Raw genomic sequence first — 66,608 nt, 5'->3', positions numbered from 1 at the left:
TATTATTTTCATTGGTCGCCACGTTTGTTTTCATGCGCACGTGCATTCAATTTTTGCGCGTTCATACATTAATTCTGTATACTTACAATTCCATAGCTAGCCATAACATATGCTGACCCAACGAGTCAAGGGTAGTCTAGTACTTATATTTTCATATTAAGAGATCTTTTCCCGGTAAAGACTTTTTTTACATAGGCATCACCACTTATCAAGGCCAAGGGGCCACTCGAGGATAAGGGTTAAAGAGTGTACCGTAGAAATTGGACAATATAGTAATCGTTAGAAATGGAAATTCGGTAAATTTGTTAACTTATATGGAACGGCTCATAATAAACTTGTTTACGTTAGACTTGAAGACAACCATATTGTACGCAGCTGGAAAGCAGGAAAACGGAAGACAATTCCATACGCGTGCAGTTCTACGAAAGAAGCTTTGCTCATGGAATCTACGTTTAGGTTTAGGCACATATAAAGAGTAGGGGAAATTAGTGATAGCGTTTTCTGCTAGACGGGTGATTCTTGTGAAAGTTTGGCGAGGGGGGCATAGATTGGAGCTCAGCCGAGCACTTGCCATGAAAATAACGATAAAGCAGATACAACCTCGCAACATCTCTTCTGTGAGAAAGAGGTTGCAGGGAAGAGAAAAGGACATCCCCTACGAGGATACGAAGTCTATTTTGAACTCTATCAAGGCAGGATAAGTCCTTTCTAGCAGCTCCTGCCCAAATGTGGCAACAGACTCCATCCTTGGACGTACCTGGCTCTTATATAGATAGAGAATAGCATCAGCAGTGAGATACTTGATCGATAGAAAGATCCCACCATTTTTCCAGCCGCCTTGGCAACGAATTTAATGTATTCATTCCATTTAAGATCAGGAGTAATGGTCAAGCCCAGAAGCTTGTCAAAACTTGAGGCCTCCCCAAGACGAGAGCCATTCATTTCAATTGATGCCAGATGGGGATCAGAACGTTAATGTTGTAAAGATAAAAACTTGGTTTTAGATGCATTAAAAGTAACAAGCCACCTCTTTCCCCATTGATCCACTTGCTCAAGATCAGAGGAGAGAGAATTGGAGAGAACTTGGTCGTTTACGGTGTTAGATGTGCTACCATAAATGGTAGTGTCATCAGCATAAATGTCTACGAATGATGTAAGAATATGATTTGAAAGATCATTAATGTAGACCAGGAAGAGAGTTGGACCCAGGATGGACCCCTGAGGGACACCAGCATTAATACCGAGAGCTTCTGATTTCTGCCCATCAACCGCTACTCTTATGAACCTATCAGAGAGAAATGATTTAATAATTGAGAAGACATTTACAGCTATACCGTAGCTGGAGATCTTGTGAAGTAAACCTTTATGCCATACTCTATCAAAGGCCTTTGATATGTCAAGAGCACTTGCCCTAGAAAGGTAGCCCCCATCGAGAGATTCGCTAATCCTGTGAGATATAACTGTAAGCACATCTGTTGTAGATCTAGCAGAACGGAAACCATATTGCGTGTCACTAAGAAGGTTATTTTTGCTGAGATGGTTGATTACTTCTCTATTTAACACAGATTCCAGCAACTTACTCATGATGCACAGGAGACTTATTGGCCTGTACTGAGGGAGATGAGCGATCACCTTAATTTTTAAATACAGGGCATACTGATGAGATTTTCCAGAGTGATGGGAAGCAGTTCTCCTTAAGACAATATTTAGACAGTTTTATAAGGATGGACGCTAGTTCTTGTTGAAGTCTTTTGAGTACTATAATTTGAATACCGTCAGGACCAGTTGCTTTACTGGAATCAAGATTTTTTATTAGCTTGGTAACATCACGTACAGATATTTGTATATCACATAGCATGTTTTCTGATACAGGAGGAAATATTGGAGGTTGGCGGCCTTGGTCGCAAAGGGTAGAGTTAGCTGCAAAGTTCTTGACAAAGAGTTTGGCTTTTTCTGATGCTGACGAGATTACCTCAGATCCATTGATGATAGTTGGAATAGAGCACACGCTTCGATATTTCATACAAGACATTTGATTTAAGATAAATAAATAAATAAATAATAGTTACCTTATTTATTGTCTATCAAATGTTTAAACAAAGAATATAAAATAGATTTTTTCATTATTCCATGGAGTTTCAAAACTTAAAAATAGAGAATTGCTAGTTTGCATAAATTTGATAACTTTGAAAATTGCATGTCAGAGAATTTCTACCTATTAAAAGGAAAAAATTGTTCTTGTCGGTAATGTCGCAAAAGTTTCAAAGTTAAGTAGAAAAACAATGTTCAAAGAAGTGGTTTGAGAATAGTAGAAAGAAAATCAGCAACGAAGGAAAATTAACCATTAGCTTATGTGGACTCGTGAATTCGGATATTACCGCAATTATTCACATCGCTATTTACGGATTTCTGACTTGTGAATCAACCAATACATTGCTCACAGATTTTGTCATTTGACTCGTGTTTTCGAATCTAACTTCGACACTTAATTCTTTACCTTTATTTCTTTTAGATTTTCCTTTGAAAAGAACAGCCTAATTTTTTAAAACTCTGTGTGATAAAGACTTTTATATTATTTTTCTAAATATAAATATTTGACGAATTAATAAATAATGTAAATTCTACTTTCATAATTTCAATTTGCCTCATATATATATATATATGTATATATATATATATATATATATATACATATATCCATATATATATACATATATATATGTATATATGTATATATATTATTTTATGTATCTATTTTTAGTATTTGCTTCGACAGTCCTCGATACGTAAGTAGGGCCAGGTAAGTAGGTTTGAAATATATATGGCAATTAAACAACAGGAAATATATAAAAACACGTAGCAACCTCAATTCCATCCTGAAAAATCCTCACATTGAAAATTCTGTGTAGCTTAATTTTCTCATATATTTTCAAAACTAACAATATATATATATATATATATATATATATATATATATATATATATATATATATATATATATATAAACGTCTGTATATCAGTCGTCCTGTCTGTCTATCTGTTTGTCTGCCTGTCTCCATATTTTCAAACTCTATCTTCTCCGAAACTACAGAGCGACACTAGGGGCTCAAATGATTGGATTTTTAACGGGCTGTTCTTTTATGGGTCTTTAGCCGGTTAAAATAGTTTTTAAGGGGTCAAAATGGGTCAAAATTGAAAAAATCGTTATGCATTTTGTACATTCATCTTAGTTCATTTTTTAATTTTTAATTTTTAATCGGTTTGTATGCGTGCCACGTGGTACAGTGGTAACGTCACCAGCTTTGATGGCATCTAAATAATTTTTTTTTACTTTTGAAATCACGACACTTTAATAATATACATGGAATCTAAACAAATTACAATATATAATATTTTAAGCGTATTTTATACCCGGGCAAATCCGGGCACTCCCCACCCCCGCTACTGTACCTATTTACAATGCCTCCCCACTGGACAGAGTTAGACACAAGGGTCGTTTTTTAACGTGGAGAAAAGGTACAAAAATAAAAAGTGTCTCAGTCGTGAAGGATTTCTCCTCCACTGAAAGAGAACGAGAAATGGAAGTGCCGCATCTGAAGAACAGATACTACACTTTGATCTTGGCCGCTAGTGTATATCTATACTCCTATAAATTCGTTTCTCTTTTGTGTGTATTTGTATTCATTTTAAAACCCCTCCTTTTTTTAACCATATTTTCATAGCCCAGTCATTGGCGGCAGAGGTAAAGTAAATCCTGAGCTGAACGTTTTGGTTTCGATTCTCGGTGGTGGTGCATGAGTCTTTTTTTTATACGTTTTAAATCATTACTATATATTGCATCCAATATATCTATTTCTCTCTCTCTCTCTCTCTCTCTCTCTCTATATATATATATATATATATATATATATATATATATATATATATATATATATATATATATATATATATAAGTGAAAATGTCTGTCTGTCTTTTCTCTTTGGTAGTTAAGGAAGAAACGCATTACTTTACATATTCATACTTTTTAATATATACATATGCACATAACGTCATGAACAGTACATAGGGCCGGGCGAAACTGCTAGTATATATATATATATATATATATATATATATATATATATATATATATATATATATATATATATATATAAAGAAAAATTGATGACGAAAATAAAATTAAAATAAATTAGAATAATTATTAATTCATCAAAAATTCAAACAAGGAATTATTATGAGATAAAACATTTAACCTATGGATTTTCAAAGATATTCTAATTTATTCAAATTTTATTTTCATGGTACAATTTTTTATTGTTTTGTTATTGCTCTGTCTCATATATTGAACTTTCTATTATTTCAATAGGTTCTAAGATAAAGATATTTATCTTTGTAATTTTACTAATACACACGCGCTCGCTCGCGCGTGTGTGTGTGCGTGCGTGCGCGTGTACATATAATTATAATCAAATAATAATTATTTGTAATAATAATTATTCATTTATACCTACAGACACTCGTGCTTACGCAATTATCAATGTAGGATAACAATTCCTGCCGGTCAGTAGATTCGAACCCAACCACGAAGTAACCTTTTGCTGCATTGGCTGAACCTCTAATTCAGGGTCACCAATCAATTGACACAGGAAGGAACCTTATTAAGAACTATTCAACGTCGAATTCAAGCGAATACAATATTACCACTGATGTTATACTGTTACTGTTGATGCTATAATTAGTACTCTTCTTCTTCTTCTTCTTCTTCTTCTTATTGACGACGACGACGACTTCATTACATCCATTAGCTTAGTTATTAGTATAGCAACTATCTTTTATAATTTTCTTCCTTGGAAGACTGTAACTTTGGGCATGGGGCAGCCAAACCAGCTGCCAACATTGCCCTGCTTTTTATTGAAACCAACCGAGAGCTCTTTTTAATATACTCGCTGTTCCCTTAAGTGAAATTCTCTGGATCTCTTTTGCACGTGGTTCACCAGGAATATTAGTTAGGTAGAACTTCAGGTTCTTCTTCATAAGCCCTGTGGCCCCTATAATAACTTGTATGACTGATATCTCCCTAAGATTCCAGTTTCTTTTCTTTTTTTTAATGACCACCATTGTGAATATTATAATTATTCTTACAATTGTCATAATCTTTATCGTTATTATTGTTATCAAAATCATAATTATTTCCATTATTATGACTATCTAAATATTTGGTGGAATCGGTGCAGGTGTGGTGTCTGTCTTATAATGTATGAATCTGAAACCCTGATAAAAAAAAATGTGTAAGATGTTGATGCTCTTAGTGACCTTGGTGAACGGTGCTGCTGATGAGACCAACTGAAATAGGCGCACACAAAAAATAAAAACATAATAAACATCGTCTGAACTCCAATCCCTGGTCCCCCCTCGCCAATCTTTCACGAAAAACACCCGTCTAGCTGAATCCACTGTGAAAAATTTCCCCACTCTATATCTGTGCCTAAATCAAAACGCGGATTTCATGAACAAAGCTTCTTTCTTAGAACTGCACGCCTGTGGAACTCTGTTCCGTCTGCCTGCTTCCCTCCGGACTACAACTTGGATGTCTTCAAGTCTAATGTTAACAAATTCCTAATGAACCGCCCCCTTAAGTAAACACTTCATCAAATCTCCTCACTAACGTAATGTACTTGCAATAACCCTTATCCCTGAGTGGCTTCCGGGCCTTGATAAGTGGTGATCACTGTGTAAAAGAACAAAAAAAAACAAAAAAAAACATAGGATTGACTGAGGATCAACGAATGTCCCACGCTTCCAATGTGTTTATTGTCATCATAATCCGTGAAATAGCCCACTTTTCAATCAAATCGATTGATTGCCTGTTCTAATTGCCACCACGCAGTGACAGTCTACAATACCGTATAGTCAACATTGCACTGTATAGAACTTTCTGTTGATTTTAAAAAATGGCGCAAATTAAAGTTTAACATGCAAAAGTAAATCATAGTTCAACTGAACACGCATTTGACTTATCAAAGAGCTGATGATTTCATGAAATTACTTTTACATAATTAATTGAATTAAAGTTAAACATACAATAGTAAAATATCATAAATATACATTTTAAATGCGCTCTTCTCTTATAAAAGAAATTTACAGTTGATTTTATAGGCTGGACCTTTCTGCTTGTGTGGTGATAAAACTTATCAAATGCACTTGCGATATTTGGTTGTATAAAAGTGTTAACATTGGTCGAAATCGGACTTCTTTTTTAAATCAGATTGTTCCGATTATCGAGTTTCGATACTTATCAGACGCACTCCGATACAAAACTAACTTAAGAACACTCTCAGACACATAAAGTACTTCTGTGTTAAATTTCAGAAAAATTGCCTAGTTCATAGGGAACGAATTCGCACGCACACACACACACACACACACACACACACACACACACACACACACACACACATACACAAAGTTCTTTTTATATAATAGATAGATAGATAGATAGATAGATAGATAGATAGATAGATATAGTCGTTACATATCTGTAGTCTCCATGTATCTACCTGATTTAAAAATGAACTTTTAGCCAGTCTCAAACTCTAATCTCTGTTGCCGGTGAAGAATAAAATAAAATATCACCTATCTGCTCCTCTGACTATATTTTTAGTGTACTCAATCATGCCCCTCCCTCCCTCCCCCTCTCTCTCTCTCTCACACTCTCTCTCTCGCTCGCTCTCTCTCAAGAACACACATACACACAAACAAATAGCTTCATTCATGGATTAACATAATCGTTTTGTCACATGAAATAAACAAAGCCGTTCATCTAATCTCTACGAGTTCCTTGAAGAGATTAAGACGCATATCTGTTACTTCTAAACGAGCTAGGGCTAATAGAAGCTTTAAGGGATCTGCAAAAAAAATGTTTCTATTTATTTTGTTTTATTTACTAGAACTAATAATATATATATATATATATATATATATATATATATATATATATATATATATATATATATATATATATAGGGTGTCCATAAAGTCCGTGTGCATTTTTAAAAATTATGAATTTATTTGCATTTTTATTACAATATTTTTTTTTTTATTGCAAATACAAATAAACCTAAAATTATTTTATTAATGCACACGGACATTTTGTCCACCTTGTATATATGGGTTCAACAGATGATAAAATATATAATAATAATAATAATAATAATAATAATAATAATAATAATAATAATAATAATCACAACAAATATAACAAAACCAACATACAATAATAATAATAATAATAATAACAATAACAACAACAACAATAATAATAATAACAACAACAACAATAATAATAATGATAACAATAACAATAATAATAACAATAATAATAACAACAACAACAATAATAATAATGACAATAATAATAATAATAACAGCAACAATAATAAAAATAATAATAACAACAACAATAATAATAACAATAACAATAATAATAATAATTATTATTATTATTATTATTATTATTATTATTATTATTATTATTATTATTATTATTTGGGACATTGATGTACAAACAAATAAACTCATCCAAGCAAGAAGACTGGCCTTCATAATAATTTTCAAGCTTGGAAGAAATTGCCAAATTGTAGATTTTTTTGTCACAAACAAAATAAATATACGAAACTTACCGGAAAACTGAGAGGAAATTAAAGGAATAAATTATAAGATGGTCAGCATCATGAATTTTGGAATATAACTTTTTGTCATTTATTCTCTATATTGCTCTGTAATTACATTGAGCTTCTTATATAAGGATTTGTATATATTATAAGAAATATATATTTCTACATTATATATACATATAGTGTGTGTGTGTGTGTGTGTGTGTGTGCGTGTGTGTGTGTATTTAGGCAGCATGTTTTCATTCAGACAAGTATTGTCGAATAGCACGAAGTGTTTTTGCTTAATCGTCTTTTCTGTAATTTTTGAATTTTTCGAATTGTCGTTCTCATTTCTCAGTCGAATCTTTGCAAGAAAATTCCATAGTGGTCTTCGTCCATCGGTTTCTTTTTCTTATGGTATTTTTTTTTTTTTTCACGAGACGCTCCACTAGTTCAAGAAATTTAAATATAATTTTAACTGAAGCATATAAAAGCATCCAGATTTTAAATGAAACAGTAATCAAAACTGCCGAAAGACGACTGTTGAAACTCAGTTGAAAGTACTTGCAAAAAAAAATGGACGAAGACGACTATGGAACTTTCTTGCACAGATTCAATCGAGAAATAAGAACGAAAATTCGAAAAATTGAAAAATTACAAAAAACCTCATTACGCAAAAACACTCCGTGCTATTCAAAAATATGTGCCTGAAAAAAAAAGTATATATATATATATAAAGCTGAACGTCTGTGTGTGTGTCTGGTCACGAATAGGCTCCTATATGGTTGACTATTATAGAAAACTGATCACATATAATGATAGAAGATGTATCGAGACACAGGAATGGGTATGTTTAATCTGGCATAATGATGATTCATTAAAATTGTGGGGTCTGCGTACGCGCCTGGTCCACAAAGTATGGATATAAAAAATTTAAAAATTAAAAAAACACATTTACAAGTGTTTTTGATATAGATGTACATAATAATACTTGGATAAGTATGTTTTAACTTAAATAGGGATGGTATAATAAAATTGTAGTGTCTGAGTTCGCGCCTGGCCTCCATAGAATGGAAATAGGCACAAACTTTAATAAAGACTTCTCATATCTATCTGCGTAAGTATACTTTGATAATTATATTTCAGTTTGAAGAAATATGGTATAATAAAAGTATGGGGTGTTCGTTCACGCCTGACCTCCATAGAATGGAAATATGTCACAAAGTTTAACAAGGGTTTTTAATATAGATCCACAGAATATTGTGATAAGTGTTTCAGTGTGAACAGGTATGGTATAATAAATTATGGGGGTTAACTATTTTGCTTTGGTTTTGATACCCCCAAATTCGAAGCTATCTCTTTAGAACCCTTTCTTTTCATAACCTATCATACTTTCATAAATCAGAGTCCATTTTCTGTAGGCTGTTTTTTGAACTCAGTCAACGACGGGTACTTTTGCTAGTATATATATATATATATATATATATATATATATATATATATATATATATATATATATATATATATATAAATATTAAGAGGGGATTAATTTGTGGCCACGAAGAAGGAGAGGTTAGACAAAAGGATTTGCCCCTTTTTTAATGCTTCGTAATCTGAACTTCAATATTGGCTCATAGAATGTTACAAATTATTCGCAGCAGTTTACCTCCATAGTGAACTGTTCACATCATTTGTCAAGCGTTTCTAGTTATTTCTAGTTTAAGTTCAGTTTTAAAAGATGCCTCGAGACTCAAGTCTCTAAAGCACTTCTACAACTTAAAGATCAAAATTTTCGAACCGGTTGAGACATGGAAGGAGTAATAGAGAAACAATACTCCCAAAGGAGGGAACATCATTGAAGACCAAATTTTACGCCTCGCGGGTTTTGCAACAAATAGTAGGAAGCAGTGGGTAGCCGCAAATCGGATCAGAACAAGACACTGCAGGACTGCAGTAAACAAACACTATACTATCCCATTCATTACTGTACACACACACAATGACCCTTATCCCCGAGTGGCTTCTGGCCTTGATAAGTGGTGACCTCCATGTAAAAAAAAAAGGTGTTGACAAATAGACTCCCCAATCTGCCCAAAGTGCAAGAAAACTCTCCATGACATAAACTACCTAATTATATCCTGTCCAGCCACCCCACTGGAAGGAGGCTATGCGACGGCCCATCTATCTGAAGACAATTTCTCAGACTGACTAAAAAATAGCGGTAGAAACGTCTAACCCATACGATAATAATAATAGTTAGGTGTCTTCTAAGTACGGGAGTTACTTCTAGACTAATTGATCGATTATTATGAATTTTGAAACACACTGGTAGGTGAATTAAAAAAAAAAAAAGAAAAAGAAGATCTGATAACTCAACGTTTCGCCCACTGTTTTGTGTTTTTTTTTTTTTTCAAGAGTGAAGCCAAAAGCTAAAAGTGCTGTATGATCAAGTTTTTTTCTTCGCTCTAGAAAATTACTGCGAAAGCCAAACAGTGGGCGAAATATTAAGTTATTAGGTTTTCCTTTTTTATTTTAAATTCATAACGTCGAATTTATTTTGTCTTTCTATTATTACATAGCTATGACCGTAATTTGGGTATATTTAATTTAATAGATATTTTCATGCAAAGAGAGCAAATAAGCTCTAGAAGATCTTCGTGAAAATTCAGATCCATTTTGTGAAATTTTCATAATAGGCATTAGACACTAAGTTATCTATCTATATATCTATAAAAATGAACGTGTCTGTGTGTCTGTCTGTGTGTCTGTCTGTGTGTCTGTGTATCTGTCTGTCTGTGTACATTTCCCTACGCAATAACTTTGTCAATTTTAAGTCTACAGACTCGAAATTTGATATACAGGGTAATGAGATTTGGGAAAATCTTTGTTATCGGTTTCGGCCAGAAATTTCGCTGGTAAGGGGTCAAAGTTCAACGATTTGACCTTTGAGAACTCTACCAAACTCCTCCGACAATTTTGGGTTTACACACTTGAAATTTTATATATTGGTTCCTTGGACATGGATCTAACTTAATAACTTGATTTGAGCTCAAAACAATAAATGTTAAGGTGGTCAATAATAGGCGTCAGAGTTAAAAAAAATTAAAAAAATCGACCGCTGCGGTCTCTACCAAATTACTAAGACAATTTCTGGTCTAAACATTTGAAATTTTACATAAAGGGTATTCAGAGATAGAGCAAGCTTTTTAATAGGTTTTGGTCGAAAATTTTTAGTTACTAATATATAAATGTATGTATGTATGTATGTATGTATATTTGCATGTCTGCCTAAAACTTTCGGTCAGAAGCTAGATCCACAACGTCCCTCCAGGTGTGTTCCTGTTGCAATCAAATCTCTCGGTTATCTGGTTTCAGTTCATTTTGATCTTTCTCTTTTTTCCATCAGGATTCCATTGAAATACTTGGTTGACAATTATCTCTGGGACAAATCTTGTGACGTAACACACGTTTACACACAGAGACCCAATCCAACATATTGTAGCAGAGTACGTCGCAGAGAAGATAGGACAAATAATAACTTGACTCTTCCTATTGTAACAAGCAACATTCATTTCCGGGTACTTTCCCGAATAAACCGTGATCGTGCCGCTTCTCTCTGTCCTCTCGAATGTGGTCTTGAACGTGCTCTTTTTATAGCTTTTTTCTTCGCGCACGGCTCGGCATTTGTATACACGCGTCCATACTCTGTTACAATCTTAGAGTATTCTAAGCCAGCCTAGACATTCTTTGTGTGTGTGTGTGTGTGTGTGTGTGTGTGTGTGTGTGTAACGGCACTAATCCTATTTGGGTTTAACTGGCTTCCCCCAAAGGAGGAAGTTCCATGGGAGTATTAAATTCACAAGCGATCCCCAGTCGCATGTATATCCTCGTCAGGGGAGATGACGACGTTAGGTTTTTGCAACTCTTGAAGGAAGGTGTCGACGTCCTCCTACGTACAGCGCCTGGAATTCCCAAATTGGTCACCCACTTTAGTAATGACCGGGCTCAGCGTTGCTTAACTTGGGTGATCTGACGGAAACCGGTGTGTCAACGTGATTATGCCGTATATACGTTGTTTACAGATTATAAACGACATTATCTGTTTGTTAGTGCGGTCTTTGACTTTATTCGTAATTAGATCACTCAAATATGATCCCTATAATTTTTCCAAAGTACTTGGAATCAAACGCATATATATATATATATATATATATATATATATATATATATATATATATATATATATATATATATATATATATATATATATCTTAGCTGATTTTGAGATGCCAAGTTTCACTTTCATATATAGATTGACTTCCTATCTGAAAAATCAAATATTTACATTTTTCATTGAATTTGATTCATGGTAATTAGACACAAATTAATCAAGCATGCAACGTTTACAATTAACAAAAAAAAAACTTGTTAAAACGAACAAAACGTTAAACAAAGCGAAGCGCATGAGAAGCACGTGCGTTTTTCAACAAACGCATACTAGTGCACGTGATGGTTTCACCGGTGAGTAATCAAGAAAAAATTTAATTAAATAAAAGCTTTTTGTTTGTTTGTTTGTTTTTTTGTTTGTTTGTTTGTTTAATTGTTTGTTACTTTGTTTGTTTGTTTTACAAACGCATGTCGTCTGACCTTCTTTCTTGATCGTCGAGACTTGTTGGCGGTTTTAAAGGCTTTATTGGGGATATAGATTCATTCACAAGGAGAGAGACCAAGATTAACTTATTATAAAAGAAATTCTACGATTAGTTCTGTCTTATATAACTTTCTTCCTTAATCAAAAATTGGTCGATAAAAGATGAACGAACTGTCTCCAGGAGATTCATTTATATCCTACATTATGTGGGCACGTCTTGTCTCTCGGCTTCCCCTACGCAAACTGCTTAAAATTATGTGTAGAACACGCGCCGTATTATTTATCTAACAAACCGACACTTGCTTCTAGCGTGTTCCGTCTAGGTAGTTGACATCTGAACCTCCGCATCAACCACACGAAGTGCACTGGGTTCGTTTCCGTTTGTCGTCAGGCCGTCTTGACATGTACTTAATGTAACACTTCTGAAATTCATACTAGTAGATATAATCCCTACATACCTCTACGCACTAACATGGAATTTACTTAACGCATTATTATATAGATATTACTCATTTTGACGACCGACTGTTCGTATAGGAATCTTAAAGAATCTCTCCAATACAGTAGTTGGTTTCGTTTTTCTGTTTTATGGCATATGTACGCAAAAGAAACACACACACATATGTACGTTCGTAAGAGGAAACGTTATGTGTTAATCTTGGGACGATTAATCGGAATCGAAATCGGAAATCACAAAGAAAGAGAGAAGGCAATGCCTGGAAGGTGGACCTCCTAGACCTGCACAGAACTTTACACCCACCACAAAATCAACAGGGATCGGATCATTACAGGAAAGGTCTATTCTGCTGATTTGGACCCAAGATAAAAATCCCTAGCCGAACTTCAAGTTAAGCCATCTAACTCCAATCCTCTAATTAATAATTACAATATACTTAGAATCTGGTGTTCTTCAATTTTACCTCCTTATATTTAATTCGAATTGATACTGTTGATGCATACTCTTACCGATTACAAAGCGATTCTTTTAATATTTTTCGTAGCAATAGAAAATGAAACAAGCACGAATTTATTTACTTATTAGCAGTTGTTTATTTACAACATAAGACTAAGGGTCACGGAATGGGTTATAAATCTCAAACCCCAGATTTTACATTAATTCTCAGTCAAATTTATTTCTTTTTTTGACACATCACTGTAAACATCCCTTTGTAAACTTTTTCGCACATATTCGCCAAACTCTCAGGGAGCTCACACTTGATATAAAAAGATTTAAAATTTGAAAGAAGTAATTTGCCATCAAGTGTGACTCTGCAATTCTTGCAGCTATGTACCTAGGAAAACAGAGCTATTCAACCTGTCATATTGATATGGGACAACAAGGAGAAACAAGCAAACGTGTTGGCGTTAGTGTCCCCAATTATGCGGAGTTAAACAGAGCTAAGGGGGAAAAGATAACTAAATACCAAGGCCTTGTCTACGATAAAAAGAAACTGGAATCTTTGGAAGATTTTCATTATTCCAGTAATTATAGGAGAAACTGGATTCATGAAAGAAAAAGTACATTAAAAATTACCTGGCAAATATACTCGGTGAACTAAATGCGAGATATGTTTTTTTTTGTTTTTTTTTTGGTACAAAGGCATCACCACTTATCAAAGCCAAGAGGCCACTCAAAGATAGGGTTTAAAGAGTGTACATAGACAATTGGACAATAAAGTAATCCTTAGTAAGTTTGTTAACTTATATGGAACGGCTCATCAAGAACTTGTTTACGTTAGACTTGAAGACAACCATATTGTATTCAGCTGGAAAGCAGGAAAGCGGAAGACAATTCGATAGGCGTGCAGTTCTAAGAAAGAAGCATTGTTCAATATTCTAATAATATTGCAATTATAAATTAGAGGATTGGAGTTAGATGGCTTAACTTGAAGTTCGGCTAGGCATTTATATCCTGGGTCCCCAAAAATCAGCAAAATAGACCTTTCCTGTAATGTTCAAACAGTTACACTGAAAGGGACTATTATATCCTTTAAAATATCTCTCGGTAGGAATGTATGAGACAGTGGGTGAATGTCTGGCATCCGGTAAGATATCCTATCTCTAGCTTGAATAAAATTATAAAAAAATTGAAAAGAAAAAGATATAAAAGTACATAATTTTACAAACAGGCATACCTTCGAGACCAAAGCAAATCACACACCGATAAAACCACACAAATGCGAAAATCTCTATCGATCCTACATATAGAGAAAACATACGTAGACACGTGCTACGATTAATTCTGTCTGATTTTATTTTCGTACTTAATTAAAAATTGGTTGACAAACGGACGTGCCCTTTGTACATAAGAAAATCGATGAGGCTAAAAGATAGAAGGATTCAGGAGTATGGAAGTAATTGATTATGTCTGCAAGAAATATTGTAAATGTGGACGCTTCGATAATTATAGTTGTTTAAAGTAAACGACTCAAATATATATATATATATATATATATATATATATATATATATATATATATATATATATATATATATATATAATTAAATAATAAGGCACTAGTGTTTCATGGTTACGCAATCATCAGTCTAGGGTAACAATACCTTTCGGTCATGCGATTTGAACGAAGCCACGAAGCCACATTTTGCTTTATTTGCTAAGCCCCTAACAATTACCACGGGAACGAAGGGAATTAACTATTAAACGCCGAATTCGGGCGAGTACAATGACAATCTAGAGTGTCCGCACGAGCGGAAGTCGTGGTAGACACTAGTTGACCGTCTTATTCCGCATACAGGGGCTTGATAATTATAATTGAATAATTAAGTAGCAATTATAATTCGAGTTGAATATGAGGAGGTAACGTTGTGGAACACCAGATTCTAAGAATATTGTCATTATAAATTAGAGGATTGGAGTTAGATGGCTTGGCATTTTTATTCTGGGTTCACAAAAATCAGCAGATTAGACCATTCCTGTAATGATCCGATCTCTGTTGATTTTGTGGTGGGTATAAAGTTCTGTGCAGTTTTAGGAGGTCCACTCTCCCAGGCTTTGCCTTCTCTCTTTGAGAAAATGGTTAGTTTATTGCTAATCGCCTTACAGGGGAATGCGGACGGGACTGCCCCAGGCACTTTCTTGGGGGCGCTTACTTCTCAATCCTTCTTTTCGACCTGGTGCCTAAGTTCTTACAATGAGAAAGAACTAAGCAATATGCTACGAGTGATAATTGTCGGTTATATTTAAACTTGTTTTATTTGTACACGACGAAATAGTTCCAGAACTGCGATGAAAAACAGTGGAGTGTTTTTTTTGGGGGGTGGGGTTACATGTAGGTAATCACTTATCAAGGCCCAGAAGCCACTCGGGATAAGGGTTATTGTGTGTACAGTAATCAATGGGATATTATCGTAGTAATAGTTAGTATTGGAGATTTGATAAAGTGTCATTACTTAAGGGGCGGTTCATCAGGAATTTGTTTGTGTTGGACTTGAAGACATCCAAGTTGAAGTCGGGAGGGAAACCGGCAAGCAGCAGAGTTCCACGGGCGTGCAGTTCTAAGAAAGAAGCTTTGTTCATGGAATCTATGTTTTGATTTAGGCACGGATAAAGAGTGGGGAAAATTATTGACAGTGGTTTCAGCTAGTCGGGTGTTTATCGTGAAAGATTGGCGAGGGGGGGGGCAGAGAATGGCGCTCATGTATATAATATAAGAATTGTTAAGATTTTAGTTTCGCCGAGTATCAAAAGAACTCGAATCAGATTTATGAGATGAAATTTATTTAACGTCAAACCATTCAATTTGATATGCTTTTTTCTGTTTTCTGAATTTAAGAACAATAGAAAGATGATCTTCGGTTTATTTTCTATTCCGCGTAACTTTCGTTTCCTTTGTCTTTTAGTCCTCACATTCCATGGTCCACATTCTACTCTCGCAATTACTAAGAAAGATTTCTTAGCTGTCTACCTGAATTCAAATATATACTATCACTTCTATTAATTATACTATTGTACTAGATTTCAGTACACAATTCACTAAGAGAGGGGTGTTTTATCTGTTCTGTTCTCATGAAGGCCGCCTTCTCGGCATTATTCTTCCCTTTTCGGGGGTAATGTAGTATCTATTCTGTTGTCATGCGAACGTTTCCAAAAGCGTTATCTTTGGGCGAGCGTAGTGTAATATATTTCTGTTTGTCAAAATACCATCATCCCAAGATTTACCTCTATTATTTTAAGGGTCTGCAGTGTCTTTAATAATATTTCATAACAAAAATAAATAAATAGATAAATACATCTATAAAAAATAAGGGCAATCACTTCACACACACACACACACACACACACACACACACACACACACACACACATATATATATATATATATATATATATATATATATATATATCGAGCCGTTACCAAGAACATGGGGCTACTACCATCACCCTCGCACGCAGAATTCCACCATGCGGTCAAGAAAAAGAAAAAAAGAAGAAAAACAGCCTCTACATTGATGTTTAGCATCGAAATATATCTGATATAAGCAAATAATTTTGTTTATATATTTAAAAAAAAATGCGTTGTTTTCAGTTTTCAAAACGCATTCATTTATATACGCAATTATTTTTAATTTTCAACTAACACAACGCTTCAAAAGCAGGTAAAGAAGAAGAAAAAAAAAACTTCTTTCCTAATTTCAATTTTGCGCGGCTGGCGCGACACCCTGCTGATGACTGATTTTATTTTTATTTAAATATCGCATCGAAATATATCTGATATAAGCAAATAAATTTGTTTATATATTAAAAAAAAATGCGTTGTTTTCAGCTTTCAAAACGTATTCATTTATATACGTAATTATATATATATATATATATATATATATATATATATATATATGTGTGTGTGTGTTTGTGTGTGTGTGTGTGTGAAAAAGAGCTTATGGCTCTTTAAAAAACCGCTAAGGTAGCGGAAAAAATAAATAACATGTATTGTATTTATTCTATATATTATATATTTGTATATTTTGGCAGAAAGTCATTATTCAAGCACGTCTGATTGAATACGACAGAGTTAGTCTTTTTTCAGATTTTTTTTTATCTTTTCAATTCGCCGAGCAGTCTTTATTTCAGCTGGCATGTTGTATATTATGGCGCTCAAAAGTTGTTGTTCAGCCATATTCTTCTCGATCGCTTTCTATTGGTGCCTCCGATCGTCGCCAAGAGCGATTGTTGTTGTTATCGTTTTCTTTTTATTTGAGGCTTGGTGTATTTATAGTTATTTCTTTTATTATTGATTATAAAGGTGAGTGAAGACTGGGTAGGGGTGAATGTTTCACACTCCCATATTTTTATCATCGAAATCAATTTTCAATCAAATCGATTGATTGCCTGCTCTTGTTGGGGACCCACCGAGATGCACCTGAAGGAAGCTTCACATGACTTTTGCAGTGGCTAAGTTCACAATATATTTTAGGCTACATTGCACTGTATAGAATCTACTGTTGATGTTTTTGTAATTATTTTATATATAATAGCTTGAATTAATTTTTTAAATGCGGAAGTAAAATATCATGCTTCCACTGAAGCATTCCTTTAGAACGAGCCCCTATCATATCAAAGAACCTACTGTTGATTTTATATGGCATTACTGGTTGCACAGTGATAGTGACTCGAATTTAAGTTTTAAATAAAAATGTCAAGTATCACTGTGAAATTATGCTTTAAACAGAAACATTCATTTCGAACGCGACCCGGTCATATCAAAGAATCTACTGTTCATTTCATATGTTACTGATACTTATCGAAGACATTCCGACACGAAACATATCTAAGAATACTGCCAAGCACATAAATTACCTTCGTGTTAAATTTCATAAAAACGACTCAGTCGTTTTCGAGTTCATAAGGAACGAACTCACAGACACACAGATACACAGAGTTCCTTTTACATAGGAGTAGAGATAGAGATAGTTATTATATATATATTTATATATATATATATATATATATATATATATATATATATATATATATATATGTGTGTGTGTATATGTATAAATATACATATATATATGTATAAATATACATATATATATATGTAAAAATATACATACATATACATATATATACATATATATACGTATGCATATATGTATAAATATACATGTATATATGTATAAATATACATATATATGTATAAATTTACATACATATACATATATATATACATATATATATAGACGTATAGATATATGTATAAATATACATATGTACATATATATATACATATATATAGGTATATATATGTATATATATATGTACATATATATAGGTATATATATGTATAAATATGGATATATATACATATATATAGGTATATATATGTATAAATATACATATATATACATATATACATATATATGTATATATATACATATATATGTATATATATATATGTACATATATATAGGTATATATATATATGTATAAATATATATATACATATATATACATATATATATATGTACATATATATATATATATATGTACATATATATACATATATATAGGTATATATATGTATATATATATGTACATATATATAGGTATATATATGTATAAATATAGATATATATATACGTATATATATATGTATAAATATACATATATATATCTATATATATATATATATATATATATATATATATATATATATATATATATATATACAGTGCCCTGCAAAAGTTTACAATACACATTTGAAACTGTCAGTTTTTTGTATTTCTAGCTTCCAAATGGCAATGAAACTTTTTATAAACATAGAAAATGTATTGAAACTAAGATAGGAACAGTGGGAAAAATAAAAAATAACAATTTAACACAACGTACAGAGTAAACTCAATAATTAGCAACGCAAAAGTTTACAACACATATCAAATTCATTAGATTTCTCACTAATTTTATGACGGTTTATCATGGTAAAATGATTAGAAGCTTCTAGAATGCAATAGTGCTGTGAGACCGGATCTCACCCTATAATGGACTCGTCCAGATCCTATATAATCAGCTCCTAAGGTTGGTACGATGGGTTGAGATCTCAACGGATATTGTAACTCGGGGAGCGAGATCTTACTGATACCTGCAACTACTATTCTCTTTATCTTTCTCTATATTTCCTTAATACGCTTGTAAACCACCTACGACGTGTTTTCCCTTGTCGTTCTTGTTGACCCAACTGAGCCCCACAGCAAATAGACATCGAAGTAAGCAATTAGTAAAAGTATTGCGTCATTCTTTATCTAATGAACGTATTGTAAGAAACCACATCATGGGAAAGAATAAACAGATTGGTCAAGAGCTCAGGAAACGAATTGTAAATCTTCATCAAAGTGGATTGGGATATAAAACAATATCCAAACAGTTGATGGTTCCATTGAATTCTGTTGGAACAATAATTCGGCACTGGAAGTCTCACAAATCAATCCTTCCTTTGGTCAGATCAGGTCGTCCTCGAAAAATAACCAAACGTGCTAAAAGGTTATTAACAAGGAAGGTTATGAATTCGCCTAGAATTACTCTTGGAAAGATGCAGAAGGACGTAAAAACCAGTAAAATTAAAGTTAGTAAGGACAGAATCAGTAGAACCCTTCACCTGAAAGACATCTTCTCTAGATCAGCAAGGAAAACTCTCCTTCTTAAACCAAAGCATGTTCGTGCTAGACTTGATTTTGCAATGAGTATGCAAGCAAACCTCTAGAGTTCTCTCATAACGTGCCTTGATCAGATGAGACCAAAATTGACTTGTTTGGCACTCCAAAAACACTGAAAGTTTGGGAAAAAAGGTACTGAATACCAGTAAAAAACAACATTCCAACAGTAAAATTTTGAGGAGGATCTATTATGATCTGGGGTTGTTTTAATGCAGGAGGTTAGAAAAATTGGAAATAATAAAAAAAAAAAAAGTAAAATGAATGGAGCATTTTATAGGAGTATCTTGGAGAAAAACGTTAAAGAAAGTGTGAAGTTGCTCAAATTGAAATCAGACTTGATCTTTCAACAAGCTAACGATCCAAAACACACTGCGAAACTCACACAAAATTGGTTTAATTCAAATAAAGAGAATGTTTTAAAGTGGCCTAGTCAATCTCTCGATCTCAACCCTATAGAGAATTTATGGTGAGAATTGAAATTACGGGTCCATAGAAGAGAATCTTCACATCTTCGAGAATTGGAGAATATTTGTGCGGAAGAATGGAATAAAATAACACAAGACACATGTAAGAAGTTCGTAGGAGATTACTCAAAACGTCTGCATGCTGTAATCAACAATAATGGTTATGCTACAAAATACTAGATACTATTTTCTAAATGTGTTATAAACTTTTATGGTGCTAATTATTGAGTTTTCTTTTCGCGTTGTGTTAAATTGTAATTTTTTATTTTTCCCACTGTTCCTTTCTTAGTTTCAATACATTTTCTATGTTTATAAAAAGTTTCATTACCATTTGGAAGCTACGTAAAAATACAAAGACTGACAGTTTCAAATGTGTATTGTAAACTTTTGCGGAGCACTGTATATATTTACACACACACTCACACACACACACACACACACACACACACACATATATATATAGTAATTTATAAAATATATATGGCGATTAAGCTACACTGAATATTCTATGCATAAGCCTGACGAATCCTACAGTGGATGAAACGCAGAATATTCAGTGTAGCTTAATCGCCATATATATTTTATAAATTACTAACTAGCTCTACCTACGTATTGAGCACTTTTGAAGTAAATACTTAAAGTTTACGCATAAATCTATACTTTCGTATATTAAATTTGTGTGAGTAAATGAAGAAGTTATATATATATATATATATATATATATATATATATATATATATATATATATATATATATATATATATATACTAGCATATTAATGGTAGTGATTATAATATCACCTTTATAGAGGCCATGCTGGCTGCACTTCTCTACGTGACAGAAAAGACAAAGGTATAAAGAAAAAAAGGTTTTTAAAAAACATACAATGGAGAAAGAGAAAGGGGATAAAAGAAAAAGTTGCTGATATGATATATGGGTATGTGTGGTGTGGAGGCTGTGCAAGGTTAGTCGGTGTGAGGGGCGATTGGACAGGTTTTATGTCAACAACAGTCGACAAAATGAGTACTTAATTTTAACAGTGAAACAATAACAGGATTTTTTTTTTTTTTTTTTTTTTGAAGAGTTGCTATTTTTTCTTTTTTATTTTTATTGTTGCATGCTTGATAAGCAGCCGCTAGTTGTAAGCAGTTGTTGAGTCAGGACAGCCAACGTTTGGATTTCGCGTTATATGACAAGCTGATATAAGTAATTGGCTAAAAGAGAAAGAGTGAGTGATAGAAAGAGAAAGAGAAAGAGAAAGATAGAAAGAGAAAAGGATAAGTAGAAAGAGAGAGGAGGTACAAAAAGAAAGGGGTAGAAAGGGAAATAGAAGACCAGAGAGGTAAACACACACACACACACACACACACACACACACACACACACACACATATATATATATATATATATATATATATATATATATATATATATATATTTAAACAAAAAACGGATATTCATAAGATGAGTTCATAAAATCTCTGTGTTTAGTGCTTAGAATATGATTTCGAATTTAAGCTTGACAGACCAAACTCAAGTGTACATTACTGACAGACCGACGAATGGACAGACCTTTTTTATAGAGATGTTCTGACAAATCTACACAAAGAATAGATACAGCTCGACTTATGCAAGCTGGTTCGAATTCAGAAAACGATGAATGACCAACAGGTCAAATAAGACGCAATACATCTAACACACTTAACGAATTATGCTCGAATATTTAATTTCGTGCGAGAATGTGCATGTTAAAGTTAGAGATAGAACAATAAATACGAACACCCCGAAATAGATAGATAGATAGATAGATAGATAGATAGATAGCAGACAGTTCCATAAATTTAGTAATGAAAACCTACAATTCTGTATACTTTTAATGGCAACCGGTTCGCACCAAACCTGACCATCAAAAAATACGATAGAAAATAGCGTAATCTTATAAACTAACGGATAACAATGGAAGATACGAAATGCGACCATGTTTGGTCTTTGGACACTCCGGAATGGATAAACTTTTTTAATAATGATATATTTTTGGATTACAAAGAGTTCGTATCAAGAAAGGTGAGCAGAAGATTACCTTTTTTTATTATTAATATTAAATGCATGTTTATATTTTAACGGTTCTCACATTTGTTTTTAAGTAGAGGTTTGATAGACAAGTCGGTAGAGTAATGGATGCCAACCACAAGACTATTCAGCGTGCGTAGATGCAACGATATTTGAAACCAGAACCTCTATTGTTAGTATCCGTTTCTCTAATAACTGAGCTTTTGAAACTTTTCCTTAAAATGGAAGAAATTATTTTAATAAAAATATTTATTTCTTTGCATGCTGCACTTTTTTTTTTTCATTTAAGCAAACATTGTTAAAAATAATAAACCTCTATTGCGTGACTATACGTTTTATTTTTTGTTTATTTTTTTTTAATTTTTAATGATTTTTTAAGAAAATGTTTTATTTTTAAATTGAAAGAAAATAATTATGTTCCATATGTATAACGAATGCTTATGTTTTTTTTTTTTTTTTTTTTACAATCTTTAGTTGAATATATATTAGAAAAGTGTGACGAGTAAGGTTAGATGTTTAGCTCGGGTTGGACTCTTTGGGTAAGGAAAAGTGAGTTTTCAAAACCAGTTATATATATATATATATATATATATATATATATATATATATATATATATATATATGTATGTATGTATATGTATATATATATATATATATATATATATATATATATATATATATATAAACTTGTAATTCAATGAATTTCAAAAAAACTCTCATTGAAATGAAATGAATTGGTTGAGTTTCATATCAAAGAATTTTTATTATTCTAAGCAAGACAAAGAATGCTGTAGAAAATTAATTTCCTTAACCTATAGGGTTTCGATGTCTACCATCTCATCAGAGGAGAGAAAATATTAGCAAATAGTTATAAGGGTATGCACCCTATTTGCTATATATAAACATATATATATATATATATATATATATATATATATACATATATATATATAAATATATAAATATTAATATATATATATATATTAATATATATATTAATATATATATATATTAAATATATATATATTAAATATATATATATATAAATATATATATATATTAAATATATATATATTAAATATATATATATATTAAATATATATATATATATATATATATATATTTAATATATATATATATTAGTGTTGGGACGATTCATCAGAATCGGAATCTGTAATCGGAAATATCGGAGCTTTTTGAAGTATCGAAATCGGTAATACATATTTATCGATTTTAAACTTCCAGTTAGACTAAAATCTCTAGATCGTCCCCTCACAAGTGTGTTTTTTACGTCTGAGAAAATATATGCACATTTAAGATGTGTTTTTATAGTAATCAGGACAAAATAACACTTTTATAGTTAAATATTTAGAGATTTATAAAGAATCAGAATCGAAGTCGGTAATTGTATCGGAATCGGGAAAAATGTTGGAATCGTCCCATTACTAATATATATATATAAAAAAGGCAAAACACAAAATCGAAAATTTGTCCTTTTCTTCTCATTATACCTAATCTTTACCCCTCTCTTTATCTCTCATACACATGCTCTCTCTCTCTCTCTCTCTCTCTCTCTCTCTCTCTCTCTCTCTTTGTGTATATCTGTATATCTCTCTCATATATCTTTCAGTTACAGTATAGGTTAAAGAGAAAATGTTTACTTGGTGATAACTTCCGGTTTTAAAATCGAAGATTGACAAACGATGTATACAAAAAAGCAGTTTATCATTGTATTTTAGATAGAATTTGTCTTGTTTTTTTTGGGGGGGGATTAATGGGTTATTTTTTACCATTTGTTTTTTTTAACTTATTAAATACATAAGAAAATCAAACTGATTTTTATATTTGGAAAAAAAATTATCACAAATAATCAAATCATATTTTTTATAATTAGAATGTTAATTTTGCAAATAATCACATCAGACTTTTTGGGTGGCATTTTATCTTTTAGGCGATTACGTGTGATTTTACGACCTTGCCACTCGGACTTAGGGCTTGTGGCAAAAGAAATTTAGTTATAACTCTCTTAACGAGATGTTTACAAACTAGCGAAATTAAAAATTCTGCCAAATTTTAAGCGGTATAAAACTATGAACTGGTGATTATTATAAGCACTGCTTTCAGTTTCCGATTTCAAAAGTGGAAGCATTCGCCAAGTAGACTTTTAAACAAATAGCTTTACTAATTGTGGTGTTATTCCCTGTTGTTATCTTTGCTTTTATTTTTTTTTTTATATATAAAATTCGACTATCAATAAAGAAAGAAAGAAAGAAAGAAAGAAAGAAAGAAAGTGGGGGCAACAGTAATAAACCAATATTAAATAAGAAACGGGGTAAAACACAATACAATAAAAAATAAATAAACTCTTAGTGTGTAAAATTAGTCAAAGTAAAAATATATGAATATGATTTTTATATTTTTTTACGTACACAATTAACGCCTAATTCATCGATCATAATACTAGACGTAAAGAGGGAGAATGTGAGCTATATTTAATTTAAGTTCAGGCAAAGTGGGCAACGAATGGTGGAAGCCTTTCACGGAATTGCAGAAGTCTCTGATTTTTTTTATGATTTTTGTAATAGGTAAAGGGTGTTTTTAGAAGCGGCGAACATTAAATTAAAATAAATCGCAGAAAAATATTTTTATAGACAAATATGTAATTTATAGTAAAGATTAATTGTTGCCATTTATAATTAAAATACATTTTCGAGCATATGGCCTGGAAGCTCGTACACATATGGCGTAATCTAAAAGTCCAATTTTCACAAATTCTACGCCTTAAATTCTACTGTATTACGGTAATAACGCGTTAAAAGTTGTCTATTAAGTGGTTTATTGCGTCTGGTTTATCAGCGTATATATTGGAACTTACATAATCTCAAAGAAAATAATCTAATGAGGTTAAATCGCACGAACAAGATGGTCAGTTGACAGGTCCATTTCGTGAAAATTATTCGTTTATCAAATATTTATCTCGGTAAATTGATCGTATCATTTGCAATTTGCAAACGCTGCTTGGGTGTCAGTCTCTTCGTGATGTATTGCCAAATCAAGCTGGACTCAAAATAGCCGATAGTTGCCGAATCTGCAAGAAAATAGATTTACTAATTTAAAGTTCGCCGCCTCTTAAAAAGCGCTCGATATTATACATCAATTAATATATATTCTCCAATTTCCATTTCATTTCTTTTGGAATATTTCAAAATGGTTTTAGTGGGCCTCCGATTTGGAAATTCAAATTTTTCAGATTTGAATTAAATTTGATTTACTAGTGATTCGCTGGGTATCAGTTTCTTCTTAACTGTCCTTAAGCTTAACCCTTAAATTTTAGACTTTTTCTAGAATCAAAATGACGTAATAAACTTTATTCAAAACATAAATAAGGGTTCTATTAAGTTAAGAAAGTTCTTGCAGAATTTTTTATTTTAATTTCAAATGATGTATTTTCAAATAAGTTTTCGTTGTAATACCTTTACTTTAATATCATTTTAAAGCGCGTTTATTCGCTCTATCTAATCGTTTAAATTACAAACGTTTTAAAACAATTATGTCTTCTTTTCGGAACGTTGAATACGAGACGGGAAAAAGCAAATTCACACAATTTTATTTCAATTTAAGCGAGGCAGAAAGAGCTCGCGATATCAACGAAGCGTTTGGCACAGGAATCACTACTAAACGTACAGCACAATGGTGGTTTAAGAAATTTCGTGGCGGCGAGTCTTGAAGATGATGAGCGTACTGGTTTGCCATCAGATGTTGACAACGATCAATTAAAAGCCTTAGTCGTAGCTAATCCACGCATTCGAGAACTTGCTTCTGAATTAAACGTAACGTATACGACGACTTCCAACCATTTAAAATAGATTAGAAAAACGAAAAAAGACTTGATAAATGGGTGTCTTACGAATTGAACGACAACCAAAAGAAACGCCGTTATGAAGTGCCATTTTCCCTTCTTTTACACAACAAGAACGGCCCGTTTTTCGCCCGGGTTGTGACTTACAATGGAAAGTGGGTTCTTTATGACATTCAGCAACGCTCAGCTCAGTGGTTAGACGCCGACAAAGCTCCACGACATTTCCCAAAGCCAGAGTTGCACCAAAAGAAGGTTATGCTTACTGTTTGGTGGTCTGCGACAGGTCTCGTCCATTAGCTTTTTATGCAGGCGAAACCATTATGGTGGATAAGTACTGTCAACAAATGGCCAAAACGCGAAACTTCGACAACAACACCCAGAATTAATAAACAGAAAAGACCTGATCCCCCTCCATGAAAATGGTAAACCAACCCTGCAGAAGTTGAACGAATTGGGCTACGAAATTCTTGCCTTATCCGCCATAATTTCCAAACATTTCACCTACTGACTACCACTTTTTCAAGTATCTCGACAACTTTATGTGTCAGAAATACTTAAAAAACCTAAAGGATATAAAAAAAATAAATAAAAGAAACGCCTTCAGCGACTTCATCGCCATCAGAAAACAAGATTTTTACGTTACTGACATGACTTGTTTTGCGTTGGCAAAAATGTATCCATTCTGATGTTTCTTATTTCGATCAATAATTTTTTTTTTATTTCAGCCTAGATGTATTAATCTGAATTTCAAAGTTAAAAGCTGCAAGAATTTTCTTTACAACTTGATAGTTTTAATAGTACTATATCTTGATTTTATTCTTCGTATTGAGATATGAAAGTGGCGCAAAATTGTTTTGTTCGGGAAATTAATTTTACTCATCTTCGAACTATTAATTGTCTACTATTATATATATATATGTGTGTGTGTGTGTGTGTGTGTGTGTGTGTGTGTGTGTGTGTGTGTGTGTGTGTGTGTGTGTGTGTGTTGGGACAGTTAATCGGAATTGGGAATAAAAAAATACGGAACTTTTGGGTTATTATTTGTTTATTTTTGTTTTAAAACTTAATTTTCTGAGGCTCGTATTAATGATCAAATGAAAAATATTTATTGATTTTAAACTACCAGTAAAACTAAAATCTATATATTACTCCAACAAATGTATTTTTATGTTTGCGAAAATATATGTACATATTATAGGAACTTTTCCTGTAATTCGCCTCCCCCCTCTAAAAAAAACGATTGCATGTTTGCTACATGCAAGGTCTGTCCCATCTCATGTAAGCAAGAAGACATATTAGATAAGTAAAAATGATATTAGGACAAGGCTAGAATCGAACCCTGTAGGCAAGTGTAAAAGAAATGGAATGTTAGAAATTCAGTCCATTGTTACTTCTATTAAAAATAGTTAAATATTGTTTATGTCGGGAAAAAGTCGATTGCCCATTCTTTTAGAAATCTGGATATTAAATATGTCAGTTAAATGAATGCACAATGCGAGTAAAAATATACTGTTTAAAAATAGGTTAGAATTAGAATTGAGGATTCTTTTGTCTGCCAAAAATGTGTTTGGACAAACATATGTAAAGTCACGTGAAAATTACTCATGTTTGAAAACCACACTTCTGACGTCATAAACAAAGGAAATTTCTCAATATAGGAATCTAAGGGTTCGAATTAGACGGCAGGAAAGTCAAGAGTTGATGAGAGAGAGTCAGTTGGAGAGGAGAGCCCCTTAGAAGGGAAGGGAGAAGATTAGACCATGTAAATCAAAGTTTGAATTCCTGATATCACCGACCGGTCGATTGAAGAATAAAGAAACCAACTATGTTTGTAACTGTTTGTCTTGTGTCGTCATTCTTTACAACCAGAAATGTTTCATTATCATCTTATAACGAACTTTGTACAATGTGTCCCTTCCTCTAAGACCTTGCATCATATCTCCCAGACGTATGAATATGAAGTTACCAAGAATCATCTTAGTCTGATATAAATGTCACCCTCAATATTTATCATCACAGTCGTGGTGATGTTCAAAGAACTGTTATAAATGTATTCCCTCATTATCATCGTCATCTGTTCTGAGACCTCGTATAACGAGGCCCCGTTATATGTATCCCCGTTACATGTGTTCCCGTTATATATATCCCCATTATATGTGTCACCATTATATGTGTCCCCAGTATGTGTGTCACCGTTATATGTATCCCCATTATATGTGTCCTTATTATATGTGTCCCCGTTATATGTGTACCCATTATATGTGTCCCAATTATATGAGTTCCCATTATATGAATCCCCATTATATGTGTCCCCGTTATATGTGTGCCCGTTATAGTGTCACCGTTATATGTATCCCCGTTACATGTGTTCCTGTTATATGCGTCCCCGTTATATGTATCCCCATTATATGTGTCCCTGTTATATGTGTCGCCATTATATGTGTTCCCGTTATATGTATCCCCATTATATATGTCCCTGTTATATGTGTACCCGTTATATGTGTACCCGTTATATGAGTTCCCGTTATATGTATCCCCATTATATGTGTCCCTGTTATATGTGTCCCCATTATATGTGTCCTCATTATATGTGTTTCCATTATATGTGTCCCTATTATATATGACCCCGTTATATGCATCCCTATTATGTGTATCCCCATTATATGTGTCCCCATTATGTGTGTTCCCGTTATATGTGTCCCCATTATATGTGTCCTCGTTATCTGTGTCCCCGTTATATGTATCCCCATTATATGTGTCCCCATTATATGTGTCCCCGTTATATGTGTTCCCATTATATGCGGCCCTGTTATATGTGTTCCCATTATATGTGGCCCTATTATATGCATCCCCGTCATGTATATCCCCATTATATGTGTCCTCGTTATCTGTGTCCCCGTTATATGTGTCCCCATTATATGTGTCCCCATTATATGTGTCCCCGTTATATGTGTTCCCATTATATGTGGCCCTGTTATATGTGTTCCCATTATATGTGGCCCTATTATATGCATCCCCGTCATGTATATCCCCATTATATGTGTCCTCGTTATCTGTGTCCCCGTTATCTGTGTCCCCGTTATATGTGTCCCCATTATATGTGTCCCCGTTATATGTGTTCCCATTATATGTGGCCCTGTTATATGCATCCCCGTCATGTGCATCCCCATTATATGTGTCCTCGTTATCTGTGTCCCCGTTATCTGTGTCCCTGTTATATGTGTCCCCATTATATGTGTCCCCGTTATATGTGTTCCCATTATATGTGGCCCTGTTATATGCATCCCCGTCATGTGTATCCCCATTATATGTATCCTCGTTATCTGTCTCCCCGTTATCTGTGTCCCCGTTATATGTGTCCCCATTATATGTGTCCTCATTATATGTGTTCCCATTATATGCGGCCCTGTTATATGTGTTCCCATTATATGTGGCCCTATTATATGCATCCCCGTCATGTATATCCCCATTATATGTGTCCTCGTTATCTGTGTCTCCGTTATCTGTGTCCCCGTTATATGTGTCCCCATTATATGTGTCCTCATTATATGTGTTCCCATTATATGTGTCCCTATTATATATGACCCCGTTATATGCATCCCTATTATGTGTATCCCCATTATATGTGTCCCCATTATGTGTGTTCCCGTTATTTGTGTCCCCATTATATGTGTCCTCGTTATCTGTGTCCCCGTTATATGTATCCCCATTATATGTGTCCCCATTATATGTGTCCCCGTTATATGTGTTCCCATTATATGCGGCCCTGTTATATGTGTTCCCATTATATGTGGCCCTATTATATGCATCCCCGTCATGTATATCCCCATTATATGTGTCCTCGTTATCTGTGTCCCCGTTATCTGTGTCCCCGTTATATGTGTCCCCATTATATGTGTCCCCGTTATATGTGTTCCCATTATATGTGGCCCTGTTATATGCATCCCCGTCATGTGTATCCCCATTATATGTGTCCTCGTTATCTGTGTCCCCGTTATATGTGTCCCCATTATATGTGTCCCCATTATATGTGTCCCCGTTATATGTGTTCCCATTATATGTGGCCCTGTTATATGTGTTCCCATTATATGTGGCCCTATTATATGCATCCCCGTCATGTATATTCCCATTATATGTGTCCTCGTTATCTGTGTCCCCGTAATCTGTGTCCCCGTTATATGTGTCCCCATTATATGTGTCCCCGTTATATGTGTTCCCATTATATGTGGCCCTGTTATATGCATCCCCGTCATGTGTATCCCCATTATATGTATCCTCGTTATCTGTGTCCCCGTTATCTGTGTCCCCGTTATATGTGTCCCCATTATATGTGTCCCCGTTATATGTGTTCCCATTATATGCGGCCCTGTTATATGTGTTCCCATTATATGTGGCCCTATTATATGCATCCCCGTCATGTATATCCCCATTATATGTGTCCTCGTTATCTGTGTCCCCGTTATCTGTGTCCCCGTTATATGTGTCCCCATTATATGTGTCCTCATTATATGTGTTCCCATTATATGTGTCCCTATTATATATGACCCCGTTATATGCATCCCTATTATGTGTATCCCCATTATATGTGTCCCCATTATGTGTGTTCCCGTTATATGTGTCCCCATTATATGTGTCCTCGTTATCTGTGTCCCCGTTATATGTATCCCCATTATATGTGTCCCCATTATATGTGTCCCCGTTATATGTGTTCCCATTATATGCGGCCCTGTTATATGTGTTCCCATTATATGTGGCCCTATTATATGAATCCCCGTCATGTATATCCCCATTATATGTGTCCTCGTTATCTGTGTCCCCGTTATCTGTGTCCCCGTTATATGTGTCCCCATTATATGTGTCCCCGTTATATGTGTTCCCATTATATGTGGCCCTGTTATATGCATCCCCGTCATGTGTATCCCCATTATATGTGTCCTCGTTATCTGTGTCCCCGTTATATGTGTCCCCATTATATGTGTCCCCATTATATGTGTCCCCGTTATATGTGTTCCCATTATATGTGGCCCTGTTATATGTGTTCCCATTATATGTGGCCCTATTATATGCATCCCCGTCATGTATATTCCCATTATATGTGTCCTCGTTATCTGTGTCCCCGTTATCTGTGTCCCCGTTATATGTGTCCCCATTATATGTGTCCCCGTTATATGTGTTCCCATTATATGTGGCCCTGTTATATGCATCCCCGTCATGTGCATCCCCATTATATGTGTCCTCGTTATCTGTGTCCCCGTTATATGTGTCCCCATTATATGTGTCCCCATTATATGTGTCCCCGTTATATGTGTTCCCATTATATGCGGCCCTGTTATATGTGTTCCCATTATATGTGGCCCTATTATATGCATCCCCGTCATGTATATCCCCATTATATGTGTCCTCGTTATCTGTGTCCCCGTTATCTGTGTCCCCGTTATATGTGTCCCCATTATATGTGTCCCCGTTATATGTGTTCCCATTATATGTGGCCCTGTTATATGCATCCCCGTCATGTGTATCCCCATTATATGTGTCCTCGTTATCTGTGTCCCCGTTATATGTGTCCCCATTATATGTGTCCCCATTATATGTGTCCCCGTTATATGTGTTCCCATTATATGTGGCCCTGTTATATGTGTTCCCATTATATGTGGCCCTATTATATGCATCCCCGTCATGTATATTCCCATTATATGTGTCCTCGTTATCTGTGTCCCCGTTATCTGTGTCCCCGTTATATGTGTCCCCATTATATGTGTCCCCGTTATATGTGTTCCCATTATATGTGGCCCTGTTATATGCATCCCCGTCATGTGTATCCCCATTATATGTATCCTCGTTATCTGTGTCCCCGTTATCTGTGTCCCCGTTATATGTGTCCCCATTATATGTGTCCCCGTTATATGTGTTCCCATTATATGCGGCCCTGTTATATGTGTTCCCATTATATGTGGCCCTATTATATGCATCCCCGTCATGTATATCCCCATTATATGTGTCCTCGTTATCTGTGTCCCCGTTATCTGTGTCCCCGTTATATGTGTCCCCATTATATGTGTCCTCATTATATGTGTTCCCATTATATGTGTCCCTATTATATATGACCCCGTTATATGCATCCCTATTATGTGTATCCCCATTATATGTGTCCCCATTATGTGTGTTCCCGTTATATGTGTCCCCATTATATGTGTCCTCGTTATCTGTGTCCCCGTTATATGTATCCCCATTATATGTGTCCCCATTATATGTGTCCCCGTTATATGTGTTCCCATTATATGCGGCCCTGTTATATGTGTTCCCATTATATGTGGCCCTATTATATGAATCCCCGTCATGTATATCCCCATTATATGTGTCCTCGTTATCTGTGTCCCCGTTATCTGTGTCCCCGTTATATGTGTCCCCATTATATGTGTCCCCGTTATATGTGTTCCCATTATATGTGGCCCTGTTATATGCATCCCCGTCATGTGTATCCCCATTATATGTGTCCTCGTTATCTGTGTCCCCGTTATATGTGTCCCCATTATATGTGTCCCCATTATATGTGTCCCCGTTATATGTGTTCCCATTATATGTGGCCCTGTTATATGTGTTCCCATTATATGTGGCCCTATTATATGCATCCCCGTCATGTATATTCCCATTATATGTGTCCTCGTTATCTGTGTCCCCGTTATCTGTGTCCCCGTTATATGTGTCCCCATTATATGTGTCCCCGTTATATGTGTTCCCATTATATGTGGCCCTGTTATATGCATCCCCGTCATGTGCATCCCCATTATATGTGTCCTCGTTATCTGTGTCCCCGTTATCTGTGTTCCCGTTATATGTGTCCCCATTATATGTGTCCCCGTTATATGTGTTCCCATTATATGTGGCCCTGTTATATGCATCCCCGCCATGTGTATCCCCATTATATGTATCCTCGTTATCTGTGTCCCCGTTATCTGTGTCCCCGTTATATGTGTCCCCATTATATGTGTCCCCGTTATATGTGTTCCCATTATATGTGGCCCTGTTATATGTGTTCCCATTATATGTGGCCCTATTATATGCATCCCCGTCATGTATATCCCCATTATATGTGTCCTCGTTATCTGTGTCCCCGTTATCTGTGTCCCCGTTATATGTGTCCCCATTATATGTGTCCCCGTTATATGTGTTCCCATTATATGTGGCCCTGTTATATGCATCCCCGTCATGTGTATCCCCATTATATGTGTCCTCGTTATCTGTGTCCCCGTTATCTGTGTCCCCGTTATATGTGTCCCCATTATATGTGCCCCCGTTATATGTGTTCCCATTATATGTGGCCCTGTTATATGCATCCCTGTTATGTGTATCCCCATTATATGTGTCCCCATTATGTGTGTTCCCGTTATATGTACCCCCATTATATGTGTCCACCTTATCTGTGTCCCCATTATTTGTGCCCCATTATATGTGTCCCTAATATGTAAACTATGCAACATGTTTAGAAAATTAAAAAGAATCGGTATTGGTAATTGTATCGAAATTGGGGATTTTAAACAGAATCGGTACTTGTATCGGAATCCAGAAAAATATTGGAATCGTCGCGAAACTCCGGTGTTTATAAAATAGTTTTCAATGACAAGTAGAGCTATATGATTTTTATTTATACAAACATTATTGTCAGCATATGTGCGTACATATTGCGACTGTAATTTCTTTCGAAAATCAACTTTATCAGTCCACTGGTCACAACGTAGTTGACCTGCTTATGCTGAATTTTTGAAACTGAAACATGCATGCATATATGTAGCTAATAATGTTTGTATAAGTAATTATACTACGATACACAAATAACTGAATTTGTAATGTTTTTTTTTAATCACGTAATTACATCCTTTTGATTTGCGTACAAACAAATTCACAAAATAACTTCTTTAATATTCAAATAAATACACGCAATGTTTCGGAATATTTCAGATAAGAATCGATAATTCGTTGTAGTTGAATTATTCTTCGACAAGGACTCTTTGCGCAGCGGATACCTGAGCTAAGTCGTAATCAGTTATCAGAGACAGTATTCCTGAAAGCAAAGGTTCGGTCCTGGGTATGGGTAATATACTAAGAATGCAATTACGAATTACTTCAAAACTTCTACCCCATCATAACGAAAGCATCAGCAAGTTATTTCTGTGGATTAAATAAAAGGTTCCGTTCGAAATCTCATACAGATTTCCGGGTTCGACATAAAGATTCCCGAGTTCAACAAGACGCATATGAAAGAAAGACGGAGGTTACATCGGCCGAAACGTTGTGAGATTAACGTCCCAGATTAAAACAGTAGTCTGCATGATACAAATAAATACACCTTTTTCTTCTTCTTCTTCTTCTTCTTCTTCTTCTTCTTCTTCTTCTTCTTCTAAAGCGGGAAATTACCGCATACGTATTTATATTGTTTTAGTGTGGGATGAAATATTGAACTGATTGACCCCAGAACGGAATATAAGTTGGGGAATGGAGATAAATAAACGGGTGTACGAACCACGGGTATGGATTGCTGAATAATAGTTATAAGCAACGGATGTCATAAATGACAGCTTGTTATTATATTGCACATAAATGTTTAAACATCCAGTTGTCACCGCCACGGAATTTTATATTAAAATATCATCTGGTATTTTGACAGGTTGTCAGCGGGGTACAGATTAATCATACTGATTTGGCCATATAACGTAGGTTAGGGTTCAGTGCAGCTCTTTGCGTCTATTTACGATGGTCCCAGGTGTGACAAAGCTGTTAAGGATTTGTGATCGATTCGATTACTACTGACGTACGTGCAAGTGTCAACACAAGTCGCATTCAATACTAGAGACTAAATAGCGATTTAATACGTTTTCCCCTCACTATATATAGAGTGTCGCCAAAAAGAAAGTCCGCACTTGTCATTTTTTTTCAAAAACCGCAAATTTAAACTAATTTCAATGTATCTGTTTAAACAACCTATGCCTATAAATTTAATGTAACTGTTTAAACAACTTATACCTCATGTGATTCGCCTTTTATTCCTCTATAATTTTACTTGCTCATATTTGACTTTTAATTGAAGTATCCTAGTGTTCACGTAAATTTACAAAAAAATAACTTCAAATCGAGAAGGCAAAAAGAAACTCTGCACAATGGAAAATTGTTATTTAAATGTAACTTTAGAACATTAATGCAACACAAATACAACGGGAACACTATGAACTAGTTAATATTTAGTAGCATAGCCCTTCTGCAATTTGATAGCCTCCAATCTTTTTGGCATTCTTTGAATTAATCTGCGGCAATACTCCGGTGAAATGACATCCCATTTCTCTTTAATTTTTGTCCAAAGTTCTTCCAAATTTGAAATTTTATCATTGCGTAGATGTTGCTTGATGTTTTCGATAGGATTGAGGTTTGGAGATTATGCAGGTCAATCCAAACACGGAATATCATGCTCTTCCAGGAACCTCCCGACATTGCCAGCTATTTGAATAGGAACATTATCCTACATGAAAATGGGATTATCATCCAAATTCCGACCAAAATAGGGTAGTAAATGTTCAGTCAACATATTAATGTACTTCGTCGAATTAATTCGACCTTGCAAGCGAACTATAGGCCCTGGACTATTGACACTAATAATGCCCCACAAAACTGAACTTTCACCACCTTACAGTATTGAAACTACACCTAGAAATAAATTCTTCGTCCTTCCTTCGACGGCCATACTGCCTACCATCACTGCCTAGCCTATTAACTTGCTTTCGTCGCTAAAAATCACTTTCGACTAATATAAAGAGTCATGATATTCATTGCATCTGACAATATGAGGAGTCATTATTCAAGATGGCTACTTGAAAAAAGCTAGTAAGTTCCGCAGTCATAATTCAAGATGGCTACCATAAAAGAAACTAATTAGATTCGCAGTCATAATTCAAGACAGCTAGCAGAATAGAAGTTAGTTAGATCCCTACAGCCATAATTCAAGATGGCTACTACATTCTGCGAATTGACTCTGATAGAATTGATCTAATAGAAATAGTTTCTTTGCCAAAATAAAATTTCAATTTTGACTAAGTAAAATCAACTTTGAGCAAAAGTTTGCGTTTTTAAGAATGAGGAAAAGAGATCACGTCGTGATAGAAAATCAGATTGAAGTATCTAGTTTGCAGGAAATGAAACTATCAATGAAAATCCGGCAAATTAATTTCATGTATTATAAAGTCTGAAAATATGATAAAATAATTTGATATATTAAATAAAATAATTTGATATATTGAATAAAATAATTTGATATATTAAATAAAATAATTTGATATATTGAATAAAATAATTTTATATATTAAATATATTTATGTGGATCAATATATATATATATATATATATATATATATATATATATATATATATATATATATATATATATATATATATATATATATATATGGAAATCGTTCGAGACATAGGATGAAGCCACTTGATGTAAGGAGCTAATAAGAACAAAAGCTAACAGAGATAATGGAGAGCACATACACAACCTAATATTCCCAAATGTTCACCCATTTAGTACTGACGAGAATCAACGTTGCTTAACTTTGATGATCTAACAGGAACTGGTGTGTTAACGTGATTATACCGTATTACTAAACTTTCCTGCCTTAACAGAGTGCTAAACTGTCTACGGAATTTAAAGGTCGAACACTATTTCGCCTCCCTACTTCCTATTTCTCACAGAAGAGACGTTGCGAAACAGGCTCTGCTCTATCGTTACTTTTATGGCAGGCACTCGGCTGAGCTCCAATCTATGGTGTCTCCCTATAAAACGTTCCCAACAAATAATCGCCTGGCTGCAAGAGCCGCCAACAATTTCCCTCACACCATATCAGTGCCTAGAATTAAAGGAGAATTCATGGACAGATTTTCTTTCCCAGAACTGTTTGTCTGTGGAATGCAATACCGTGTGCCTGCTTCCCGATTAACTATGACATGGTCGTCTTTAAATCTAAAGTGAATAAATTCCTATTGAGCCGTCCTCTAAAATAATGTATGTTCTAAGTTTCACCATAACTGATCATGTTGTCTCAGCAGCTACTCAACTTTTAATCCTTATCCAAGAGTAGTCTCCAGGCCTTGATAAGAGGTGACCCCCCCCCCAAATAATTAAAAAAAAATGTTTTGATATTACAAAAAGTCATGTACTAAAACAATTTTTCAGAAGTCTAATATATAAACGGCTATTTGTTTGTCTGTCTGTCTGTCTGTTTGTCTCCATATTTTCAAAGTCTATCTCCTCCGAAACTAAAAGTCGCAAAGCGGCGCTAGGGGTCTCAAATGATTGGATTTTTTTTACCGACCGTTTTATTATGGGTCTTTAGCTGGTTAAAATAGTTTGTAAGGGGTCAAAAATGGGTCAAAATTAAAAAAAAAAATCGTTATACATTTTGTACATTTAATTTAGTTTATTTATAATCAGTTCATATGTGTGTCACGTTGGTGCAGTGGTAACATCACCAGCTTTGAATGCTAGTTTCGATTCTAACTGATGGCACCCAAATACTTTTTTTTACTTTTGAAATCACGACGCTATGATCATAATTACGAAATCTGGACAACTTAAAATATTTTACGCCTGGGCAAAGCCGGACGCCACCCCCCTCATACTCTGCTAGTTTTAATATATGTTCTTATGGTTGATGTTATGGTTAAGGATTATTTCAACCCACTGCAAGTATTTGTAAAGACGATTTCTCGTCTTGTAAAAGCTGTTTTTATTTCTGACTAGTAGGTCGCCGGGCGTTGCCTGATCGTAAAATACGCCTAAATATCATATTACGATTCATACAGAAACTGAGATATGTGCATGCGAGTATTATGGTTGTTTTTTGTTTTTTTTTTTTCTAAACGGTTTACTTCTTGTTAAGTTAAAAAATAATACTCCTGCTGAGATCAAAACCAAAACCTAAACACAGTGAGTCAAGTACGATAACCATTAGGCTAGCTTAACACGATCTTTAAAATGTGTTTTCAAATCTACTTATTTTCAACATAAGAAAACTGTCACTTGAACGATCCACGCATGTGCAGTCGTAAAACAGTTGACAGATAAAAATCCGATCACCCTCACATACGAATTTTTCAATTTTGACCTCTCAGCAGCTCTATTTTTCCGGATGAAAACCAATTAAAAGTGTTCCACATATCTGAATACCCTATATACCAAATATCAAGTCTGTAGATCAAAATTTCGTTGAGTATATAGGTTGAGAAGTGTCCTCACTCACACACACACACACACACACACACACACACACACACACACACATATATATATATATATATATATATATATATATATATAGTCGTGTCAGTAGTTATCTCAATTAGTTGTGAGGTCTCAGTGTTGTAGTAGTAATTATTCATAGCTTTAAAAATCTCTTTCTTCTTCTTTTTTATTCGACTTCTTCTTCTTCTTCATTTACTTTATAACAAGCATTGTATGTCTGTCACCCTCGTTGATTCTTGTAACAGCAGCAATAATAGTTACTAATGAAAAACGCGCACGTTTATTTTAGGTTTTAACATTTTTCTTTCAATTATACATTATCTTTAGAGTCATGCCGCGTACATGGAGTAATGTCGCCACATCTTATCTGATGCACCAAGCACTTGTCTCTTCCTCTTCGGCAGAAAGAAAAAATAGGTGCCACACTGATATGTCGTGTATAACGCTAAGTAAGCATTCAACAACTAACCTGTTTTAGTTGGTGTTAGTTAATAAATATCATACTTCATATTATACTTAATTTGCACATCACTACACACACTGTCTACCAAGCTCCTACTTCTGTCCTATCCCCGTCATGTTGCATACCTGTGCTTGTTGTCCAAGTGCTTTCATGGAATGTGCTCCGATAAACCTACTGCACTTGTACACCTTTAGCATAATACTTCTGATAAACACGACCAGCAGTAATACCTAACCCCTTCACCATAGAGGTTCTCAAATGAAGGAAAACCTTCTACTATACTTCGATATATTCTTTCCTAACAGCTTACCTTTGGAATTCCTTCCCTGGTTCCTGGTTCCATGATTGTACCAACTTGCAGGAATTTAAATGTATTGTGAACAAACATCTCGCTGCACAACTCCCTACATAGGATTCCCTTCCATAAATCTGGCCCCTTAACTCACAGTAACTCCTCATGTCTGGGTGATAATTTGTTTTGTTTGGAGTGAGCGAAAATAAAAAAAATTAAAACAAATCTAGTTATTGCTTTCGATTGTAAGAAATTCTGCAGAAATAAGCAGGCTCTTTATTGGACAGTTTGTCTGCTCACCACGAATTTTGTTTGACCCAATCAGATTGCATGTTACTACTAACTACCGAGGGTGTTCTTGGCACCAAAATTATCCTTTCAGATCACCAGAATTCAACAAGACGCAGGATTGAATGGACCTCGAATTTTTGAAGCAGCGAAATTACTTTGTTACTTTGAGACGTTTGGGCGAATTATTATATTATTATTACTTTGGGTGAATTATTATATTATTATTACTTTGGGCGAATTATTATATTATTATTACTTTGGGCGAATTATTATATTATTATTACTTTGGGCGAATTATTATATTATTATTACTTTGGGCGAATTATTATATTATTATTACTTTGGGCGAATTATTATATTCTTGCGCGCTTTGTGCTGTGTGAACCTATTGACTTTCTTCATTACAAATTAATATCTGTCAAAGATGAAATTAAGGTCTACTGTTTGACCTGTCTTGTCCGCCATTGGACTGAATCTACAAAGGACTCCACGAAGCTACCAGACTTGCCGTATCCATCTTGGAAGATACCTCAACTTCGTCAGCGGAAGTTTTCTACCCAGCTTTTATCAAAGACAAACTATTATCCCTTGGGGACGTTACCAACCCATAGTGGCAGATAGCTGAAGATGACGTTTCTTTTGCAATATGGATCTTTTTGCTTTAATAAAATTTATGGTGAAGTTTAAAAGGAGAGCCTGTTGTAATTCTGTTTGGTTTTCTTCCATTCTGCCAAGGGCAAAAGCTATGTGAGGATTTTCTCACACGATTTTAAGTTTTCATTCAGTGTAGTTTTATTCTTCGTCTTCATGTATGAGATCTGTATCAGGACATCGATGATCATGGTTCATCGTTCCTTTCTACATTCGAACCGTTTTATCATGATGTCCTCTATCGGTACTCATATCACTAATAGAAAAAAAGATGACAAATCCCCTTATTACAAATCTCCTAAATAAAATAAACACTATAACAAAGAAAAAATACATAATATTCTGTTGGATTCCAAGCCACATGAGCATCTACATGAATGAAAAAGCGGATAAAGGAGCAAAAAAGTCACTTCAACAAAACCATGCAATGGGAAAAATCCCTTATACAGACATCAAACCCAAAATAAATATAGATATTAAAAGAAAATGGCAAGAACGTTGGAATTCATGCACAGAGAATAAACTATTCAAAGTAACACTAAACATCAGAATAAGAGACGCAAATAAAATGTCAAGAAAAGAAGAGTTTAGTAATGACTAGACAACGAATAGATCACACTCCTGCCACTCACTCACATCTACTAAAAGGGGAAGAGATGCCTATTTGCATAACGTGTTAGGAGCACTACACAGTACATCATAAACTGACGGGCTGTGTGGACTTTAAAGAAGCCCGAATGAAGTATTACCAGGAGAACAGTCTAAGGGGGATATTTAACAAAATTAACCCAGAAAAAAATTCTTTAATTCCAGAAAAAGATTAAAATATACAACAACATATAATAAAAGATTCCACAAGAAAGACCAAAACAACTAACCAACATCTAACACATTACAATTAATGTTTCGGCATTAAATAACCCAAAAGTGGTTGACATGCCGTAAACCAAAACAAAACAAGCAATCACTGTTACAATATTTTTGCAGTATAATGGGGTATGATCCCGCGCAGTCGGGAGATTCTATTTATAAACGATGCTGCTAGGAACTGATGAATCAAATTAATTCACGTTCTGCTACCAACCAATCAGAAAACAGAATTGCTCAATAAGTATTAAACCTTTCTGTAGCAATTTCGTATATGTTTTCTTCGTGTCAACACGGGATGAATCTTTTGCTCTGTGGATTTTAACTCGAGAACTGTCTACTGCAAACAAGTCAACTCCCAGGACTTGTGTAGAACAACAAACCATCAGAAACTGTTTTGTGTACTGTCAACCAGTCACCTCCCAGGACTTGTGTAGAACAATGAACCATCGGAAACTGTTCTGAAACTAAACATGGATTACACTTCATGATGTTATTTACAGTAAAGTACCTATTGTAGGTTGCCATTACTTATTACCTATTGGAGGTTGCCATTACTTATTACCTATTGGAGGTTGCCATTACTTATTACCTATTGGAGGTTGCCATTACTTATTACCTATTGGAGGTTGCCATTACTTATTACCTATTGTAGGTTGCCATTACTTATTACCTATTGTAGGTTGCCATTACTTATTACCTATTGGAGGTTGCCATTACTTATTACCTATTGGAGGTTGCCATTACTTATTACCTATTGGAGGTTGCCATTACTTATTACCTATTGGAGGTTGCCATTACTTATTACCTATTGGAGGTTGCCATTACTTATTACCTATTGGAGGTTGCCATTACTTATTACCTATTGTAGGTTGCCATTACTTATTACCTATTGGAGGTTGCCATTACTTATTACCTATTGTAGGTTGCCATTACTTATTACCTATTGGAGGTTGCCATTACTTATTACCTATTGGAGGTTGCCATTACTTATTACCTATTGGAGGTTGCCATTACTTATTACCTATTGTAGGTTGCCATTACTTATTACCTATTGGAGGTTGCCATTACTTATTACCTATTGTAGGTTGCCATTACTTATTACCTATTGGAGGTTGCCATTACTTATTACCTATTGGAGGTTGCCATTACTTATTACCTATTGGAGGTTGCCATTACTTATTACCTATTGGAGGTTGCCATTACTTATTACCTATTGGAGGTTGCCATTACTTATTAACTATTGGAGGTTGCCATTACTTATTACCTATTGGAGGTTGCCATTACTTATTACCTATTGGAGGTTGCCATTACTTATTACCTATTGGAGGTTGCCATTACTTATTACCTATTGTAGGTTGCCATTACTTATTACCTATTGGAGGTTGCCATTACTTATTACCTATTGGAGGTTGCCATTACTTATTACCTATTGGAGGTTGCCATTACTTATTACCTATTGGAGGTTGCCATTACTTATTACCTATTGGAGGTTGCCATTACTTATTACCTATTGGAGGTTGCCATTACTTATTACCTATTGGAGGTTGCCATTACTTATTACCTATTGTAGGTTGCCATTACTTATTACCTATTGGAGGTTGCCATTACTTATTACCTATTGGAGGTTGCCATTACTTATTACCTATTGGAGGTTGCCATTACTTATTACCTATTGGAGGTTGCCATTACTTATTACCTATTGGAGGTTGCCATTACTTATTACCTATTGGAGGTTGCCATTACTTATTACCTATTGGAGGTTGCCATTACTTATTACCTATTGTAGGTTGCCATTACTTATTACCTATTGGAGGTTGCCATTACTTATTACCTATTGGAGGTTGCCATTACTTATTACCTATTGTAGGTTGCCATTACTTATTACCTATTGGAGGTTGCCATTACTTATTACCTATTGTAGGTTGCCATTACTTATTACCTATTGGAGGTTGCCATTACTTATTACCTATTGGAGGTTGCCATTACTTATTACCTATTGTAGGTTGCCATTACTTATTACCTATTGGAGGTTGCCATTACTTATTACCTATTGGAGGTTGCCATTACTTATTACCTATTGTAGGTTGCCATTACTTATTACCTATTGGAGGTTGCCATTACTTATTACCTATTGTAGGTTGCCATTACTTATTACCTATTGGAGGTTGCCATTACTTATTACCTATTGGAGGTTGCCATTACTTATTACCTATTGGAGGTTGCCATTACTTATTACCTATTGGAGGTTGCCATTACTTATTACCTATTGGAGGTTGCCATTACTTATTACCTATTGGAGGTTGCCATTACTTATTACCTATTGGAGGTTGCCATTACTTATTACCTATTGTAGGTTGCCATTACTTATTACCTATTGTAGGTTGCCATTACTTATTACCTATTGGAGGTTGCCATTACTTATTACCTATTGGAGGTTGCCATTACTTATTACCTATTGGAGGTTGCCATTACTTATTACCTATTGTAGGTTGCCATTACTTATTACCTATTGGAGGTTGCCATTACTTATTACCTATTGGAGGTTGCCATTACTTATTACCTATTGGAGGTTGCCATTACTTATTACCTATTGTAGGTTGCCATTACTTATTACCTATTGTAGGTTGCCATTACTTATTACCTATTGGAGGTTGCCATTACTTATTACCTATTGGAGGTTGCCATTACTTATTACCTATTGTAGGTTGCCATTACTTATTACCTATTGTAGGTTGCCATTACTTATTACCTATTGGAGGTTGCCATTACTTATTACCTATTGGAGGTTGCCATTACTTATTACCTATTGGAGGTTGCCATTACTTATTACCTATTGTAGGTTGCCATTACTTATTACCTATTGTAGGTTGCCATTACTTATTACCTATTGTAGGTTGCCATTACTTATTACCTATTGTAGGTTGCCATTACTTATTACCTATTGTAGGTTGCCATTACTTATTACCTATTGTAGGTTGCCATTACTTATTACCTATTGGAGGTTGCCATTACTTATTACCTATTGGAGGTTGCCATTACTTATTACCTATTGTAGGTTGCCATTACTTATTACCTATTGTAGGTTGCCATTACTTATTACCTATTGGAGGTTGCCATTACTTATTAACTATTGGAGGTTGCCATTACTTATTACCTATTGGAGGTTGCCATTACTTATTACCTATTGGAGGTTGCCATTACTTATTACCTATTGTAGGTTGCCATTACTTATTACCTATTGGAGGTTGCCATTGCTATAGGGGCAGTTCTCATACAGGGGTAGTCTTAGCCCTTGTTCCTCAATTAGTATTATTTGCCTAACACGAAGAAGAGTTGACAAATGCTGCAAGAAACCATCAGGCTGCTCAACAGTTCATCCACCATCTGCCTGCTGTGACTTCACGTACCCTAATCGGGGAAGGGAGGCAAAGTTGGAGACCCCCTGAGTAAGGTAAAGCTTACCCAGTGGGTCTCCAATTGGATAGTGGAAGGAAGGAGGTGCTGATGATGGAAGCACTTCTACCCCGTAACTTTATACAACGCCTGGTATTCTCAAATGGTCACCCATCTGATGTTGGTCAGGCTCAAGTAGTTTTATTACACAGTAATAATAGGTACCATTGATCGTCTTCTTGAATGTCATCCACGTCTCTCATGTGATCTCAAACGTTCTTTTCGTCTCTGACGTGATCTCCTTTTTAAAGTCTTTATTTTTCCATACCGGTGACGTCATTTCATATTCATTTGCATATGCGCGTCTGTGCTATGTTACATTCCTTCACGTGCCAAAAAAATTCTTCACAAGAATTTAGAACCTGTTCCAAGGCAAAAGAAAAAAAAGAAAAAAACTCAAGTTCTCTAAACATTAACAAGTTAATCCAAATAAAATGTCCTCTTCATTATACCATTTTTCCCTTCAGAAATTCCTTTTCTTTTACTTTCACTCCTGATCTGAAATAGAACACATACATCAAATCTGTTGCCAAGATTGCTGGAAAAAAGGTTGAATCATTGTACCGCTCCAGTAAGTATCTCACTGTCGCTGCAATTCTTTATTTGTATAAGAGCCAAGTAGATCCTAAAATGGAGTACTGTTGCCACATCTGGGTAGGAGCTGATCGGCATACCTTATCTAGCTTTGATAGAATTCAATACTGGCTTCGAAACCTAGTAGGTGATGCCCTTTTCTCTTCCCTGCAACCTCTTTCCCGCAGAAGAGACGTTGCGAGCCTGTCTCTGCTCTATTGTTATATTCATGGCAAGTGCTCGTCTGATCTCTAATCTATGGTCCCTCCCTTGTCAAACTTTCACAAAAAGCACTCGACTAGTTTACAACTACTATCAACAATTTCCCCCACTCTCTATCTGTGCTTAATTATAAACACAGATTCCATGAACAAAGCTTCTTTCCTAGAATTTCCCGCCAGTGAACACAGTTCCACTGGTCTGCTTCCCAACCGATTGCAATATGGTAACCTTCAAGTCCAATGTAAACAAATTCTTGATGAGCTGTCTCATTAAATAATCCAAATTCTACCCAATCTACACCATTAATGATTACTAAACTGCCACCTTCCATTCATTAACCCTTATCTTCGAACCTTGATAAGTGGTGACTCCCTTTTAAAAAGCAAAAGAAATAGCCAATTCATAGTTTAATGTTTAATTTTTTTTTTATTTTAATCTAAAACAATGTTATTAACTATTTTTTTTTTAAATGTAATAATTTCAGTAGTTAAATATTATTATTAAAATAAAATGTATTTCAGTAGTTAAATATTATTATTAAAATAAAATGTATTTCAGTAGTTAAATATTATTATTAAAATAAAATGTATTTCAGTAGTTAAATATTATTATTAAAATAAAATGTATTTCAGTAGTTAAATATTATTATTCAAATAAAATGTATTTCAGTAGTTAAATATTATTATTAAAATAAAATGTATTTCAGTAGTTAAATATTATTATTCAAATAAAATGTATCAATTGAAAGGAATTGCCGTGGGATGACTACTACTACTACTATTACCACTTTTATTGTTATTGTTGTTCATGTGCCTGTTCATTGAGCATGCATATATAGTTCATTAATTCGCTCTTTCCATTGTTTTGTTGTCGACTAGAAATGTTGTCATATAAACGGATTAATTTCGCTGAAGCAGTTTTAATTCTCTGAATTTTGAATTGTATGAAAAGGGGATTAATTCAAAAACTTTAATCGTGCTTACACAAATGTTCCATTGTTGCGAGAAACGCTTATTAATCTAATTTAATGACGTTTTAATTTCTATACTGTTCTTTCGAGTAAACTAGTTCAGTCAATTATATATCAGAGGTTGTTGTAGTTTGCTTGAAGCATTGTGTGTAATTTATAAGGAAGATAATTTATAGAGTGATAATTTATAGAGAGGCAATTTTAATACAGAGATGTGTCCGATATAAGCGTGATTGAAAGCAAAGCAAAAGTGGAATGAGATTTTTTTTATAATATTGCCCGTAAGAGTTTGTACACAGGCGATCATCACAGAATTTTCTTTGATACCAAATCTGAGGTGTTCTCTACAGTCTGAGTGACAACAAGTCTCTACAGATATCCAGTACTCACCATCTCTTTCGATAACATTTACAAATGAATTTGCATTATTGCAATAGCCATTTACCAAATGCAAATTGGAAGACCAAGCCGCAATCTGGAATGAACTATTGGAGACATGTACACGCAGACATTAACAAGCTACTCTTTGAACTGGTAGGGCCAGAAAGGCTCAACTCTGCCACAGAGGAGTACCTTCTATGCCAGATACAACTGGTGGCAGTTAAAGGATTACACAAAGAAGTCCACCGGCAGAACTTCCACACCATGAAGCAGAACGAGAGTGAGTCACATTTCTTATTGAGACTACGTGGCCAAGTCAAATTTTGTGAATTAAGAATTCAATGTCCAAATGAACAAACTTGTCACCACCAAATGATGACATGGTTGCCATGGAGAATAGCTGAACTTAGAAACATGGAACACCAAAGGAGGGTACTGACAGAGGTAGCTTCACTTGCTATATTGAAGCAGTTGGTCTACCTGGAGGCAACAGACAAATCAATATCCTACTAAGGATGCTACACACCCTCTTGCACTATCCAATGTACAAAAGTCAAACCAAGAACAGTATAAGCAGTAGACTCAAAATTTCCATCCCAACAAGTAATGGTTGTCTTTATCTATATACAGGGTAGGAACTTTATGGTGTATGTTAGTCGATATACTGGATGGGTGGAAGGACTAAAATTGTATATGACACCTTGAAAAATTGGTTCGGTACTTACGGTGTACCTGAAGAAGTCTCCTCATTTGAATCCAAAGAGTAACACCCCTTTTTGATGAACTGGGGCACATGGAAACATACTTCAATAGCCTATTATGCTCAAAGCAACAGTCATGCAGAGTTAGCAGTTAAGACTTCAAAACGTATACTAGCCGATAACATGGACAGCTATGAACGCCTGTGCTATGATCAGGCCCATCGCAATACCAATACCTTGACATGTCCCCAGCCATAATGCTATATTTGTGAGCACATTTAAAATAAAGTATAAAAACAGTACAGAATTTATCTCCCATAACAAAAAAGCAATCTTGACTAATTGTCACTAAAATGCTACAATGACCCGAAAACAAGGGGAGCATTTTATGTTAATTTTTTATGTGGAAGTAAACTCGTCTTCTAAATTAAAAAATAATTGAAGTTTGTTTTACAATCCACAGAGGTACAAAAAAGTGGTCAAGTAAACAAATATATGACAAATGTTAGTAAAGGCAAGATAAGTTACTCTTCTACCTATCTGGAAAGTTTTTAGTGTTTTTACCCACTTTAAATCATTTAATTGATTCAAAAAATATAAAGTCATTATTAAACCTTTACATATTTAGGTGTCAGGTTCGTGGCCATTTTTTTTTTTTTTTTTGTTCACACCTATCACTCGACACTATATGTTTTTCAAACCGATTAAGAGTTTTAAAGTGGGTAAAACCATTAAAAACTTTCCAGATAGGTAGAAGAGTAACTTTTCCTGCCTTTGCCAACGTTTATTTGCCATATACTTGAATTTTTACCACTTTTTCGTACCTGTGGATTGTAAAACAAATCAAATAATTGTTTTCTTCTTTTATTTTTGTTTATTCACTACGTTGTCTAAGGTGATTACACATAGTCGCCTAAAAAGATACAATTTCGTTAAGGGTGGGTGGGTAACTGAGGTTTTTAATCTACAATAATACGAACAAATTAGCATTTCATCACATGGGGTGTTAAGTGATCGTTTCATAACGTCTTGCTTTGTGTCATTCGTGAAAAAACTGATGCCAGTTATTTTTCAACAAAACATATCTTGATTTCGTTTTGTTCTGTATTTATAAGTAAATATTAATTATGTTATATGTTGTTCTATTTCCCCTTGATGTCTTACTTTTACGCTTTTATGTTGCTTTATTTCTTTTGGTGTCTTACTTAAAGCCTTTACTTTTTATGTTTTCAGCTCCCATTAAAATACCCAAGTTTGGGCACAAGTCGTTCATCTAACTACCCGGGTCCATATTATTTGTTTGAAAACCAAAGGGGAGACAACCGCCGCAATCCAAGTGCAAATCCCAGCACAAAGAGAATGGTCGGCTGCCAAAAGCTGTGTCGGCTGCTATGGTTATTGTCATGCATTTTAGTCTTGGTGGGAATTCTCGGAATCATTTTTGTCACCATTTTCATTATTATCACAGGTAAACTATCCAGAACTCTTCATAAACTTGTACCAATTCTTCCATCAATAAAATGATTAGATTTTTAAGTTTATAAAGCAATATTTTTCTTCTCAGCATAATTTACAGTTTCTGCTATTTATTTTATAAGAACGCACTACTTTTTAACATTTTCTAATAATTATTATGATTTATGTTTCTTTTTTTCGTGTCGTTTATATCTAAATATTGTGGTACTATTTTAATATTTATTCTCATTTTCTATCATATAATCATTATATTTACTCTTAAATGGATATTCTGTGGCCCTTATATATACATTTTGGGAAAACATGAAGATCTATGAGAAGAATGTATCAGAAATAGCTGGAAGCCCACTGTATTTCCTATCAAAGTCGGATGCTGAGGTTTTATTGTGAACTCAACCTACACGTTCTTGAATAATCTTGTTCTTTCTTCATCAGACAAGAAAAAATACATAAAGAAAATACAAAACATGGCTCTATCTGCATCATCATGGATATGGCAATTCCACAGATTGACGATAATCCAACAAAGTTTGGTGGCATTGTAAGATTCTGCTAGGACGCTCTGGGCTAGTAGTAATAATGCTCTGATCCCGAAATCATGCTTGGACCCAGAGTTATCATCTGATGAAGGTCTTGTTGGAAGCAATGCTGCTGTACAAGCAGCAGTTATTCTATAAAATTTATATGTGTGTGTGTGTGTGTGTGTGTGTGTGTGTGTGTGTGTGTGTGTGTGTGTGTGTGTGTGTGTGTTATTTCAACCTCAGGAGTATTTGTTTAAATCATTACAAGATTGTTTCTATAGAGGGGATAAACAAATTATCCAGCCTATGTCGTCAGACAATTTAAGCCAAAAAAAGAAAAAAAAATCCCTGTTTTTCACAAAATATACCTCTTAATATGTGTGTGTGTGTGTATATATATATATATATATATATATATATATATATATATATATATATATATATATATATATATATATATATACAGGGTGGACCAAAATAAGGGTCCTATCTTTAAATTTGAATAACTTCCACAAAATAAAAGTTAAACTCACCAAACTTTATGTGTGTGTAGACTGACCCTTCCGAGATTTTTTTGAAATAAACAAAACAAATTTTGGCCGAAAAACACTTCTTAAAACTTACATGAATTTATGAATTTTTAAAAATAGGACCCTTATTTTGGCCCACCCTATATATATATATATACTAGCAGGGAGACAGGACGTTTCCCTGGATTGAATGAGGATCAATGAATGTTCCAAACTTACAATACTTTTATTATTATTGAAATCAGTTAAATTACCCATTCATCAATCAAATTGATGGATTGCCTACTCTAGTCGGAATCCACCATGGTGCACCTAAAAGGAAGCTTCATAAGACTCCCTATATTGACTTAGTCCACAATACATTGTAATCTACATTGCACTGTGGAGAACCTACTGTTACTTTTTATAAAATTATTTTTATATAATGACTTGAATTAAAGTTTCAAATGCAAAAGTCAAGTATCTTGGTCCAATTGTGCTCTAAGCAGAAGCATTTATCTTGTCTTATCAAAGAACTTGCTGTTGATTTTATGCTGGGCCCTTCTGCTTGTGTGGCAATGAAGATTCTCAAATGCACTTGCAATATTAGGCTGTATAAAAGTGTTAATTTTGGTCAATATCTGATTATTCCTTCTTTAATCAGATTTTTTGATTATCAATTTTCCATACTTATCAAAAGAGAACCTTTATAAAATGACTGTAATTAAAGTTTAAAATGCAAAAGTCAAGTATCATGGTTCATTTGTGTTCTGAATAGAAATATTCATTTGAACGCGTCCCTGTCTTATCAAAGAACCTTTCGACTTGTGCGATGGTAAAACTTCTAAAATGGATTTGTAGTGTTAGGCTAAATCAGAGTGTAAACTTAGGTCAAAATCGCCTGTTCCTTTTTGCATCGGATTTTTTCGATTATCGATTTTTGATACTTAATAGGGTAATTCTGATACAAAACAAATCTAAGAATACTTCTCATCCTTTGAAATGTTTTCATCCTAGAAATGCATACATTTATTTATATATACGTAATTATCCATCCATCCAGTGCGACTGCAGCTGAGATTGAACTCACTACACGAGTTTGTAGTGTAATTCAAGTCTTGTCGATAGCTGAATACTTGATGCTTTGCCAGGGCTATCAAGAGTATTTTTATCGTGACATTACATCTATCCTCGAAAGAAGGATAGACCATGCCAGTTTCTCAACCTGGTATTTTACCTCGCGGTACATACAGCACCTCGCCTTCCCAAATGGTAACCCATCTGGTACTGGCCAGGCTCAACGTTGCTTAACTTTGGTGACTTGGCGAGAACCAGTGTGTCAACGTGATCGTTCTGTATATACATTATTATAGAGTGGAGAATTAGTTGTTTAACTCTTACGATGTCATCCTATCTAAAGTCTTGAAAAGTAAACTACCGTAATATCTGTTTGCTTGTTTGTTTTGTTTTACGGCATATCAACCCTTTTCAGGTTGTTTAAAAAAAGTTTTATGTTCCGATTTGTTTACATCTTAAAGTATTAATTTATGGTGCTTGGTTTGGTTGTTTTTTTAGAGAAAAAAGTGTTTTTGTATCTTGTAGCACATAGTTTTTCACACATACGCACTTGTGGTTTACTGTCATTATTCAATTATATAAAGTCTTTGTACATATGTTCTTCAGCCATTTAATGCTGGCAGACGGCTTGGAAAAAGGTTGATTTTAGGAAAAATCGCTGAAAAAAAAGAGCAAAGGAAGACAATGAACAAAGTTCACTAACATATAGAGACATGCTGTCAAAACTACTATTCAGCCTTATTTCACATAGAGTGCACACATGGATACAATGCACAACACTTTCAGTTTGAGACATATACGGTTATCGCCCCTTATTTCCAGAAGTTGCATTTTTCAGGCTCACAGGTAGCGATATCGATTTCCTTCCCTCCTCTCTCTCTCTCTCTCTCTCTCTCTCTTGCACCTGGGATGCCATCCTGAACGGACATGTTATGAAGACACTCTTCATGATTTTTTTATGCATGTCTTGTATGTGTTGGCTGTAAGAAATTCACATGGTTTTAAGTTACTTTTATTTGTTGTTCATCTGTAAATATTACTTTTTCAACATGATAAACAACATTCAACCATTCCACCATAAACAATCTCAACAGGGTCGCTGGAAAAACTATTATAGATCTCACCAGAAAGACTGAATGCAGAAGGAACTGGAGAGCCTTGATCATCGATCTCTGCAATAACAGACCTGATACCTGATGAAGAAGAAGAACAAGAAGAAATATGTGTATCTGATCTTCATTCCTGCTCATTACTTTTTCCATGTGGCTGTTGTTTTGCATCATCGATCTCCAGTGGTTTGCTCTCTGTTACTCGAGACGAATAATTTCTATGCATATAAACACAAGAGGCTTGTTGTCGATTCAAAAGCTTATCGAGATAGAATCCGTTCATAGAAGGGGAGAGACCGTTAATTATGAAAAAAAAGAAAAGAAAAAAGATAGTCTAAGACGATCCTTATAATAATATATAAACTACCATTAATTCTTTCTTATCTAACTCGAATTTGTCGATGAATGAGCTCGACCAAGATTCGCCCAGATTTTTACATTATTACCGCACATCTACTCTTTGGCTCCCCTTGACACAAACTGTCCGACAACACTGTTTCAAACTCGAGTCGGTTGAACACGTGATCTAACTTCTGATGTCATCAATAGGGCTATGACAACAGCATATTCTTTTCTTTGTTTTGACTCTCGAGTATATATCCGACACAGTTAGACACAATTAATCAACCGAAAACCACACCACTCTACATAAAAACATATAAGACATCGATGGATATATATACATGAGAATCAAAACAAGGAAAAGGATATGCTGTTGTCATAGCCGTAGTCATCAACACCTGCATATGAGTATATTTGGCTCGTTGCAATTCTGTACTGAAAATGCACCTAAATGACACACTTTCAAAATTTATACCAGTTCACTTAATCTCTATCTATCAGCATACAGCTACAATACATAACATTTAAACCTCAATTAAGGAAGATTCCTCCAATTTCAATTTCTTTATTTAGCTTAAGATTTTAATTTTAAACATTTTCTACAATCAAAACCATGTAATGGATTTTCATCAAAATTAAAATAAGGATTCTAGGCATAAGGTTTGGTAGTATTACATTTAGATTTTACTTTTTGAGCATGAAAATGGTGCAAAACTGTAAGAGGTGTTTGAATGTTATCCATGTGGGAGAGCGAGTATTTGTTTCGTCTTATATAAATGCACAAATATTGTTCTTACTTTTGCTTTCAGACCGCGACAGAGAAATGAGCAAAAACATGAACGATATAGTGTACTCGACAGTCGCAAACATCGCCTCAACGGGTAAGTGAATCCTCATTGCTATACAAAAATGAATCATTTGAAGTCACAAAATATCTTCAATATAATAATCTATATATTAATACTGTAGTACCTTTAATGTACGCACGTGTGTCACAGTTTCCAGATTATAAATTATTTGATCAGGAGATCCTATTTTATTACAACGGAGAATAGAAGGTGATAACATACTACAAACATTAAATTATTACTATTGTTGTTGTTGTTGGCTCCGTCAATCTTGAGAAATCATGGAATTCTGCATCCTGATTCAGTCGGGGGGTTGCAGCGTGTGGCGGAGCAGGCAGATGTAGCCTTTCTATCTCTCTGCCTGAGCCAGGGTCAAAGCTGGATCTGTCCTCTCCTTTCTATGGGCACGTTTCTCCCGCTAACGTGTAGTACTTCTCCTCTCGGATGTCTCAGCCACATGTCGGATGGTCCGCCAGCCTTCACGGTGTGAGGCAGCCATCTCAAGCTTCAAGGGGTTGAAACTGCTGGCCCTCAGGTCATGCTTGCAGACATTCTTGTAGTGGAGGGCCGGTTAGCCGGTCAGCCTTATGCCAGAGGCAAGCTCCCCAAACAAAAGATTTTTAGGGACTCGTCCATCATCTATCCGGCTTACATGGCCCAGCCAGTGCAGACATCTGGTCATCAGGATTATATACATGCTGGGCATCAGTGCCTTGGCTAGGACATTGATGTTGGTGACGTGATCCTGCCAGGTCAGGCCAAGTAGTCTGCAGATGCAGCAAAGGTGGAAAGCATTTAGCCTACATTCCTGGTAGGAGTAGAAGGTCCATGCTTCACTATCATATAGGAGAGTGCTCAGCACAACTGTCTGATAGACTCTCATCATGGTATTGACAGTCAGCATATCGTTGTCTCACACTCGCTTGGTGAAGTGGACCATTGATGTTGCTGCCTTGCCAATCCTTGTATCCAATTCGGAGTCGAGGGAAATGTTACTAGAGATGGTCCAACCAAGAACTTGTCCACCACCGTGAAGGCATGCTCATCAATTGACATGCTTGGCGCATTGTGTGCATCTTGGCACATGACCTCAGTTTTCTTTTGGCTGGTGGTTAGGCCAAACTCTTTCCATATCGCTGCAAAGTGATCAATGAGTCGCTGCAGCGCTTCCTCTGAATGTGCAGCAAGGGCAGCACATCAGCAAAGAGTAGTTTTCTGATAAGAACCTTCAGCACCTTTCTCTTTGAACGAAAGCGTGCAAGGTTGAAAAGTTTCCCACTGCTGCTTGTGTCAGTATATGCACCATCATCAGAATCTTTAATGGCATATGAAAGAAGCAGGGAAAAGAAGATTCCAAAGAGTGTAGAAGCAAGGACGCATTCCTGTTTCACTCCATTTTTGATTGGGAAGGGTTCAGAGCTTGATCCGTCAAACTGCACGGTTCCATTCATCCCTTGTGGAAAAAAGCAATTAGGCTCAAGAGTTTGGGAGGGCATCCAATCCTCTGGAGAGAGGAAAAGAGTCCGTCTCTTTTAACCAAGTCAAAGGCCTTGGTTAGGTCTACAAAAGCCAGATATAGGGGTTGTCTCTGCTAACAGCATTTCTCCTGCAGTTGCCTTATGGAGCACATCATATCGATGGTTGATCTAGCGTTCCTGAGGTTACACTGTGCCTTTGGGTAGACATGATCTGCAAGGGCCTGGAGTTTGTGAGGGAGAACGCAGGTGAAGGCTTTACCGACAATCCTTAAGAGCAAGATACCACCGTAGTTGTTGCAGTCATACCTTTCTCCCTTGTTTTTGTAGATTATGATGATCTTTGCATCGCGCATGTCATGAGGTACAGTTCCTTCCTCCCAGCAGTATAGCAGGTGCTCTAAGAGAGAGCTATGGCTCTCCTAAGCTCGTCAATGGTGGGTGGAACATCAAGCTCGTCCATTTTGGGGAGTGCTCAGGTACTCTAAAGTGCTGGCTCGGTGACCGTGGTTTCGTTTGGGTAGAGTTCCTGGTATCCTGATATCCAAACAGTCATGCGAGATGGACAAGTGATAAAAGTTTAGGCTTCTTACTATGGGGTCCCAATTTCGAATCTCGCTTGATTCAGCCACTCTGATGAGTATTAGACGACGAAACACGTGTTAGTGGATAATTATATTTTAAAAACAATATATATGCCGCTCTCCATCTGGGGGTACCAAATTGGTTAAAGGGAAAATTATTCCCAACTCACATTTAGGTAAAAATGCACTTTCGTAAATAATTGCATTCATTCAAAAACGTATCGCAAAAACAAAAACAAATAAAATCTATGTAAATTACGATATATCCAAACAGTCAGCAAGGTGGACAAATGATAAAAGTTTAGGCTTCTTACTATGAGTCCTGATTTTGAATCTCGCTAAATTCAGCCACTCTGATGAGTCGTACACGTCGAAACACATTTCAGTCGATAATTATATTGTATATAATTGTATATATATATATAAATTATTTTTTTAATTATTGGATCTTCTTAGCTTTAAAAAGTGCTGAAATTTTTATCGACTTACATTTATTTTGTTTAGTTTTCATAACATGAAATATGGGGTGGGGGGGCGTAGAACACCTAAAAATAAAAATTTCCTCTAATATATTTAACGGAACCTACTTTTATTACGTAAGTTTATTTAATAATGAATAAATATCGAAAATTTCAGGAAAATATGATAATTATTTGATTTTTACTAGATTTTTAAAACTTGGGTATGTTTACGGCTTCAAAAACGTCACTACATAGGAACTTTGTTTTAAAGCGTCGATAATATAAACACGATTTTTGTCTTGCATTTTCATTATTTTTGTATGCTGTAAAAAATTTTTTTTTAAATATTAGCAGTTTATCTGAAGCTTCTTCTTGTAAATGGTAAAAAAGTTAGGATGATAATATTAAATTAAATTACAGTTACATCCTGTTACATTATGGGGGGGGGCAAAACTGTGGTGCGCGTTGGAGGTATCTAAAGTACAAAATGAAATTTTTACTTTATTAAATAATTTGAAATAAGAAAAAAATGATTTTTGTTTGAATTTAATAATTTTTATTGTACAATAAGTTATATCAGTTTAAAATTTTGGAATATGTTAAACATTAAAAAGAATAAAAAAAAAAAAAGAAAAAAAATTGTAAATGGCCGTTTTGGTAGAAAAAAGTAAGTCCACTGATATCAGCCCACTGCTACGAATAACTTTTTAAATTGAGTAATCAAGTATAAAATGAAATGTTTACTTGATTAAATAATTCGAAATAATAAAGATTAATTTTGTTTTCATTTAATTATTTTTATTGGGCAATAATTTATATCAGTTTGAAATATGTTAAACATTCAAAAAAAAAAAAGGAAAGAAACATTGTTAATGACAGTTTTGATAGAAAAAAAATAATCCACTGATATCGGTCCACTGCTACGAATTTGGAATGGGGGCATGTGAGCGAGAAAATACGAAAGTAGTTCAGGGAAGCATCTCCTACAGAAGAACCTATAATTGTTTGTTGGATTCTTTTTACTGTATTTGTATCACGTAATACATTTGTATCACGTAAAACATTGTTGATTGTGTCTTTTACAGCACCACCTGCAGTCAATGTGACATCGATTTAACCGTCTGTCAACAAGATGATCCCTGCCTTGACCCGACTGGAACTCGTTTCATTACCACTTCCCAGCCGACAGACGTTCGCTTGGCCAGACACATCCTCTTTTGAACTTTGTGAAAGAAATATATTTAAAAATAAAAGAAAAAAAAAAAAAAAAAGACTATATCCAATTGGGTGTTTCCCAGGGATAGGGGATACGTCCACCATGACTAAACAGCAAAAATTACTAAAAACCTGAAAGATATAAAAGACCTTTGGTTATTAAGAACACATTTCAAAATAAAAACGTCAATGGCCGTTTGTGTGAGTGTGTGGTTGGGAGAGGGTGTGAAAAGCGTACAAAAGAGAGTAAATGCGTGTTCCTATCAATTTGAACTCTGCAATCGCCTGTTCGATTATCTCTGATCATTTTTTTTTTGTATAATGTTTGATTTTAAGCCTACAGATGTATTGCATGATTTTATCATAAGTTAAATAAATACGCAAAAGATATTTTTGTTTTGTTTTGTTTTTTGTTTTTGTTTTTTTCGTATTATTTGGATTCTTCAGACTACTGTTCTCATCTTGTGTTATTTTAGTTGATGTAACCCCCAACCTTCTTGTTGAACTTGTTTCTGTCAAACTCGGGAATTTAGACTGGATTTCAAACGGAACCCTTTATTTATTTCACAGGGGTAGCATGCTCTCGTTCCGTCAGCCATGACTGGACAGAAGTCCTAAGTAATTCACAGTTGTATTTTTCAGTCGTCTGAGAATTGAACCTTCAACCTTCAGGAGAATATCACTTTTACGATTGATTTTTCCAAATACTCTAACCACTGCGCCACGGGTCCTTACAGTCCTTGTCCTGGTTATTATATAATCGATTTCAGGATGATTTTAAGTTATCAGTGTGCGAACAGTATCAGCTTTGACATTGAACGTTTAAAAATTTGATGATTTTAATTTTGTGGATGACATTTTCTAAAATCAGAAAAAAATGTGCATTTTTTTTTTTTAATTAATAAAGTCCATGTAAAAGTTCCTTAATAATATCACGGAGGAAATGTATTTCGTTGTGCTGGAAATTCTAAAGGATTTGCAAAAATATTGAGAATCCTGGTAAAATGTTTACATGGTAGGCATATATTTTTACTTAAAATGATCCCAGTTTCTAAGTTAGAGGCAATATTTTTATATGAAAAAGTGTCAAATATTATGCATATACTTTAACAATGAAATGGTCAAATTATTGAAATTGTATGCAATAATCTTTTTAAAAATAAAAAAATTGACACTATTTATGCTTGGCTAACTAAAAATGCTTTATTTTTGTACTATATACACTTTTTAAAAATATTCAGACTTATTGGATTACTGAAGCTTCTTTTTAATTATATTTGTGTTGGATATTTGGCAGTTGACCCTGGGAAGAGAGGCAATTTATGTGTTGCAAATTGATTCCATTTGAGGAATGTGAGGTTTTCCACCATTGTCTATTAGAATGCATAATTTGACCAGAAATATGTAAGAGGATATCATTCAAAAGGTCAAGAAAATAGATAATGGGAAATATCAAACATTCCAGGATGAAACAATGTTTATCTAAATCGACACACAATAACAGTCGATTGCAGAAAGTTAGTCACAGAGCAAGGACAAGCTGACACATTTTCTTCACTGCCAAAACATCTGCACCACACCCTACACACATCTTCACTGATGTCAACAATCCTCACACTAAATCTAAAACTGTTGTCAGTGTGGAATAAACAAAATATTTTTATAAATCATGTGGGTTGTGTTTTATACAAGGTCAGTGTGTATATACCGTAGACCAGTGACAAAATTCAATATAAGTAAATTATATAGACTGAAAAGCACATTTGAACGATCAGCTGCAGTGATTATATAGCATTTGATTCTGAAGGCAAGGAGATGTTAGCAAAATGGTAAGTTGTAAAATGCATTTAGGAACATGAAACACACAGTTTGTTAAAGTATTAAAACTAACTGATGTTGCAGTTTATCCAAAACAGTAAACCGGGAATTATGCAAACAATTTATCTTGAACAACACTCAGACAAATGGTACAAGCACAAATCAGAAGTAGTAATTGAAAACGGAAATCACAAAATTCTACGGAACATGAACGTACAAGCAATTGAACCAATCCAAGCAAGAAGACCAACTATCATACTAATTAATAAAGAAATCTTTCTTTTGTATATAATCGATTATGTCACAAGAAAAGATTGTCTAACTGATGAAGAAATATTTAATGTCTTTACTTTCAAGAATATGGACATTTTTTTAAAAAGGAATAACTCCTGATAATTAAAAAGTTCCACTTGATACTATAGTATTTTTCTGTTTTATATTGTTTGGTGTCGTTAAATTGAACATTTGCAGACATTCCTTGACAAAAATATATATATTTGTTTCTGTTAGCAACAGTACAACTAAGAATCAGTTTACTATGATTGATTTTTTTTTTGCAGCAAATCAAATGTAAAAAGTTTAAAAAATAAAAAATAAAATAATTAAATGCACAAAAAAAATCACTTTATCTCAACTATTATATAAAAGGAAATTTCTATGTTTACGTAAGTTCGTTCCCTATCGGCTCATAAACAGCTGGGCCGATTTTTATGAAATTTCACGCAAATATATTATATGTGTTTGGCAGTGTTCTTAGCTAGATTTTGTATCGGAATGTCTTCAATAAGTATCGATAATCAAAAAGATCCTGTTAAAGAAGGAACAGGCAATTTTGACGTTAAGTTAACATCTTATACAACCTAACATTACAAGTGCATTTCATAAGTTTTATCACCACACAAGCCGAAAAGTCTGACATATAAAAAAAATAATTTCAAATGCCCAAAAATCACTTTTATTCAACATAAATTAGAGTAATTTGTGATATTTCCAAAATTATGAATTTTTATTGACTCCTTGATAGCAAAAATAAATAATGACATAATACAATGAAAAAGTCAGTTCAGCATTTTACAAAATCAAATTCTTTTAAATACATCCATACAAATAAAACATTTATACAGGGTGGAACGATAAAATTGTCGCAAGTGAAAAGATGACTCATCTTTTTTTTGTTGCAGACAATCTACTAGTTGGCCAGTTGTGTACAAATCCCAAGCCTTCTATCATGTCTGAAAATGACACAATGTTCAACAAGCGAGATCGAAGATGTTCCACTGTACAACTCATGCTCTCTACCGATCCAAGTAAGGACAACAGGACCATTGTCAACACCCTCAAAATGCATCGCTGGATTGCCACAAATAACAAGGACGTGCCCAGGGTGATGAAAACAAAGTTTCTGGCCACGGTTATGGTCTTTGGTGTGGTTTCAAGTGAGGGCCACATCATGCCACCTCACATCTTCGAAATCGGCATACAAGTCAACACCAAAGTGTACCTAGATGTGCTGAAGAGTGTGGTGATCCCCTGGTGTAATCAGGTGGCTGATGGCAGACCCTGGGTGTGACAGATGGACTCGGTGCTGGCCCACAAGTTCAAAGAGGCCCCGAAGGAGTGCTACAATTTTGTACCCTTCTCAGACTGACCTGCCCCCCCTTCCTCCTCCGACTTGAATCCACTGGACTATTTCGTTTGGTCATACATCGAGAACATCACCAACATGACCTCCCACAACACCAAAGCCAGCCTGATCGCCACCATCCGCTGAGTATTCGCCGATCTGCTGCTGCCACTTGTGGAAAAGAAATGGTCCTAGTTCCAGATCTGTATTGAGGCGATGATTGAGGCTGAAGGTGGCTACATTAAATAGATGTCAGCTAGTGATGTCATCATCAAGTTACCTGAATTGATTTTTTCAATAAAAGTTTTAAAATAAAGCTGTAGTGTTGTTTTCTTTATGACGACAAATTTATCGTTCCACCCAGTATAATTAAATACATTTTATAAAATCAACTTACTTTAACAAGAACAGAAAACAAAACAAAAAAATATATGTTAAAAAGCGGAAACGTAAAACATGTCCGATAACTGGACGGAAAATGATCCATTATCAATACTGATTATGGTGTTATGAGAATTAAACATTTTTATTTATATTTGAAGATAATTTCAAAACTTGGTTCTTGAGTTGCTTTATATACAACAATCAAGCAATGACTTTTGAAAAAATATATTTGACAATATAAACCCTCTGTTTTCATTCTGAAATGATGCATGCATACCAGAAACTAACATAAATAGTTATGTTAGCATAAAGAAGTTGCCTTTTCTAACTCTTTAAATTCCAATAACAGTGCAAGCAAGTTTGCAAGTATGAATTCGATCCAAGGGAAACAACTTAGGTCTTTTTTTAATAGGGTCAGGATATGTTATAGCTAGCTATCATGTTCGTCCTTCGAAGTCGAAGATGACCATGACATCAGTGAGTAGAAGTATTGCTTTTGTGCTTCCGGAGATGACTTGTAAGGCCGATCCGGGCATGGAAGGCTCTCCCACAAGTTGGACAGTGGAGAGCAGATGTTGTGGGGACAGAGCTTGTTGCTATGGCTTTGCGGGTTGCACGCTTCTGTTCTGCTTTGAGGGTTCTTCTCTCTTCAGCTGTTTCAGCTCCTTTGTTGATGAGATGACGCCAGTGAGGTCTGTCTGATGCAAGCGATTCCCAGGACTCGGTACTGATGTTGAAGTCTTTGAGGGAGACTTTGGGGTTGTCCTTAAAGCATTTTTTTGGTGGTCCGACTTAACGCTTGCCTTGGCACAGCTCGCCATACAAGAGTTGTTTTGGGATTCTTTCATCTGGCATGCGGGAGACGTGACTTGCCCATCTCAGTTGGGTCTTTCAAATGGTAATAGTTATGCTGGGAAGATTAGCACTTTTCAGGACCTCTGTATCAGGGACTTTGTCTTGCCATCTGATATGGAAAAGATTTCGGAGACATCTCAGGTGGAAGTGGTTCAACGTTTTTTCGTACCTTCTGTAGGTAGTCCAGGTTTCTGAGCCATAGAGCAATGTAGTGAGGACAACTGCTCTGTAAACCTTCAGCTTGGTGTCAATGCTGATTCCTCTTCTTTCCCAGAATTTGCTTCTGAGTTTCCCGAATGCGCTGCTTGCCTTGACGATTCTGTTGTTGATTTCGAGATTGATTGTGGCTGTCCGAGATAGAGTGCTGCCCAGATAGGTGAAGGTCTCAACCGCTTGAAGATTCTGTCCCTTGACTGAGATACTTGGCTCATGATACAGATTTCTGGGAGCTGGTTGGAACATAACTTTGGCTTCTAGCTAGCTATGGAATAGTGAATATACGGAAATAATGTTTTAGTGTAATACTCGTGACAGAAAGAAAATATTTTAAAAGTTACGTGAATGGATCAAGAATATCTATCTATCTATCTATCTATCTATATATATATATGTTACATAGCAGAAACATGCATGTGAAATTATATTAAAATGAAAAAATAGGTAGATAGATAGATAGATAGATTTCTTTATTTCAACATTAAACCTAATTATACTCCCAATCTTTCCAGATAGTTTTCTGCAAATTCATTTTCAAATCAAGCTTTTCTCTCATGCATATTCTAAGTTCATGCATCTTATATATACTAGAAGGAATACTCGACGTTGTCAGGAAATGGATGAGGAACTCTGTGTGTCTTCTTCAATCAAGCACTGAATCCTATGTTATTGGGTTGTTTTAATCAAAATTTATCGCCCACTCAACAAAATCCTCTCTGTAAAATTAGGTGAACCGGAATTTAGAGTCGATCTTGATTCTAGCATTCTTGACGGCCGGCACAGGCTTTAGTTTAGCCAAATTAGTGTCTGTGCATGCACGATCTTCACTGTTGTCATGGCAACATTAGATATGTTGAAATGCTACTATCGCATAGAGTAAGATGACAGACGAACGTTCGCTGGCTGAGTTGTCATTGCAAAATCAGTTGTGTCGAATTGCATATCACAGCAATGGACAATTACGAGTTATGACGTTTCTGAATTTTTGAGATGAGGATTAGTTATCCATATTATTATTCATCGACTACTGTTCTCATCTTGAGTGTGATTTTCACAACATTTCGGTCGATGTAACCTCTGACCTTCTTCAGGTGTATCTTGTCGAACTTGGGAATGTTTCTGTTGAACTCAGGAATTTGGACGGAATTTCGAGCAGAACCCTTTATTTACTTCACAGGGGTAGTGTGTTCTTGTTCCATCAGCCATGACTGGATAGAGGTCCTAAGTATTTTGAAAATGTATTTTTTCGATCGCCCACACTGAGGATTGAACCTTCAACCTTCAGGTGAATATTACTTTTACAATTGATTTTTGCCAGTACTCTAACCACTGCGCCATGAGTCCTTGCATCCGCAAGATGACAGACAAACGTTCGCCAGATGAGTTGTTATTGCAACATCAGTTGTGTCTAATTGCATATCGTAGCGATGGACAATTACAAGTTATTCTAATATCGATGCTTTGTTTGTCTGTAAGAGAAATGCATTTAAGTTGAAATGATTGGTATGTGTCAGTTTTAAAGTGGAATGGAAAGAAGTGTTTGATTAGATCAGTATAAATTTAACATAACAACCAGGAATAATAAATATTTATGTAACTGCATGTAATCATCTAATTACATGTAGTTATGTAATTATGTGCTTATGTAATTGTGTAGTTGCATGTACCTATTTAATTATGTAGTTGCATGTAATTATGTAACTATGTAATTATGCAATTGTGTACTGAATGTAATTACATGTAATTATGCAATTGCATATAATTATGTAACTATGAAATTATGTAACTGCACGCAATTATGTAACTGCATGCAATTATGGAATTATGTAATTTCATGCAATTTCGAAATTGTATCTAATTATGAAATTACATAATTGCATGTAATTATGCAATTATGTAGTTGCATGTAATTGCATGCCAGCCATTGTACAAGTTCATGCAAGAAAGTAAATGTTTTGTACCTAACAACGAAGTGCAGTTTCTACTTTGATAGTCTGCACTTCATAAAGTTCACGAATCCTGACCGACTGAAACACATTTTATCCCTGCATGAAATTTACTTTCCCTCGCATTTATAAATGGAGGCTTGGTCTTTTCTCACCTTCTCTGTAGAGAAACTTTATCGTCGATCTTGTTGTCAGTGCATTAATTTGCCCTCCTTTGACCTTTGTCAACATGCAATGCCATGCCACATTAAGTGTTGCTTCAGGTTCTGTCACATCGTCCAAAATTGAAAATTAACAAATACGATAATTTAAGAAATGTTTTAATAACTTATCCTTTTTTATTAAATTACTTTAAAAATTACTGTTAATATTAACAAAACTATTGCATATATATATATATATATATATATATATATATAAAGCTGAATGTGTGTGTGTGTGTGTGTGTGTGTGTGTGTGTGATAATGAATAGGCTCCTATATGATTAACTATTTTAAAAAACTGATTACATATAATGATAGAAGATGTATCGAGACACAGGAATGGGTATGTTTGATCTGGCAGAACAGTGGTTCATTAAAATTGTGGGGTCTGCGTACGTGCCTGGTCCACAAATTATGGAAATAAAAAATTTAAAAATAAAAAAAAAACGTTTACAAGTGTTTTTGATATAGATGTACATAATAATACTTTGGTAAGTATGTTTTAACTTAAATAGGGATGGTATAATAAAATTGTGGGGTCTGTGTTTGCGCCTGGCCTCCATAGAATAGAAAATAGGCACAAACTTTAATAAAGACTTTTCATATCTATCTGCGTAAGTATACTTTGATTTCAGTTTGAAGAAATATTGTATAATAAAATTATGGGGGTGTTCGTTCGCACCTGACCTCCATAGAATGGCAATATGTCACAAAGTTTAACAAGGTTTTTTAATATAGATCCACAGAATATTGTGATAAGTGTTTCTGTGTGAACAGGTATGGTATAATAAATTATGGTGTTTATCTATTATATTTTTACTTTCATCATATTTTGTTTTGGTTTTGATACCCCCAAATTCAACCCAAATTTACAACCCTTCCTTTTCATAACCTATCATACTTTAATAAATCAGAGTCCATTTTCCGTAGACTGTTTTTGAACCTAGTCAACGATGGGTACTTTTGCTAGTACATATATATATATATATATATATATATATATATATATATATATATATATATATATGGCAATAAAGTTACAAATGAATACACCAAACATTAATTTATTAAAAGTTGTTTCAAAATTAGTTGTGCAAATTTAGTGTTTGATTATTTGCTCTCTACTTCAGAATTTAAAAAAACAAAAAAAATCATGATGTATTATATCATTTAAATAATTGTGAGCAGTTTTGATGGTGATGTAGATGTGATAAATAGAAAAAAACAAATTTTGCAGTTTTTTTTTAGATTATTGTCATAGTAACCCTGCCATACAACATCATTGTAACTCTACCTTGTAATAATGCACATAAACATCCCTTGGAACAGAAAAAAAAATGACTGCAATAATCAGTGGTACTTTTGTATTTTATCACGCCAAACGTTGATGGACGCAAATAAGTAATATTACACCATGAAATGGGAATTATCTTTGGTTCATGTTGTTGCGGTGCTTTCTCTTTTTGACGAAATATTGTCCTCAATCATATTTCCAAGAACTTCTTGCACTTGTTTAGAATTGGGGAGAAATATGAAATATGTTAAAATTTCACTACACATTACAGCACAGAGGATTGTCTGAGAAATGTATTATTTGAATTAATAGTCAATGTCTTTATAATTTAATGATTTAAAAAGAATAATAATAAATCGATCATAAAATGTAATTCAACTTTCAGATATAATAGTTATATTTAAATTTCTAATAGATAAATTGGTTAGCTTCGAGGCGAATGTCGGAATTATAATTGCAAGGGAGATAATCATGTATTTATGGTGACAATTACCTCCCTTCATTGTATACTATACCGGCTGATTTATTTTAAAATACGTTTGTTTCAGGTTACGATGTGGAATGTTTTTCCCGAGCCTGGTTACGGTATTTGCCCCGCCTTACGGTGTGATATATAATGTTATTTGATACATTTATAATATTATAATGTTACATGTATATTATATACTGTACTGTATTTTGTTAGTATTTTTTAATGTCGTATCCCGGGATTCTACTGTAGAGGGACAGTGTCTAAAATGTTAGGTGAAAAAATCGACTGATCGATTTTTTTTAAATATATCCTTGTAAGCAAAAAATAATATTACTTAATTGTCATGTAAAAAATTGTAATATATCCACATATGGAAATTCATTGAGGAGAAAATTATTTATAGTTTAAAGTAATTTTTATGAAAAACTAACCCAGCGTTGCCTGGGTGTTTGGGGGTGTAAAAGAAAAAAAAAAAAAGGGTTAGTAGACAGGCAGGCTCGAACCCGCAACGTGAAGGTGGAAAAGAAAGTGAAAGAAAACGTGACATCTTACTGCTATGCTAAAAAGCCATAGGAAGTGAAAAGCGTTCAAATTTATCGATGTCAATCAAAACGTTGACTTACTAAGTGAATAGGTGCAGAAATGAACATTGGCTGAAGGC

At 34.5% G+C, this 66,608-nt stretch overlaps 1 protein-coding gene across 1 annotated transcript; it reads left to right on the top strand.

Annotated features, from left to right (window-relative positions):
• The first annotated feature begins 21,537 nt into the window (after window positions 1-21,537).
• LOC145293926 (uncharacterized) lies at window positions 21,538-57,525 on the top strand. The gene is made up of 4 exons (XM_080140751.1): window positions 21,538-22,500; window positions 48,752-48,986; window positions 53,362-53,433; window positions 57,006-57,525. Exons 1-4 carry the CDS (start codon window positions 22,393-22,395, stop codon window positions 57,035-57,037), a joined length of 447 nt encoding a protein of 148 aa, XP_079996877.1. The 5' UTR covers window positions 21,538-22,392; the 3' UTR covers window positions 57,038-57,525.
• Window positions 57,526-66,608: the final 9,083 nt, after the last annotated feature.

The sequence above is a fragment of the Euprymna scolopes genome, chromosome 15, assembly GCF_053919585.1.
Source record: "Euprymna scolopes isolate OS-2025 chromosome 15, ASM5391958v1, whole genome shotgun sequence".
Lineage (NCBI taxonomy): Eukaryota > Metazoa > Mollusca > Cephalopoda > Sepiida > Sepiolidae > Euprymna > Euprymna scolopes.
This window is presented reverse-complemented; position numbering and strand designations above follow the sequence as displayed.

Excerpts from the sequence above, each read along its gene's own strand:
- LOC145293926 (XM_080140751.1), top strand. The coding sequence starts at position 22,393 with ATGGAAGATACGAAATGCGACCATGTTTGGTCTTTGGACACTCCGGAA. Across the intron at positions 22,501-48,751 it reads AAGAGTTCGTATCAAGAAAG|CTCCCATTAAAATACCCAAG; the intron begins GTGAGCAGAAGA and ends TTATGTTTTCAG. Across the intron at positions 53,434-57,005 it reads CGCAAACATCGCCTCAACGG|CACCACCTGCAGTCAATGTG; the intron begins GTAAGTGAATCC and ends TGTCTTTTACAG.